At 52.8% G+C, this 63013-nt stretch overlaps 1 protein-coding gene across 1 annotated transcript; it reads right to left on the bottom strand.

Moving 5' to 3' along the window:
* Nucleotides 1–28360: 28360 nt before the first annotated feature.
* Nucleotides 28361–60380, bottom strand: SLC4A7 (solute carrier family 4 member 7). The gene is made up of 22 exons (XM_078881620.1): nt 60362–60380; nt 60098–60266; nt 58300–58460; nt 55781–56005; nt 54969–55057; nt 53635–53792; nt 52507–52597; nt 51710–51856; nt 49294–49394; nt 47461–47635; nt 45849–45982; nt 44024–44269; nt 42153–42258; nt 40223–40384; nt 38183–38296; nt 36553–36714; nt 35838–36089; nt 35222–35290; nt 33637–33810; nt 30924–31064; nt 29986–30080; nt 28361–28543 (listed from the first exon to the last, which is right to left on the bottom strand). Exons 1-22 carry the CDS (start codon nt 60378–60380, stop codon nt 28417–28419), a joined length of 3117 nt encoding a protein of 1038 aa, XP_078737746.1. The 3' UTR covers nt 28361–28416.
* Nucleotides 60381–63013: the final 2633 nt, after the last annotated feature.

The raw sequence follows: 63013 nt of genomic DNA, 5'->3' as shown, positions 1-63013 counted from the left end.
CGAAGAAGATTAAACCAAGACGCTTGTGTGTTCCCAAGCTTTAGCCAGGAAATGCTGACTGCCGAGTCATCGGGGCTGCATCAGCGGGGGTCTGGGTTGTGGTAGATGTGTGTGGGATTTTTTTGTATTCAGAGAATTTTGTGGGATGGAAATGTCAGTGCCTTTAGCAGGAACACGTGACCGTTACACAAGGCAGTACAAAGACAAAGATCTTCCGTATGGCCTCAACAGATTGTTGGGCAAGTGCTGTTTTCGAGCACCTATGAAGGCCGGCACAACACAGGAGGGGGTGGGTGGCCAGCTCCACGCCCGGCCGCCTTTGTCTCCCTCGCAACGATGTTTACACACTGCACCAGGTACTCATTTGAGATGAGTCGAGCTAGGGGAGGCCCAGGACTAGTTCAGATAATCGTCACTGGTGTTGGCCGTGAGTAGGAATGGAACCAGGTTCGTAGCGCAGTGCGCTAAACGCTACACCACCGCTCCCCACGCATACCACGATACCACAGAGCGACTGAGAGATGTCTCACATTCTGCCTGTTGTTAAACCAGGAACCAAGTGGGAGGACGAGGATGAGCCATGCACCCAAAATAAGCGCAATGAAATTCGCTTTCTCCAAATGTGAGTTTGTTTTCGGAGAGGGCGCGACCTGATCTGGAGAGCGGACAAAAAAAGAGGCGTTTAGCAGCGCGACTGCTTCGCTGCTATTGCTCGCATCGAGACAACTCATTGTCTTGGTTGATTTACAAACTAAAATTTATTTTTTATTTCTCATCCTTTTGTTGATTTACTGGGAGACGTTTGGGCCGGCCGGCCGTTCGGCTCACGACTCGAGGAATCGGCGCGGGGGCGAGACGAACCGGTCGGTGCTTCCTGGCGCGACCGTGCACCCAGAAGAGTGCAAAAGAAGACAAATTGGCGTCTTGCGAGACGCCCTTCGACTGTTCACATGAACTTTTGTTCAACTCTATCAGGCCGTAACAAAATCTCGCCGCTCGGTATAAATGGGAGCAGATCGCGCGGGGCGAGGGGGCGGGGGGGAGGCAGATTGGCGCCTGGGGCGAAATGGACGCGAAACGCATGCAGCTGCCCATTTGGTGACGATGGAGACAAAATGTCAAGCACGGTTTTGGTTGTAACAAAAAAAGAATCCTCCGGCAAAAATGAAACATTCGCCACGCCGAGAATCTGGAGCGCCACGAGATGTCAGAGCGGTTTGGATATCCGCAGTTGTAAACTCCGGGACTTGTGAGCAGCAGCAGTGGCCGAGCACAGCCGCCACGAGCGGCTGCGAGCAGCGAGTGTTTATGAAGCCCCGTGGCATGAGCGGTGCGTAAAAAGAAAAAAAGACTGAGAATAACCAGACGCAAGATCATGCTCGCCGGCGTTGTCTCGCGCCACCGGACAGAGTTGGAATGGCTATCTGCAATTTTACAATTTAACACTCAGATAAACCACAGTTCAACACCATTTCCGAGCCCAAATGAGAATGCGGCGGCGATAGGAATTATGGAATGCAATTTGATGAGATGACGTTGACCCGGACGCGGTCTTTGACAGCGGTGGAACGATTCGCCCGTCTCACGGACTCGCTGTGGCCGTCACCAGGCATTGTCACAATTCGGGACTCCCAACGTTTAAGAATCCGCAATGTGTTGTCGCGAATGTAGCGCCTCTAGCGAACGCAGCGATCACCTTCACCCAATTACGTACAACGCACTGCATATACGAATTGCAAAAAATCAATTGTTTTGCGCGAGCTTAAATTTTTATATTAATTTACGAATGAACGCATTCAACTACGCAAACCAAGACTACATGCTGAGCCGTCGTCAGGGTGTGGCGAATCTGGTCGACTGCCCCAGGCCCCACGCTTCGGGGTGCCCCACGACGTCACGCTATCAGACTTATCGCGGCTTCGCGTGAAGGCGTTGGGGGGGGGGCCCACACGGGTCATTTGCTCCAGGCCCCCGCCCCCCCATTGACGTCCCTGCCTAGAAGTCTGCACCTCATCAACGCTCATCTTCATTGGCGGTCACGAGCCAGTGGTGGAAATACCACATTCCTATGACAAAGTCCAGTCCGCACAACCACAGCTGACCGCCCACCTCGTTTCGGGCCCCACGCCAGGTAGTGACGGGCTGCCTGCCCGGCCATCCGTGCGACTGTTTGGGGAGATCAAAGACCTCTGCGAGCCTGACATTGGGTCCGACGTAACCTTTCACGGTGGTAACGACGCCGCTCGCTTGCCCAAGAAAGTCTCTCGTCGAGTCTCGGGATGTTGCTCAGGAGGGGTCGTCAAATGGGACGTTTTGCCCAGTCCCGTGAATGAGCGTTTGGCTTGCGGGCGGGAAAACCAGGAAAACACTCGGGAGAAAACACACAATGTACGTACGTGTGCTGAACTTCTTTCGCACCACCGTACGTAGCCAACCGTGCTAATCTGAGGTGCGGGTGGAAAGGACAACACAACCAAACACAACAAGAAGCAGTTCTGAAGACATTCGTTTTCAAACGCTCAAATATGTCCATACAAATGGGAAACTAAAAACTCTCGGGGCGATGTGCGGAAACGGCGGTCACTGCCCAGAACAGAACCACGGGACGCGTAACGCAGATGCGGTGCACAATTCACAAACACGGAGGAGGAGGAGGAGGCATCATCATCACAGCAGCGACGATCCACCACTCCGGACTCCGCAATCATCTGGCTCATCAACCGCCTCGGTGTGAAATCACAGCTGTGGCTCGACATCAAACATCACCAGCCATACGAAGAAGAGACCCATAGACTCACGTGGAGATCCATAGACTTATACAAAGTCCCATAGACTCACACGGAAACCCATAGACTCACACAGACCCAAACACTCGGACAGAGACCCATAGGCTCACACGGAAACCCAGAGACTCACACAGAGACCCATAGACTCACACAGAAACCCAGAGACTCACACAGAGACCCATAGACTCACACAGAAACCCAGAGACTCACACAGAGACCCATAGAATCACACAGAAACCCAGAGACTCGCACAGAGATGTATATGACGAAAACATAATCACAGCACAATAGAGGGTTTTTGGGGGGGTTAGATCGCGATCTAACCTCTGTTATGGATACTCCCAACAGCAATGATTCACCACTCCACCACTCCGGACTCTGCAATCATCTGGCTCATCAACCACCTCGATGTAAAATTATAGTTGTTGCTCGCCATCAACATCAGCAGCCACACGAAGTATGTAGAACTTATCTCGCGCCGTACGTAGTCAACTGTGCTCAGCAGAAGCAGACTCGTGGTTTCAAGAATCTAGCACTGCCATAAAAAAAACTAAATATTTTATTATATTTCACCCACTGACCGTGTTCTTGAGCATAAGGCAGATTTGAAACACAGTAGGACCAACACTTTGGCCGTGGCTGATCATTGTTTTAATGCGGTTGGCTCACACGAAATAGATTTTTCTAAGACGAAGGTGGTTTGTAAGCCCACTGGCTATCAACAAAGATTTGTTCATGAAGCCATCCATATATATAGACACAGACACAATTTTAACCGAGAGGATGGGTACAAACTCAGCAATCATTGGAAGGACGTCATCAACCAGTTTATGTCATAACTGGCTGTGATGTTCCCATCATGCCACCTTCCGATGTTAGTTTTTTTTTTATTTTCCCTGTGGATTCCGCGCTCCGATTTTACATTAACAGGTTAAACGTCTCACACCAACATCGCCACCTCCGCACGCTCATCGTGGAGGTCGCTCTCCGATCTCACACCAACACGCTCATCTCTCACATTCACATCACTAGCCCCGCCCACCCATTCGTTTATGACCCTTGGGCTACACCCATTTTAAACTTTTAATAACAACCAGCTTTCCCCCTCTTTTTTTCCTCCTAATGACGATCGCTGGTGTTGTGATCGAAACGTCATAGTTTTTTATTATTATTTATTAATTTTAACTTATCTACGTGACTTTACCAAAAGACCCAAAGAATATGTTTATGAAGACCATTGTGTTATGCTGCACCGGTGTATACCGCCAATACGTCCAAATGTCATTGTAGACTCATGGCTGCCAGATGTTAACTACCTCGCTTTGTACACAGGAGGTCGTGGGTATATTTGGCGTTTGCATGCTCTCCCCGCGGTCGCGTGGATTTTTCTCAGTTTTTTTCGCTCCACATTTGAAAACATGCGTTTAGAGTTTTTGCTGATACGATACGCCCACTTTGTTGAGCTATCATTAGTGATAGCCAGGTCGCTTCTGAAAATAAGCTACATAGCTCAGTGGACCTTACCTGATAAAAAAAAGAGTTTTTTGTATTGCTCAAGAAATATGAACAAAATTTATCAGCAAACATAACTTAGATTACTACAATCGCGTAAAACTGCAAATAACATGACTGAATAAAACACATTTTGTTAAATCAACAATAAACTTTTAGTTAAAAAAACACACACATACACGGCCGTCTACGTTTATACAATAAGCCGGCTTTAGGAAAAAAAACAAGGAACAATACAATAAAATAAAAGCTGGACATTCCTTATTTTTAGTTATCATTGTTTAGTTTTACAAAAAAATGAATCCATTGTCTAAACTTTTCCAGCCCCGGTTGGAATAAACATCTCATCAGAACAGTTCCTCAAATGAAAGGGGCCTTGCGTCGACAGGGAGGAGAGGTCAGAGGTCACGCGCGGTTCCTGCCGCGTCACATGAGGCCCGGCGCCACGCGTGGCGTGCCTGACCTGCACCGCAAGGCAGTAGTCGTGGCGGTGGTGGCAGTAGTAGTGGCGGTGGTGGCAGTTGTGGTGGTGGCGGTGGTGGCAGTAGTAGTGGCGGTGGTGGCAGTAGTAGTGGCGGTGGTGGCAGTAGTGGTGGTGGCGGTGGTGGCAGTAGTAGTGGCGCTGGTGGCAGTTGTGGTGGTGGCGGTGGTGGCAGTAGTAGTGGCGGTGGTGGCAGTAGTGGTGGCGGTGGTGGCAGTAGTAGTGGCGGTGGTGGCAGTTGTGGTGGTGGCGGTGGTGGCAGTAGTAGTGGCGGTGGTGGCAGTAGTAGTGGCGGTGGTGGCAGTAGTAGTGGCGGTGGTGGCAGTAGTAGTGGCGCTGGTGGCAGTTGTGGTGGTGGCGGTGGTGGCAGTAGTGGTGGCGGTGGTGGCAGTAGTAGTGGCGGTGGTGGCAGTAGTAGTGGCGCTGGTGGCAGTTGTGGTGGTGGCGGCAGTAGTAGTGGCGGTGGTGGCAGTAGTAGTGGCGGTGGTGGCAGTTGTGGTGGTGGCGGTGGTGGCAGTAGTAGTGGCGGTGGTGGCAGTAGTAGTGGCGGTGGTCGCAGTAGTGGTGGCGGTGGTGGCAGTTGTGGTGGCGGTGGTGGCAGTAGTAGTGGCAGTGGCAGTAGTAGTGGCGGTGGTGGCAGTTGTGGTGGCGGTGGTGGCAGTAGTAGTGGCGGTGGTGGCAGTAGTCGTGGCGGTGGTGGCAGTAGTAGTGGCGGTGGCAGTAGTAGTAGCGGTGGTGGCAGTAGTGGTGGCGGTGGTGGCAGTAGTAGTGGCGGTGGCAGTTGTGGTGGTGACGGTGGCAGTTGTGGTGGTGGCGGTGGCAGTTGTGGTGACGGTGGTGGCAGTTGTGGTGGTGGCTCTCAGTGACTGAGAGCTCTTGAACGTGTTGTTTATAATGGTGGTCCTGATGGTGGTCATGATGGTGGCGGCGGTGGCGGTGATGGTGGCAGTGGTGGTGGTGATGGTGGCAGTGGTGGTGGTGATGGTGGCAGTGGTGGTGGTGATGGTGGCAGTGGTGGTGGTGGCGGTGGCAGTTGTGGTGACGGTGGTGGCAGTTGTGGTGGTGGCTCTCAGTGACTGAGAGCTCTTGAACGTGTTGTTTATAATGGTGGTCCTGATGGTGGTCATGATGGTGGCGGCGGTGGCGGTGATGGTGGCAGTGGTGGTGGTGATGGTGGCAGTGGTGGTGGTGATGGTGGCAGTGGTGGTGGTGATGGTGGCAGTGGTGGTGGTGATGGTGGCAGTGGTGGCGGTGATGGTGGCAGTGGTGGTCGTGATGGTGGCGGCGGTGGCGGTGATGGTGACAGTGGTGGTGGTGATGGTGGCAGTGGGTAGCCTCTAACGAATAATGGGGGAACATCCATGATTGTTAGTATAAATATTTTTTCTAACTGAATAGAATTGTCTATTGGGGGGGGGGACACATCCCCCCCCAATATTCAAATATGCTCAAGTTGTCCCCCCCCCCATATACTGCTATGCAAAAATTGCTATGCTATGTAAATAAAAAGAACAATTTGCTAAACCTTGGCCACAATATCTGGACTTGTCTTCATATAAATCAATGCATAGACGTCTGTTTATATGATTGTGGTTATGGTTGTACTTTATTAATCCCTACTCTCTGCTATTACATACAATGAAACAAGAAATGGTAAAAAAAGTAAAAACAGAGCAATGTAATACTATACACTATTAGACATTGTTGTAAAATATAAATGAAAAGTCCATATTTTCATTATTAGTTTTCAAATTTAGATTTTTTTCTGGGTTGGGACCCCCAGATACGCAGGAAGATTTGGTCCCCCCCATGTTGACTCCATGGCTTCGGCCTTGCATCATCATATTCATCATGACGATGATGAAGCTTCATCGAGGCTTGAGACTAATTTCTATAGTTTAGCATTCTCGTTTTATCACGACAACTGATATTTATTTAGCTATTTTACTCTTGTAATATTTATTCCATTCTCTTCAATGCATTTGCTTTATTTTTCGAGTAGCTTTTACAACATTTGTCGTTGTCTTTTATTTTACTTTAATTCGTGGCCTTGAAAGGGGCTCGATAAATCAAGATCACTACGATTAAAAACAGTGTACAACTATGATCGTATTGTTATTATTGTAGTGATTTATAGATTTGTTTGCGAATACTTTCTCTTCATATTAAACTATTTATAGGCAGTACTCGCACCTGCAAAGACAAACAGGCAAAGATCCCCGTGTAGCCTGGATAGCCTGTTGTGGCAAGTGCTGTTGGCGAGCACCTATGAAGGCTGGAACGCTGCACAAGAGGGTGGGTAGCCAGCACCACGCCCGGCCGCCTTTGTCTCCACAACGCTGTTTATACACTGCACCAAGCACTCATTTAAGGCCGAGTCAACCTAGAAGAGGCCCAGAACAAGTTCAGATAATCACCACTGATGTTAGCCGTGGCCGGTAATCGAAACTCAGTGTGTTGACCGCTACACAACTGCTCTCCACACACACACTCACAAAGATCCCCCGTGTAGCCTTAACAGACTGTTGGAGCAAGTGCTGTTAGCGAGCACCTGTGAAGGCTGGCAAGGCATACGAGGGGGTGTGTGGCCGGCACCATACACGGCCGCCTTTGTCTCCCTGGTGGCGATGGCTTTGTCGACCTAGGGGAGACCCCGGACCGGTTCAGATAATCGTCACTTGTGTCGGCTGTGAGTGGGAATCTAACTCGGGCCGTCGAAGCAGCACTCTAACCGCTGCACTAGCACACACAAGCACAAGCACACATACCCTCACACGAATACAATTACACACAAAATGGAAGCATGCGCACACACACACTTCAAAATATATTTTTCAAACTTCCCAAAATACACCACGGACGCCCATGACAATGCTTGGGGCCCACAGAGACTCTGCTGCTGTATAAGGAATCCCAGTATTCTGTGGATCTCAGTGACTGAGAGCTCTTGAACATTGTTGTTTAAAGTATCAGCATAATAGCTGCTATGTGTGACTGATCGCACGCGTTTTGTGCGGCTGATCGCACGCGTCTTCCCCGTGCCCGATGGGACACGCGATGCCTTTCGGAGGGGCCCCATATTATACACAGCCCCTTTTGTCAATCCACTACTGGATGAAGGCCTCCCAATGCCACATCTGTTACGGGGGTTCGTTGACCATGCGTGTTTCACGTACGTACTGTATGTACGTATGTTGAACTTCTTTCACACCGTGCATAGCCAACCGTACTTCAATCGGAGGTGCGTGGGAAAGGTTAACAAACTAAACACAAAAAGCAGTTCCAATTAAATTCGTTTTCAAATCTAGATGGGAAGAGATGTGATCCCAGGCAGGGCCAGTTCAGATATTACTCGCCGCTGATGTAACCCGAGGTGGGCAACCGAACTGAGTTCACCGGATGTAGAGAGCCGCTCGTGCGCCAACCGCTGCGCCACCACTCCACCACGGCGGGCTCACAGCAGTCGGTAAGCGCTGCATGTTGCAGGGATGCTCGTGACGTTTGACCCCCATAGCAGAGGTCAAACTGACCTCAGCACCGTACCCGGGTGCAAACACTGAACTTGGCACGGGCGTGAGGCCGTCTGGCAACTGGCAGGCCGCAGCTCTCGGTCCACTGCCGCCCAGTTGCTGCGGCAGAGGGGCAGCGGAATGTTTGACGAGCGAGATATTAAAAGTACACAAGCCCTCTCTCACTTATTACCTAATTTTACAATGTTACTCCTATTTGCACAGCGGTTTCCTCCTCACACTCAGACACAAAGACAAAGATCGAGCCGCCCGTGTAGCCGGAACAGACTGCTGGGGCAAGTGCTGTTAGCGAGCAGCACCGATGAAGGCCGGCACGGCTCACGAGGGGGGGGGGGGGTGGTGTGGCCAGCAACTCGCCCGGCCACCTTTGTCTTCCCAGTGGCGATGTTTACACATCGCACCAAGGACTCATTTGAGGTTGAGTCGACCTAGGGGTGGCCCAGGACCAGTTCAGATAATCGTCACTGGTGTTGGCCGTGAGCGGAAATCGAACGTTCATGGTCACAACTAAACATGTACTCAGACCTTCACAATCCCACACTCACAAGACACACACACAACAACAACAACCGCCATTCGCCACTAAGTGGCGGCGACGTCACCACGACGCTTGTGCCAGGCTATGTGCACCTTGAGGCCACGTGAAGTGTCGAATGCCCGCTGGCAGGAGGTCACGGGGCAGACCCAGGTGCCACGGGTCGACTGACTGAGATGAGTGGCTGATGCAACACCTGTGCCCCCTACTGTGCCAACTTGCTGTGCTTTTGCCACCCGGCGCTCCGCTCGTTGTTGTGAGCGTCGCTCCTCCGCCCTCCGTTGTTGCTGGAGAGCTACTGCCTCCAACTGCCCAGTAGCGTCCTTCACGAGCCTCCTCCACAGAGGCCGATCTTGACACCGCTGGTACCAGTCATCGGCAAGTCCACTCATCTCCACATCCTCCTGTACCACATCACTCCATCTCTTCTCTAGCCCGTGCCGCGCCCGTCTCACATACACACACACAATCATATTCATACTCACACGAACACGCAGACACGCACAATCACGTACATTCATACTTATGTAGTGAGGTAAGTGGAGCCACTATGGTGTTTAGCACCAGCTACATTCACAAGAGTCGAACGGTGCGTCTTGAGGCTCTCTCTAGCACCAGAGTGGGCATGGCATGGAAGCGGGGCCCTAGGGGGCATGGTTCTGGTGGCGGTCAGAGAGAGAGGGCAGGTGAGGACGTGGCAGTCTGGGTGAACCCGAGAGGGCACGTGACCGCGACAGGGTAACGAGGGGGCCCAGAGGGTGGCTTGAGGGACACGTGGCGCTCGGTCGAGAACCTTCTGGTGAGGCCACGTGCTCGGGAGCATAATGCGGAGGTCCCGAGAGCAATCGCGGCTGTCTGTTGGAATGGAACCCGTCGGTGCGACGTCTCTTCGATCCTCGCTCCTCGGTCTTTACGCTCGGCTTCGTGGGCCAGGCAGTGTGTCACAGACTGACCCGGTTATGTAGTTACCCCGTTGTGGTCTAGTTAACCAAGTGTACATTTATGCAGTTACCCTGTTGGGGTGTTATAGTAAACGTGTTGCTTCCAAGTTCGAGTGTGTGCCTCTGTGAAGTCCACTACACTTACATACACTTACAGCCACACACAAACACAAACATGACAGTCAGAAGTACACAAAGATCCCCGTATCACCTTAAAAGTAAACACGCGCACAATCACACACTCCCATCCAAAGACAAAGATCACCCGTATGGCCTGCACTAACTGTTGAGGCATGTGCTGTTAGCGAACGCCTATTCAGGCTACAATTTGTTAACGGACATTCAGTATTAGTACTTGTGTTATATAAACATTAGAAATATGGACCGTAAATTCCGATATGGAACATTTTTGATGGCGTTTTTATGCCTTAATATGCATATAATTGTGTCGTCATCGTCCATGTAAAGTGCATCTCTCGCATTTGCCGGGGAACCACAGCCACAAGCTGGAAGGCAGCAGCCAGGCCAGTGAACCAGCGCTGCCAATAATTGCCCGAGCTCTGCAGTCCAAGATCTATCAAGACGTTTTCAGGAAATTAATGAGTTTTTTTTTTATTAGCAGCGTGACTTCAGGTCACTGGCTACCTATTTAATAGATATGTATGTATGGATGTTGAACTTTTTTCGCACCATACGTAGTCATCCGTGCTGATTGGAGGTGCAATGCATTTTGTATGTATGTTGAACTTCTTTCGCATCGAATGTAGCCAACCGTGCTAATCGGAGGTGCGGCGGGGGGAGGACAACACACTTAACACACAAAGCAGTTCTAAAGAAATTAGTTTTCAATGAAGAAAATTCGTTTTAAATTCCCCAAGATTTCAGGGAGCTGCGCACACGCCCCTCCCGTTGAATCGGCATCGAAGCTCTTTTGAACAGACGTGGTTGTTTAGGCACATGCCAAATAAGTCTCACCGAGTCCTAACATGCTTTTTGGGAGGGTCCTGCCGAGTTTTTTTGTTGTGCCAACGCCAACGGAGTAATTCGCAGTGTAACGTTTCCCCCATTGGGATGTGCCACACACCACCGGTGACATTGTACGGTTCGTTTGTTTGGCTATGGGGAGTGACTTGGAGAACTCGGAGCAAACCCGCGCAGAACAGGGGGAGAGAGAACCTACAAACTCCACGCAGAATGGTGCCCGAGTCGGGAATCAAACCCAGGTCCATGTTGCTGTGAGGTACAGGCGCTACCACTGTGCCACCCGTAGTGTCCTCTTGAGCCCAATCGCTGGCCCTGTAGAGGTGTGACGATGCATCTATTCGTCGATGAACATCCACGCGAGCGTCAAATCACAAAGTGAGATTTTTGGATTCAAATATATTGTACGTGGACGGCCGCTTCACAAACCCGCACTAACCAGCGTAGTGAAGTATGGTCAAACAAGCCCCCAATCACTGACATGGAGTGAGGATACCTTCATCCAGCAATAGATTGGCAAATGGGATATACATTATTTATTATTTCCACGTACTTTAACGGCATCGCGTGGACCTTATAGCCACTAGTGGCCGCTACATTCACCACGATGTTAAACATCGATTTTTTAAAATTGCAAATTGGGGGTGATACTACATCCCGTCCGACTGTGATCTGACAACCTCACACCCCGACACCACACCAGGTCCGACTGTCATCTGACAACCTCACAGCGCTCGAATCAGTGCCAACAAGGCCGGCGAGCGTTGCACCAGGAGGTGAACGCGCTCCGGGGATGTCCGATGCCTTCACGAATTCGAGCCTCCGATCCCCGGCCCGTGCGCACACGTTGCACCAGCAGAGTACGACGCCCCATCTCCAGGGCGATACGGTGACCATACCCAATGTGGGGCGGTCTTAATCCAGCAGTGGATTGACAAAGGGCTGTCCATTATTATTACGTTCCTTAACATTCGTGACGTGCGAATCAAATGACCGCGTGTAAAAGTTCCTGTATCACGCCGAGTCTCCCTCTGTATACGCAAAGCTGCCTGTGCGTTGCTCACTCGTTCGTTTGTTCGTTTCTCACTCCACTTGTTCTGGTGAGGCTCGCGGCGGCAGCACATTGAGTCAGGCGTTCCAGGCCGCCCTTTCCCTGGCGACGTACTCCAGCTCCTTCTGGGGAATTCCCAGGGGTTCCCAACAAGCCAGGCAAGCTACACAATCCCACCTGCGTGTCCCGGGCCAGGCTCTTTGCCCAGTGGGACGTTGCTGCTGCCCGGTAGAGTTCCAGGGGGAGTCTACCGGGGGGCATCGTGACCGGGTGCCCGAACCAACTCAACTGGCTCCCCTCGATCCGGAGGAGCAGCGGCTCGACCCTGAGGCTCTCCCGGGATTACCGAGCCCCTCACCCGATCACCCTGCGGAGAAACTCAATTTCGGCCTCTTGTAGCCGCGATCTCAACTTTTAGGTATTTACCCAAAGCTCCTGATCATAGGCGAGGGTGCCACAGTAAATCCAGCTGTTCGCTCGTGACGCGTGTAACACAATACTGTACGTACTAAACGTTTATATGTACTTGTATGACTCTATCTTATATATAAAACTCTAGGTATATATACACACACTAAAAAAAAAATCCCTGAAAATCCTTAACAGACTGTTGGGGCAAGTGCTGTTAGCGAGCAGCACCTATGAAGGCCGGCACGGCACACGAGGGGGTGGGTGGCCAGCACCACTCCCGGCCGCCTTTGTCTCCCCAGTGGCGATGTTTACACCACACCAGGTACTCATTTGAGGCTGAGTCGACCTAGGGGGAGGCCCAGGACCGGTTCAGATATTCATCACTGGTGTTGGCGGCCGTGAGCGGGAATCGAACTCGGCACGCTCACTTCGTCCTCAACACACGTGCGGGAGTGAAACCCCACCACATGTACTCGAGTTAAACATATGACAGACATGCAAGAATCGTCCCTAGTCTTGTGTGGGATGGCGTTTTTAAACGAGGAAAAACAATGCGCTATTAAGGGGCCAGTGCCCGAAACGTCGACTATTATATTTTTCATCGAGGTTTATGTTGTTGTTGTTGGGTTAGATCACGTAAACATAAATGTGCCGTTAAACCTTCTACTACCCGACACAGCCGCTTAGTAAGGTGAGTCACTCAAACAGAACTAGCAACTACGACTCGTAGTAGTACTTACGAGTAGTCGTTGTCGTGCAGCGCACCGGCGATCAAACCACGAGAAGACCACCTCTGTCGTGGATGAAATAGCTCGCGAAAGCCGACAACGTGTTACACGATTACCATTCGTTTTCTTTTAAAAGCCACGCAAGTGTTGTTATTGACACGGAGGGTGTTTGAGTTTGTCTGTGAATTGTGTCAACACAGCAGCAGCAGGAGCAGTAAATCACCTGGTTCGTATGAACGAGGAATGCCGTCATTAATCGATCGAATCGAATTTGCGACCCCCAATCTACTCGAGTAAACGGAACTTTTGCTCAGCATCGGTGCCTCCCGCTGGTATCGATGAGTCCTAATAACGACAAGAACCGGCGTGGAGTGTTTCACGGTGAGTGGCACGTGTTATGCGGTGAGTGTTTAGTGGCGAGTGTCACGTGGTGAGTATAGCGGTGGTGGTGACTGCAACGGTGACTGATGAGTCTTAATAACGACGAAACCGGTCCGCAGGAACGTCTCTTCGAGTGATGCGGTGAGATTTGAGTGGCACCCATTCGTGTTCACGCTGTGGGTTAAACGAGTCGATCCTCCCTTCTCCCACGTCCGAATGGATCCCCTGAAGCGGCCACGCCCGGCCGCCTTTGTCTTCCGCCCCGGTGGCGATGTTTGCTACACGCGGCAACGGGGTACTCATTTGAGGTTGAGTCGACCTAAGAGGGGGAGCAGGGCCGATTCAGACAATCGTCACTGCTGTTGACCGGTGGCCACGTGGAGCAGCATTAGAACTCGGGTGGCCTGGGTTCCGTAGCGCACTAACCGCTGCGCCACCGCTCCCTTCGTAAAGAGCCACAGGGACACCCCCAACACCCCCTGGTGTGGTGAGTGTCACGTGGTGAGTGTCACGTGGTGGTGAGTGTCACGTGGTGGTGAGTGGTGAGTGTCGTGGTGGTGAGTGTCACATGGTGAGTGTCACGTGGTCAGTGTCGTGGCGAGTGGCAGTGTGGTGAGTGTCGTGGTGAGTGTCACGTGGTGGTGAGTATCGTGGTGGTGAGTGTCACGTGGTGAGTGTCGTGGTGAGTGTCACGTGGTGGTGAGTGTCGTGGTGGTGAGTGTCACGTGGTGAATGTCGTGGTGAGTATCACGTGGTGGTGAGTATCACGTGGTGGTGAGTATCACGTGGTGGTGAGTATCACGTGGTGAGTGTCGCATGGCAAGTGTCGTGGTGAGTGTCGTGGTGGTGAGTGTGCTGGTGGTGAGTGTGCTGGTAGTGAGTGTGCTGGTGGTGGTGAGTGTCACGTGGTGGTGAGTGTCACGTGGTGGTGAGTTTCTCGTGGTGAGTGTCAGTGTGGTGAGTGTCGTGGTGCCTCCTCCTCACCCACGGCTCCGAGTAGCGCTGCCGCCAGGAGGCGATGGAGCCACACGCGGGAGGACATCGCCACTGCCGCTGCTGCTGCCGCGACCTCCGTGTGGTTGACGATTTGGGACGTTCCTCCAAGAGCACGAAGCAGCGCAGGGGAAGGGAGCCAGCAACCACCACCACCAGCACTACCACCACCACCAGCAACCACCACCAACCAGTACCACCACCAGCAACCACCACCACCAGCACTACCACAACCAGTAGCGAGACCACCACCACTACCACAACCAGTAGCGAGACCACCACCACCAGTACCACCACCAACCAGTACCACCAACCAGTACCACCACCAGCAACCACCAGAACTACCACCACCAGAACTACCACCACCACTACCACCAGTACCACCACTACCAGCACTACCACCACCACCAGTAGCGAGACCACCAGTACCACCACCACCAGCAACAGCAGCAGCGGTAGCAGCAGCGGCAGTGTGTGCGAGTGGCCCGCAAGGAGGCGAGGTGGTTTTGTCGGCTCGGCTACCCCCCCCCTCGCCCCCCCCCTCGCCCCCCCCTCGCCCTCCCCTCGCCCCCCCCTCGCCCCCCCCCCTCGCCCCCCCCTCCGCGGGTCCCCGGGAGCCGCGCGGGCTGCGCAGCGCCCCCCTCTGCCGCCTCTGCGGCCGTGGGGACGCTCCGCCGCTCGGCCGCTCGGCCGCGCCGCCTTCAGCGGATTCACTGCCGTGACCGGGACCCTGTGTGTTAGACTCCTCCGCGTGTTAGACTCCTCCGCGTGTTAGACTCCTCCGCGTGTTAGACTCCTCCGCGTGTTAGACTCCTCCGCGTGTTAGACTCCTCCGCGTGTTAGACTCCTCCGCGTGTTAGACTTCGCGCGTTAGACGCTGCGGGCCAGATCGCCCTCCAGAAACAACTGAGAGGACATGGGAGCGACACTCACAACAACGAAGCGGAGCGCCGGGCCGATAAAGTGCAGCGAGTTGGCGCAGTGGGGGGGGGGGGGGCTATACATTATAAAAAAACTACTTTTTATTTCACCAAGTAAAGCCCACTGCGCTATACTGTCTAGCTCTTTTGTTCAGAAGCGACGCTGGACACAAATGATCGCTCAACAAAGTGGGCGTATAATGTGTAAATGTGTAGCAGCCAAATAATAATATAATCTAAATGAATAGCACACAGCTGGGCGCGTCTGCCATCACACCCCGCGCAGCAGCCGGCCCACGGCACCACTCGGGGTCTGCTCCGTGATCCTCCAGCCAGCGGAGCCCGCGACACCTCAACGCGACCCCGGAGTGCACCGAGGGTGGCACGAGCGCCGTGGTGCCGTCGGCGCCTCCTTGAGGGGCGAACGACGGTGGTTTGTTGACGTTGTGCCAACATCAGCACTGCGGGGAGACAAAGGTGGATCTTGCATTGATTTTTTCTATTTAAGATAATTACATCCAATTGATGATGAGCTTTCACATACCTGTCAACCCATACGGCTTACTCGCATTCTCGTGCAGGAAAATTGAGTGTTCAGATCCAGACGGCGTACAACCGCCACACGGCCGAGTGCGTGAATCCACCTATCAAACAAGCAGCAGTATCAGCATGCAAGATCACAGACAGTAGCATAAGTAGCATCATTGACACCAATGATCAGTTTTTGTTTAGCGACATAATTTTGTATTTGTTTGTGTTTCTCCCTTGTGATGGGACTTTGCAGGATGAACGTTGAGAATTATAACGGCCCGGGGTGACCGATGAGGTCTGAATTGGTCTGTAATAAGGTAGGGCACTGATAAGGGGTTGACAGGTATGCGGTTATCATGCAAGTGGGAGGAAATCCCACGCACGTGCAAAGGGACACCACTCTATCCCCATACAGACAGCGGCAAATAGCGATTGGTCCACACTTGCTGTTACTGCAGCAAGTGTGGACCAAGGGAGTTCCACAACATTCTTGCGGTGATCCACCAACCCCTCGTTACTGCCTGCGCAGTGCTGGGTCACAGGCGGTAGTCACGTGTAGCAGTGGTAACCACCGCCACCACCCGGCTACGTAGCAACACGTGGCCTGTAGCAGCTGCAGCAGCTGCAGCAGCTGCAGCATGCGGTCTCAATTTAAAAGTGCGGCCGAATTGTTTTCACAGGTGTCGCTCGGCTCCAGCAAGCATGCAATATGTGACCGTACGGCACTGTACGAGCACGCTGCCCACTTGTGGACACCGCCTAGACGGTGGAATAATAATGCGAGCGGCGAGTTACCACCGACTCGAGTTTGCCAAGGGCACCTAGAGGTTAGAAAAAAAATCGTCAATAACGCTGGCCCCCAAAGAGGGAAATAACATAACGGGCGACGTTTCAGGCAATGGTCCTGCTTCATAGTGGGAAGATCCAAAGGGCCGAGAGAGAGACCGAATACTAGCTGGAGACTGCACTTTACACCGCACGTGGCCCTCATGGAAATGTCATGTTCGGCGTTTCAAGATGAACGTTCCTGGCACGTGAGCAACGGATCAAACAGGTAGTTATTTAGTAACAGACATAACCTTATATTGCCAAAATAAATCACTGAAATTATTTTCATCTTAATTACATTTTGCTTATATTGTTGGCTTTATGGAGACATACCATAGACATTGAATTGAATATTAAATATTTAGATATTTATCTTTCAGATATTGACGGTACGTGTTAAGTAAACGTCGGCAGTAATTCTAAATTTGGATCAATTGAACAGTGTACAAACGACTATCTATTCCTTTCTGTCGCTCTGATTTAACTTTTCCGCATAGTTGTGCTTTGTGTTATGTTATCCCGTTGTGTTTTATTATTCCTTTGTTTCATGTTATCCCTTTGTGCAGTGTTATCCATTTGTGTTGTTATCCCTTTGTGTTATCTCTTTGTGTCGTGTTATCCCTTTGTGTCGTGTTATCCCTTTGTGCAGTGTTATCCTTTTGTGTTATCCCTTTGTGTTATCTCTTTGTGTCATGTTATCCCGTTGTGTTATGTTATCCCTTTGTGCAGTGTTATCCCTTGGTGTCATGTTATCTCTTTGTGTCATGTTATCCCGTTGTGTTATGTTATCCCTTTGTGCAGTGTTATCCCTTTGTGTCATGTTATCTCTTTGTGTCATGTTATCCCGTTGTGTTATGTTATCTCTTTGTGTCGTGTTATCCCTTTGTGTTATGTTATCTCTTTGTGTCATGTTATCCCGTTGTGCTATGTTATCGCAATGATGATGGCCCAGGTGACTCTGGCACATGAGACTTCATCCCGTCCTTGCGAGTTCCCCACGAGGACGGTGGATTCAGACCCACGAGAACATGCAGCAATGACCCAAGGTGGCGGCTTGGACGGGGGACGCCGAAGGGGCACAGGGGCCCACGTGGCGGGAGTGGAGTTGGCGGTTGCGTTGTACCGCCGAAGGCCGCGCGGGACAGGCTTCAGGAGAAGGCCACCTGATTGGAGTCGGCGAGAGGAGGAGCCCCTTCCGCCCTGGAGACCCACGGCCACCTGCTTCAGGTGTGGTCGGCCGGGCCACGTCGCAAGAGAGTGCCGGAGTGCCAGCGGGACGTTGGCGGCACTGCCGACGCCCTCCACCCTGCCGGCAACTGCTCCCCAAGCCCCACAGGATCCGAGCCTCTGAGGTCGCCTCGTGCGAGGGATCAGAGGCTGCAGCCCGGTCAAGTTCTGCTGATGAATCCAGGGAGTGGCCGTGCCCTTGAGGCCATTTGTATTTCCCCCAGAGCCCCAAGAAGTGCAAGATCCTGCCCAAGGTGGGGGACCGACGTCAAGGACCCGGTTCATGTGAGCTACGTTCCGGTAATGTGGACTCTCCCTTGTGCTGTGTGATTTGAGGAAAATGTCGTGGTAAGGGTAATGGGTCGTATAGTGTTGTGTGTTGGGTGTTATTGGTCGGCGGTTGTTGCATGCGCTGCGCGCCAAGTAGTGCCCGGGTGGATCGGTCGTTCTGCTTGTTGGTTCGCGGGAACTGTCGTGACTATATATTTTTTGGTTGTATTTTTTGGGGGGTTTTGATGTTCCTCGGTCATGGGATTGCTCTGCCTGTCCACCCAGTTGCGTTGCTGTGTATCAGCCGGGACGGCTGTTTTTTAAACAAGGTGGGGGGGGGGGGGGTGATGTAGTGTAATAGCGTAAGCTGGTGGACAGCAGCAACTGTGGTGTACAGACATTACACACCAGCCGGTGAGGGCGTGCACGGTGTGTTGGCAGGGCGGAGGAACTAGGGCAAGGGTCGTGGAGGACACCGTTGGAGGCCCCTGGAACCTGCTAGTGGGTTCGAGAAGGGAGGCGCAGCCAGGGCGGAGCCAGGCCGCGCTGGTAAGATAAAAGGAGCCGAGAGCGGGAGCTCGAGGTTGCCGGTTCTGGGATTGGATCATCTCGTCGTCGCTGTCGTCTCGTCGCCGTCGTCGCTGCCGTTTTTACTCGATATTGCGCTGACAGAGAGTTGTTGGCTGTCTCAGTCAGCGTCGTCAGTGTGAGATAGCTCGTATTGTGTACAGGCGAGGCTAAGCAACTGTAGAGTGTCTAGACGAGACCGTGAATGTTCGAATAATGAAGGTGCCTCCTAAAAACCTTGTCTGAATCACTGACACTACACACCCATCATTACAGACAAACATTACACACACACGCATTATTACACACGCGTGCTCATTACACATGCACACACGCTGTCTCACACACGCATCATGCTCATCACTTGCATCCCTCACTGCACCACTGTAACCAGTCACGACAAGTAGGGGCGACACAGATGTTCGCTGTGCTGAGGTTTTTTATTAGAATCTTCGGCGTAAATGTAATTCAGGATACAATCAAATCTCGTTCAACTCGTGTAATTGGCACGTAATCAGATAACGTGAACAGAAGGATCGTGATTAACATAAAGGGAATTCGTCCATTGGTTATGCTCGATGTCATTAATACGCAATACGGCTGGCGTAAGTTTAGATTTTTGGTTCCGTTGATAACCACGTAAAGGAAAATGTGCGAGATGCTCAGAGTCAAATGGCGGTACGGACGAAAGGGGATGTTCGTGTGTTCTGTCTGTAACATCGTTAGATTATCCACGTTGTCGCGTTAATCAACAAACACCCTCCCTCCCGGTTCACGACGACGAATATCGAAACGATGTAAATCGAAGCGGTTTATCAGGGTAGTAGCAGTCGTAGGCAGCGGTGAAGGCTGGAATGACGACGATGCTGTCAGAGACGTTCAGAGTGTGTGGGTCGCGGGGGGCGATGCCAGTCTTGGTAGCAGTGTTAGTAGTAAAGTGACGACGTATTTGCGAAACGACGTAAAACGGGGACGAAGTAAATTGGGGTATTACTCGTACTGAAATATTGTCACGGGAGTGGTGGCGCAGTGGGTTAAAACCAAAACTTTTTTTACTAAACATTTTTTTTTACTAAACCAGGTAAGGCTCACTGAGCTATATATTTTTTTCAGAAGCGACCTGGTCACGAATGACAGCTCAACGAAGTGGCTTATCGTCATATAGAATTTTAGAGCAGCCAAATACTCCTAAATGCGTGATTCTGAATGTGGAGGGAAAAACCGGACGGAGGACCCGGAGAAAAATTCACGTGACCACGGGGAGAGAGAGACAGAACACGCAAACTCCAAATATACAGGAGGCGTCAAGGTCGGGATCGAACTCGCGACCTCCTGTATACCAGGCGAGGTAGTTAACATCTCGCCACCATCAGCGGCGAGCGCTGTTCCAACCGCTTCGAGGTGCGACTCTTAACACGCCAACAAATTAACCCGATTACAACACTAGATTCAACACTATTAATTAACGTATCTATAAATCAAAATACGTAATATTTAACGTATATGGTATCTCTATATCAAAACCAGCCATATAAATGGAATGTTAACATACAAATAATCAGTGTTATAATATAAAGCTTTGTGCCATATTGTAAATTGTTATTTTACAGCCCTTTGTCAGTCCACTGCTGAATGAAAACCTACATATGCCATGTCAGTTATGTGGGATTGTACGTATGTTGAACTTCTTTCGCACCGTGCCGAGCCAACCGTGCTGGTCAGAGGTGCGGTGTACGTATGATGAACTTTTTCCGCACCGTACGTAGCCAAAGCGTGGTAATCGGAGGTGCGGGAAATTGTTCGATCATACGTCACCACGCTACTCCATGGGAATTTATGAAGCGAGGAGCCCAGTATGAATTCAGATATCACCCATCCACTGATGTTGGCCGTGATGGTGGTGACCTGAACTCAGGCCCGGAATTGAACTCGGGCCGGGAATTGAACTCCGGCCTCCGTGTCCATTGCAGTTCGTATAACTGCAGCATCCAGAAGCCGTGTCAACACTCACATTGGTATCTGAGTATACAATGTAACTGCCCACCTGCTCACGACATACCACCTCAACTGACACCACATCTTCAAGTTTCTCACTCAAAGTCAAGTTCTTAACAAATACGTCAATGCTGCAGTGTTCCCTCGTTATTCACGAACTTGCTCTGCGCGATGGCTATCCACGAATCGCATCTGGAACTCTACACGACTAAGTGCATCGAGAGAGAGAGAGAGAAATAAAGTTATGAGATGAGAGAGATAGAAAACTTCTCGAAGATTTAGAAGCATCTGCTGACGTTGCGCGCTGTACAATATTCGTAGAGTCAATATCATTCTCCGCAAAAAAATGTTGACATTCACGAGCATCTCTGGATCGTATTTCTCGCGAATAACGAGGGAACCGTTGTAGCGCGCCGTTAAAGCCTGCCCGGGTTGCAGGGCAGTGCCACCCCCTGCAGGGGTTCCCAACGTCCAGTCGCCGTCACGCTCCCCTCGCGTGTGCCGCTCTCTCCGTCCAAACGGATCGTCCTTGGGCCAGACCAGATATCGGTACCACCAAAGGTGGCAAAACTTCAATGGTGCCATTTTATTTGTTACACCAACAGAAGTAAAGTAATCCATGATAACCTTTCCAAATGAGCAACTGTTGAATTTTACTCGCAGGAAACCTGTTTTTTCACCTATCGCAATCACGCCTATTTGCCCGGACGTTACAAATAAAACATTCCAACACCTCGGCTGTTAATTAAGACAAGAAATAATTAACAAAATAGATGTTTGTCCCCAAGGCATGAATTTCATACATATTCTTGCATTTATTCACGCTTGTTCTTCAATTTCAGTGACTTCGTTACGTCTGGAATAGATAGGCGATCTCTGTTTCACTTCTGTTTCTCACTGCTTGTTTGCTCATGATCATTTACTGGCAGGTGAGGCAAGTACTGGTGGTTCTTTATTATTTCTGTTAAGTCAAGATATCTAAAGTGCTAACTTTACCCTCAATGTATTGTTGATGTACCTGTTAAGATGATTAGTTAAGGCCGGGTGCTACAGGCAAAAATCATGTTTTTGTTCAGTTTGTCAATTTTTATATTTTGCTTCATTAAATTGTAAACTTTCATAACATGCACACAATTATTACCAATAACTTTGTAACTTTGTTAGTGGTAATAATTGATGATTAAAATCATAAAAACTAGCTATTAATATAATATATAGTTAGTTTTTCCGATTTTATACGAACTATGCCAAGTAAACAAAGCCTTAAAAGAGCGTTTTTAGCATCTGTCATCGCAATCTGTCTCCGCATTTAAGACATAACCGAGTTGAATTGCCTATCATGGACACGCTTATTCTCTGGAGCAGATGTCTAGCCTAGTCATATCTGGCTATTTACTTTGCTGTCAAGGCTATAAGAGGGGGAACACAAGATGACGGTCATCCCTGACAATGTAGACTATCTGCCTACTATCAATGCTCCAGCGACACAAGTGTCTACTGTCAACGAGGTGCTGTACCAGTCACTGAGCGTCGTGCAGTACATAGGCCTGACAAAGATTGTCTGCGTCTTTGACCAAGCCCTGTATGCAAAGGCTTGTCGAGATCACATGTAAACACTGTGACAAGCTCCATGATGTCATCGTCAGGCCTGGGGTATTCCACACCATCTGCACACTGCTGGCAATAGGAAAGCGTTTCCAAGATGCTGGACTCCGAGATCTCTGCATTGAGTCTGGCATGATCGCAGAAGGCTCCATTGCCGGTGTTACGGATGGCCGCAAGTGCAACAGGGCAGTGCGACTACACAAACCCCTGTGTGAGGCTCTCATGCGACTGACATGGAATGGTTTCCTGTCCTGGTTGGAAGCAACTCGCATGAACGACATGGTTCACCTGGATGAGACACTGAGGACCGCTGACGACCTTGGGAAAGAAGTCTCACAAGCCGCTTTGAAGGAGGTCCTCGAGCACAGCTCATGTACATTCATCATGGAACTGTTTGAAGTCTACCGCGAGTTCCTCAAAGGTGGAAACGGCAGCCTCTCGGCCTTCTGGATGTCCTGTTTGGACCTGGTTGAAATCTTGTTGGGGCTCATCCGAGCATCTAGAGAGGGAGACTGGATGCTACACTTGGCAAGCATTCGAGCAATGATCCCATGGTTCTTTGCTTATGATAGGATGCATTATGCATGCTACCTCCCCTACTACTACGCCCAGATGTCTCAGCTGCCCATCACACACCCAGATGTGTACACGGAATTCATGGAAGGAGGCTTCTCAGTTCAAATGGGCTCCACCAATCCCTTTGGCCGAATCCCTGTTGACCAAGCTATAGAAGAAACGGTGAACAAAGACACCCAGACAGCTGGAGGGACAAAGGGATTCAGCTTGAAGCCAAGAGCCGTGACCAAATATTACCTAACAGCTGAGAACAGAAGCATGTACCTCAGACAGCTGAGAGACCTGATAGGTCAAGGCAGGTCCAAACCGTCCCATCCAGATCTACAGGGTCCAAGCACCAAGAGAGATGAAGCAGATATCCAGTCTCTCATTGGCCTTATAGAGAATAACTGGATCAATCCTATGTCCCCTGATCAGACAGATCTGCTTAGCCTCTCCACTGGCACCATGGCTCCACCTGATGTGACCAGGGATCGCTTGAGAGCTCTTGAGATAGGAGAAGAGGCCTACCAGGTATTCAAGCAAACAAGGTTAGCTGAGGACCCACCATCTCTGAAATTCCACAAGATGACCAAGCAAAGTCTGAAGACATTCTCCAATATCAACACAAAAACAGCACATGGAAAGAAAGCACAGAATGTGGTTCTGAAGGAAGATAGAAACCTGTTCAGCCACATGATCCTGGTGGCTGAAAGTAGGAAGGTGAATATGAAGGATGTCCTTGCCCACCCACTGGGACCACTGCCATGGGCACTGGCAAATGTTGATGGGTTCCTACGAAAAACGAACATGGCTGCACTTGCCAGAGAGCTTGAAAAGAATGTGTCTCCTGCAGAAGACATCCCAACCCCATCTACTTCCATCGTTGATGGGATGAGCCTGCTCCAAACAATGAATGGCAACAACAAAACCTTTGCACAGATGGGCAGTCAGCCTTGACCCAGGTCCTCCACGAAGGGGCACAGAGTGAGATCGATGTTGTTTTTGATGTATAGCATCAAATATGCTGAACGACTGAACCCGGGGTACAGACACCACTCTCCAGCACAAGAACCTTGCAGGGGGACACCACGTCCAGTAGTGGAGAAAATTCCTGTGCAGTCCCTCCAACAAGAACAGTCTCATCAAGTTTCTGGTGGAAGAGTGGAAACTCCCACGATACAGAGAGATGCTGCATGGCAAGGTGTTGTACATGATCTGTGAGGAAACCTGCTACAAATTGACAGAAGCTGAGTGTGAGAAAGTAGCAGAGCTGCACTCTACGCATGAAGAAGCTAACACCCGTCTGCTCCTGCATGCATTGTATGCAGAAAATGTGGGCTCAAAGGCAGTTATCATCACAGCTGAGGACACTGATGTCATGGTGCTTTGTCTTGGCTTCCAGAAGGACATCACCTGTCCCATCTACCAGAAGTATGGGATTCAGAACCGCACGCAGTTTGTCGATATCGGCAAACTGGCAAGGTCACTTGGAGACAGCATCTGTGACAGCCTGATTGGCTTACACGCCTTCACAGGCTGCGACACTGTCAGTGCATTCGCCGGTCGAACGAAGCTGAATGCCCTGATGATGGTGAGAAAGGACACTTCCTGCCAATAGACTTTTAGTTGACTGGGGCAGTCATGGAATGCGAGTGATGAGCTGATCCAGAAAATTGAGCAGTTCACCTGTCGCATGTACGTTGCTAACAGCAGCACTGGTGAGGTGAACGAACTGCGCTACCAGCTCTTCTGCACCAAAAGGGGAGAAGTCGAGTCCGGCCAGCTGCCACCATGTAGAGACTGTCTCTTCACGCATGTTCAACGAGCCAACTATCAGGCAGCAATCTGGAGGTGCTGTCTGCAGGCTAACCCTGTGGTGCCAAGCCCTTATTGAGAATGGATGGACAGACGATGATGGCAAGCTGGCCATTTACTGGCTGCGCTCCCCATCCGCACCAGACGTGGTCTTGGAACTGCTCGCATGCAAGTGTGCGCGTTCATGCACAATGCCAAGCTGCACGTGCCTGTCAAATGGACTGACATGCACAGACACGTGCAGGCTACAGACCTGCTGTAACCAAAAACTACAGGATGATCCAGAACCTGACTTTGAACTCGGGGAGTCAGATGACGAGATAGACGAGCAGTTTGATGAGTGACACAGAGTGGTGATTCTGATGGTATTACTGTGGTAGTAGTAGTAGCATACATTGATGCACAGTGTGGTGATTTTGGACTTGGTTACCCTTGTTAACACCATCCAAGTACACACAGAGCTTGATAACAATGTAACCGTATTCACATATACTCATCACTAACGATATATATGGGATTACATGTATCATTGACTAAGTATATGCAAATGTCAATGTTTATAATATTCAAGTAGTTCCTTGCCTCACTACGGTATTCCTTATTATCCGGTGTTTTCATTGTGCATGTAAACCAATACAGACCAGTTTGTGACCTAACTGGCTTTGGTCTAGGTAGTGTTTCAGTAATAATGCCCATTTCATCGTTCTGGACGCCTGTCATAGGGTCTGGGTGTATAAAAGTCACGGTAACTACAACTAAGCTGCCACTCCACAAAGGTTATCATGTCAGAATGTGCCCCACACACACGTGGAGGATTACAAAACTCATGACTAGACGTTGCCACCTCAGCTGGTAGCAACAAGATGATTCTTCTGGTCTGGGCCCCATGGACTCGGAGCCATCGTAGGGCGCCGCGGATCGCTGCCGCTCATCCCCAGGTGGGGGTGGCGATCGCGATGGAGACCCCCCCCCGCCCCCCCCGCCCCCCCGAGTTGTGGCGCTGCCCAACCCACTTCCCCGCGCGTGCCGTGCCCGCCTTGATAGGCGTCATGGTTGTTTTCTGGTTACGTGCATTTCCCCACCCGCCCCCCCTCGTTATTTACGTATTCATATATTTGGTTTGTTTCATAAGTGGGGGTTTTGATTCTTGGTGTCGTCTGTGTAAGGGGCCGGCTCATTGATGTGCGGCGTTGTGGGATGTTATTGCATGAATGACGCTCTATAAAATGGCATTATTACTCGCCACATCACTTGCCCCAAGAATCTGTTAAGGCTGTCCTGCGGGGGGGGGGGGTCTTTGACACAATCGATGTAGAGAGAGAGAGCGCGCGCGTGATCGTGTCATTCGGCGCTCACGACAACCACACGGGATGCGTTGTCGCAACGATTGCGACGCGTGCCCGCACGTCACCGCGATCGCTGGCCTCGCGATCCTGCATCGTGGCCTTGTACCCCCCCCCCCGCACTGTGCAGGCAGCGAGGGGTTGGTGGATCGCCAGGTCGCCGTCTCCTGGCTCGCCAGCGTACCGACGGCAGAACGGAAAGTGGGTCAATTTCCATCCGTATTCCATCTGTACGAAGACTGAGTGTCACTACCCCTCGTCGTATGCGTGGGGTTTCTCTGGGCACTTGGGTTACTTCCGACGTGGATATAATCGCTCATTCGTGGAGTTGTGCAAACATCCAAATATAGGGCCACAGAGTGGAATTGTTGGTAGCGCCAGTCCTGGCTGCCCTTCCACTCGTCTTTGGTGGCCCACGTCTCTGAATGGAATAAATGTGCGTGTGCTTTTATACATCTTTGAGAAGACTGGTGAACACGGGAACGTGTACCGTCATGGTGCATGGCGAGAGCTGGAATTTAGGAATACCCGATAGCGTGTTGCGGGACGCAGCGCCAACGAAAGACTGCATGGGAGATGGCAGAGTTCGGACTCACGCCCTGGGAACGGGCCGTTGACTCTGAGCGACACAACAACCAAACTCCCACCCCAACCACACTCCCACCCCAACCACACTACCACCCCAACCTCACTCCCACCCCGGCCTTGCTCCCACCCCAGCCACACCAATCCCACAAGGCCGTAAATCGACCCCCTCCTACCCACATCCTCCAATAGCAACATCGCTACAGAGAAAGCGCTGCATCTTATTGCAAATACATTCGGTGGAAGATAACGGGGAAACACGCAGCAGCAGGTCCGTGTGCGCGTTTCGCGGGCATCACGTTGCGTGCGGAACTTCACGCCGTGGCCTTGCACGCTGCCCGGCAGTCCTGGTCACCTGAGTTTGATACCAGGCTGCGGTACACATTAGCGCTGCCGCTAGCAAGAGGGGTGGGGCTGAGGTGGGCCTTGTGCCACCAAACATCCCCCCCCCGTTCACTCTTCTTAGTGGCGTATCGCTGCTATAGTGCCCCCCCCCACACCTGTATGGATATTGAACCTCTTTTGCACCGTACGTAGCCAACCGTGCTAATCGGAGGCACGGTGTGTGTACGTTGAACTTCTCTCGCACCGTACGTAGCCAACCGCGCTAATCGGAGGTGCGGGACCTGCAGCTTTACTGGGCCCCCTAATCCGAGAGGAGCTGCAGTGGGGCCGAACTGATAGCTATTTGGTCATTGCTGCCCGAGCCGAGCCTAGGTACGACTCCACTCGGGAGGGCAGTGGAATCTCACGGCTCACGAGGTCGAGACGGCAACAGAATTCACCGCTTTGTTTACAACTTCGCGGTGCCTCGTGTGGGTGAATGCAATGCACTGGGCTCGGGCTTCCTCGTGACAGTCTGAGGACCGCCGTCTCGTACTCGCGTGCACTGCGGCTCTTTGAAATATCGAGGGTTTTTTTCCGGAATTCGGAATAAAATGTCAGACCCCCTGGTTGAATTCTCATTTATGAATACGCTCGTTAACCCGGGAAGTCTGAGTCTCAAGTTTTTTCCAGGAGGGTCCTGGCAAGTTCTCCACGTAGTGGGGGAGCGACGTTGCTGTATGTGATTCCAATTTAGTCACTGCAACAACAACAACAAATGCCACCATTGGGGATGTTCAGGCCGAAATACCAGTTTGGACTGCATGCCTAATTTCACTTTGGGTGCAAACCAGAGAACCCGGAGAAAACCAGTGCAGAGCTGCATGGCGTGATGGATCGCTGCGATGCATCGTGGAGAGGAGCAGCAGCAGGAGGAGCAGCAGCAGGAGGAGGAGGAGCAGGAAGAGCAGCAGGAGGAGCAGCAGGAGGAGCAGCAGGTGGAGCAGCAGCAGGAGGAGCAGCAGGAGGAGCAGCAGGTGGAGCAGCAGGAGGAAAGAGGAGCAGCAGCAGGAGGAGGAGGAGCAGGAAGAGCAGTAGGAGGAGCAGCAGGAGGAGCAGCAGGTGGAGCAGCAGGAGGAGCAGCAGGTGGAGCAGCAGGAGGAGCAGAAGGAGGATGAAGAGGAGGAGCAGCAGGAGGAGGAGGAGGAGCAGGAAGAGCAGTAGGAGGAGCAGCAGGAGGAGCAGCAGGAGGAGCAGCAGGAGGAGCAGAAGGAGGATGAAGAGGAGGAGCAGCAGGAGGAGCAGCAGGAGGAGCAGCAGGAGGAGCAGCAGGAGGAGCAGCAGGAGGAGGAAGAGGAGCAGCAGGAGAAGGAGGAGCAGCAGGAGGAGCAGCAGGAGGAGCAGGAGGAGGAGCAGGAGGAGGAGGAAGCCGCAGGAGTGGGGGGTGAACGGTGAGCGGCGCTCGGTCCCGACTGCCGAGAGAGCGCCGCGTGATGCTGCGGCGAGCGAGCGGCGTCGCTAGAGGCCGGTCTCCGCGTGCCGTGCGGCGGCGGTGACGGCGGCAGTCCCGGGGGCCGCACCGTGCCGAGCCAACGTCCCCTCTGCGCAGGAGTCGCTGCTCCTGCTCCTGCTGCTCCTGCTGCTGCTGATGATGGAGATGATGGTTGGTCATGATGGTGACGATGGTGGTGATGATGGTGGTGATGATGGTGATAATGATGGTGATAATGATGGTGATAATGATGGTGATGATCGTAGTGATGGTGGTGATGGTGATAATGGTGGTGATGATGGTGACGATGGTGACGATGATGACGATGATGATGGTGATGATGGTGATAATGGTGGTGATGTTGACGATGGTGATGGTGATGATGGTGATGATGGTGATAATGATGACGATGGTGATAATAGTGGTAATGATGATGAACGCAAAGAAAAGCCGCATCAAGTTTCAAGTTATTAGCGTGTAACCGGGTGAGAACTCGAGAGAGAGCAGGACGAGTTCGATCTGCACGAGCGTCCTGGGCCATCGAAGTATCAGAAACAAAACTGGAAATGAAATAAAGCAGCACAGCGACGAAGCAAGTAGCGATGTGGACAAAAGAACACAAAGCACCCAGAAGAGTGCACGTGAACCGCAGCCAGAGATTTCAACTATCTCGGCCGCCGTCCCTCGCAACGTCTGTCCCGACAGCCTTTTGGTTTCTGGGCACCAGGGTGGCAGCAGTGGCTGCCAATGCTCGCGACTCACAGCAAGAAGGGGTCTGAGTTTGATTTGCCAACTCGCGCGGCTTTCTGCGTGGGGTTTGTACTCTCTCTCTATCCCTCTGCCCTGCATGAGTTTCTTCTCCATGTTCTCCGGGTTCCTCCCGGAGCTAAGAAAACATTGCAGTCGGTATCGGATCAAAACATTTCCTGAAAATGACTCAATTGGCATCACACAGAGCAGCAACATCGGCCCCTGTACTTGCGAACACCTGGCAGGACCCTCCTGAACAAAGGAGTCTTGAGACTCGGTTGAGGCTTTCATGCGTCACTCTTGCAAAGGAAACTTATATCCTGGTCGCTTGAGAGTTCTCACGCTTGCGTACGGACTACGAGAGCTCCGTATCCACGACACGACGTCCAAAAGAAGCCAAACGTAAACAACGTTAGGAAAGGATCCAATCGACAAAAACCAAAATAGGTAAATGTGAATCTGAATAATAAGAATAGGTTTAACCCTTTAAGTTTTGCAGCCAAGAAGGCTGCTGTCTCTGGTGTAGGCCAATCAGTCTCAACGTTAATGCCATCTATTATCAGAGCATGTTTTTTGCATGTTCACCACACGGAGTTGTGGTTAATGCAGCAACGTGATTCCTTGCAAAAGGTTTCTATTTGCTGTTTGAACATCTTAACACCTGTTTTATTGCCAGAGAGAGTAAACACTTATTCTTATTTTTCATTCTTTGATACTGGCAAAAAAGGTCCCATGATAAATGTGAATCTGCGCACACTAACAGGATTTAGAATATCACGTCCAATATTGCGACTACTGCCCCGACGTGTACACACATGGGCAGATATCCGGCAAGCCTGTGGTACCTGTCATTTATGTGCTGCTGGTGGACTTGCTGGGATTTCTCTCCGCTCCAGACGTCCGGTGCTATGACCGTCACCCCCACGACCGGCTCAGGAACCTGCCAGAAGCAGCGTCAGGGCGACAAACGCAGTAACGCAGGAGCTCGTAGCATGACCTGTTAAACTTGCTAGAAACTCTTACGAAGAATTATTTTCATTGTTACCAGGTAAGGGCCCACTGAGCTATGTAGCTCTTTTTCAGAAGCGACCTGGCAATCACAAATGACAGCCCAATTAGGCGGTTTATCACGTGGAGATTTATAGCAGCCAAAAACTCTAAACGGGTGAAATCGGGAGGGATAAACCGGAGACCCAGAGAAAAATCCACGCGATCACGGGGAGAATTTTCAAACTCCAAATATACAGGTATCGGGCTCAAGCCAACGACATCCTGTATACCAGGGGAGGTAGTTAACATCTCCTAGCCACCGCAGATTACCGGCGAGGGAGAGAGCGGTCCCTACCATCTACCTTGCATAACCGCGTCTCCTTCCATTCGCTCATACGCACTCCGTTGATCTACACTCTACAGGAATGGCGCGAGACTTTGCCCAGCATAGGAATTGTTCCCACGACGTTGGGGGTCGGGGGGTATGAAGCCTTCTCGAGCGCAATCCCAATAAAGATTAGCCATTTTATTTAATACTTAACATCTCTCACGCTATTCGCTGCGCAACAGTCAACTTTATGTTGCCCGCGATTTCGATTTACTTTGCTCGGTTGGCGCTAGCCGCTGAGGTCACGACGGGTTTCTATCTTCATCCCCGTTTGCTGCTCCGTGTCCCCCCCCCCCCCCGTTCCCGTGTCTGCCGTAACGCGCGCCGATGCCCCCTTTATTGAGGTGCAATGAGTGGCACACAGAATAAAGACCGACCGACTGAGCGAGCGATCGATTACCGTACCTTTCCCTTCACCTCCTGGCTTTTTCCGTCGGCCGCTCTGCCGCTCGTGGTGCTCTCCGGCATGAGGTCGTCGATCCAGCCGAGTTCCCGCTTGGAGAAGCAGAGCTCCATGAGCTTGCGCACGAAAACCAGCGCGACCACCTGCGGCGGTGGGGGGGTGCGGTGGGGGGGTACACAGCGCACAGCGGTACGGGGATTGGTAGGGCGCCGTACCGCATGCGTTGCTAATTGGATGTGCGGTGTACGTATGTTGAACTTCCTTCGCACCGTACGTAGCGAACTGTGCTAATCCCTGGTTTACGCGCTTTAGTGTTACGCCCTTTTGGAATAACGTACCGCTTTGTATTTAGATGTTTTTTGACATCGGCGAGATAAATTTCGGAGTAACGCCATCTCCATCGCGACATACGCGCCACCCTAGCCTGGCACCGCGACCCAATGCCACGGTGAGCAGCCAGTGCAGCGTGCTACTGGTAGGAACCTCCCGGTTCCACCAGCCCACAGGGGAGTATTGTGTCCGTCCGTCCGTCGTACATCCAAAAATGGGAGGGGTGGGGCTGGGTGGAGAGGGGAGGATGGGGAGGGGCTGGATGGGGAGGGAGGGGCTGGGTGGGGAATGGGAAGGTGGGGAGGGCTGGGTGGGGAGGGGAGGGTGGGGAGGGGCTGGGTGGGGCGGGTGGGTTAGGGGCTGGGTGGGGAGGGTGGGGAGGGGCTGGGTGGGGAGGGTGGGGCTGGGTGGGGGGTGGGAGGGGTGGGGCTGGTTGGGGAGGGGCTGGTCACCTCGTGGTGCTCTTATAAAACTCAACGTTTAACCTACTCACGCCGGCTTGTGCCCGCCTTCACAGTAGGGTATATTTGTGGAATACACCACGCCGCCGTTGACCCTGGCCATTGACCGAGCAACCCAACGTTCCTACCAGCTCCCTCCGCAAGAAATGTGTTAAGTAGTGTGCTATACTGTGCAGCATCTCGCCGCGTGTACACCGGCGCGCCTCCCTTTTGTCTACACAACGCAACTCTGCCGTGCAGTAAGTCCCCGGGTTGCGGAAGACCCGACTTACGGAAATCCGACTTTACAGAATTGCTCCGATAAATCATGTCAACAAATATTTAAATGTGTGGAAATGTATGCGTTAGTTACGTAAGCGCAAAGTATTGCAGCGCAGTGAGGTTAAGGATGAATACCGCCGAGCAAGCATTTAGGCAAATGTAAATTTTTGTAGCGTTACGTAATTCTTATTCTTGCGTAGCGTTTCGTAATTGTTTGTTTTCTATCTTTTTTCCCATGTTTCTATTGCTAGTTTCTTCATTTTAAGTTTATTTCATGAGGTATTGGCTGTATGTACTTTATTTAACACAATTAAAATTCGATTGCTTATAATCTCAGCCAACAGCGATCTGAGAAGTCTTGGCCTCGCCTAATGCACGGTGAACGAACATTCGGAAGTGACTGCTTTCTGTTAACAATCAATATAAAAATGTTTCGTGGTATTCATAAACAACTGGATACAGTATATGCTTCATTAGTTTAATGATTTGTAGTGTTCGGGTAGATATTCGATTAAATTAGAGAATCATAGGAAGTGCAGAGCGTATACACAGGGAGTGATGGAAAACGCGACGCAGTACAGAAAGAAGACGGTAGGGGAGGCACAACGATTCCCGGCGATGGGATTCTCTCGTTGATTTTGGGGGGAAATTGTTCAGTTTCCGACATACGGAAAATGCGGGTTACAGATCGTTCTCGGGAATTGTAACCCTTCCGTAACCCGGGGACTGCCTGTAGTTACAATTGTAGGGGACTAAATGGAGAAGAATCGTTACACGGAGCTACTTAAGATTTATAAAATGTTAAGAAAGCAAGCGCTGAGAGAAGTTAGAAAGAGAACAGGTGGTGAAGGGATAATCAGGAACACGGGTGGTTGGATGTCTAACATCCGGAGAGGAAGGGCCACAGGTGGTGAAGGGATAATGGATGAGAGAGAGGGGACTGTCGCAAGGGAAGAGGTAGTGAAGAAATAATTAATGAGAGGGTGCTGTAGCAAAGGAACACAGGTAGTGAGGGGATAATTAATTAGAGGATGCTGTAGCGAGAGAACCACAAGTGGTTAAGAATTAAGGGCACAGAGGGAGATACAAAAGGGGAGTGTCGCTGGTAATAGGCCTATTGATATATGCTAGGATAATTTCGGTGATTATGTCTGCGAGTGCCAGTGAAATCCCCAAACCCCCTTCTTTACCATTAGTTCTTATGGGAAAATAACATTTGACATGCGCGATTTTTAAATACGCGCGTTTTTCAGGAACGCATCAATCGCGTATGTCAAGGTGTGCCTGTATGTGTTGAACTTCTTTCACACCATACATAGCCAACCGTGCTAATCGGAGGTGCGGTGTATGTGTGTATGTAGAACTTCTTTCGGACCGTCAAGCATGACATCGTCCAGCATGACATTGGGATCTCTTGTATTTCCATCGATTGCTGTTCCATACCTCCTCATATGGGCACGCACATGTCCAGCGCAACCCTGTTTGGGCATGACATACCTACTTCACATCATCATCACCATCACCACCATCATCATAATTTCTGCCTTGATATTTCACGCCCTCGTTCTATCACTTTGCAGCGGCGGGCCCAGTTCCCGCTATGGGGGAGCGGAGTTGGTGGTGCACCCGCCCCATCACCCCCCCAACACCCCCCCAACCTCACCATGATGGGGAAGATGACGGCGGCGGGGGAGGCCTTGACGGCCCAGAGCAGCGCGAGGCACGCGAGCTGGATGAAGGTGAAGAGGTGCACCTTGCGCAGGGGCACGTGCCGCAGGTAGGCCACGTCCGGCTGGTGCTTGGCCGGCATGCCGTACAGCTTGAGCCGCTCGAAGAACTGCACCGCCGCACGCCACGGTCACTCGAGTTCGATTCCCCGCCCATGGTGCACGAATCTTTTGTGTGCGTGTGTGTGTGCGTGCGTGTGTACCTGCGATGTGTGTGCGTGTGTGTGTGCGTGCGTGTGCGTGTGTGCGTGCGTGCGTGCGCGTGCGTGCGTGCATGCGTGCGTGTGTGCGTGCGATGTGTGTGTGCGTGTGTGCGTGTGTGCATGCGTGGTGTGTGCGTGCGTGTGTGTGTGCGTGCGTGTGTGTGTGCGTGTGTGTGTGCGATGTGTGTGTGTGCGTACGATGTGTGTGTGCGTGCGTGCGTGTGCGATGTGTGTGTGCGTGTGTGTGCGTGTGTGTGCCTGTATGTGTGCGTGCGTGTGTGCGTGCGTGTCTGTGTGCCTGCGTGTGTGTGTGTGCGTGCGTGCGTGTGTGTGTGTGTGCGTGCGTGTGTGTGTGTGTGCGTGCGTGTGTGTGTGTGCGTGTGTGTGTGCATGCGTGCACAAAAGTGCTCCGAACCCAGCCATCCGAGTTCAATTCCCCTTTCACGGCCAACACCGGTGACGATTATCTGAAGCGGTCCTGGGCATCCCCTAGGTCGACTCAGCCTCAAATGAGTACCTGGTGTGGTGTGTAAATATCGCCACTGGGGAGACAAAGGCGGCCGTGCGTGGGGTTGGCCACGTCTGTTATTTTTTGTGCGGTGGTGGAAACTTTCCCAACAAATATTTGTCCCAACCCCAACATCAATTCCGCATCTATTGCACTGCGTTGATTGTGTGTCGTTTATGAAATTGAAAACCTGTGCGTGCACGTGGTAGTTTTCATTTGATTTCACAGAGGCACGCGAAGCTCACAGGCAAGTGGGAAGGGCAGCCAGAACTGGACACCGACACTCCCCCAAGCTCTGTGGTCCTATATTGGGGTGCTTGGCCAACTCCCTTAACGAGTGCTCATACACGAGGGAGGTAACCAGAGAACCCGGAGAAACCCCAGGCGAGTGAGAGAGAGGGGGGGGGGTAACACTCGATCCCCGTATAGATGGAACACAGATGGCGACTCGTCAACTTTCTGTACTGCCATCGTGCTCTGGCAAGCCAGTGAGGACACACACAATCCCTCCTCAGTGAGGAGACAAAAGGCTCCCCCCCCCGCTCCCTTGCGTGCCTTGCCGACATTAATAGGTGCTCGTCGACAGCACCTGGACCCGTCTTGTGCCCAGCCACGTGCGGAGGGCCAGAGGGGGTTCACGCGTGTCGTGGCGTCTCGTGTCGTGCCGTGCAGTGCCAGGCCATGCTGTGGCTCTATCATGCCCTGCCGTGCTATGCCGTGCCGTGCTATGGCGTGCCGTGCCGTTCTGCGCCGTGACGTGACGATGCGGCCGTGGCGCACCGCTGTGCACCACGGGGCGAGCGGCGGTACCTGAATGCCCTGCAGGGAGGAGAGTCCCATGTACATGAAGACGCCGTAGAGCACCGGCATGGGGATGAACTGCGGCAGGGACGTTACACAGGCGCGGCGCGAGCGTCAGCGGTCAGCGAGCGTCACTCTGAGCCCAGAGGGAACCCAGTGAGACCAATCGTCCCAGGAGTTCCTCATTTGCGATTCGTCTCTCCCGGCAGAATTATAACACCGACTCCCATAATGTGTATGCCTTGAACGGTGTGCCCGTCCCCTCAGCTACAGCTCCTCCACACAGACGACGCTTCTTCACTCTCCCTCCCTACTTAACATCTGCAGCTTCGTCTCAGCCCCACCTCCCGGCCCCCATTCACACTCATCTAACCTCCCCCTCCCGCCCTTCTCCCCCATCACCGTTGGGGAGTCAACGAGCCCCCCCCCCCAAACGTACCGCCCACCCGGCCCCCCACTTGTAAAGCCGGGTCGCCATCTCTCGCGTGGTGGGGCGAGGCGGACCGACGGACGCCGCTCCACCCCGTAGAGGCCCCGCTGCGCCAAAACGCTTCGCTGCGGAGAAAGCGAAAAACCTCTCCGGCGAGGGCCTTCCCTGCCGGCGCCTCCGTACGGCGGCGCTCACCTTGAGCACGCTGGTCATGAAGACGGAGCAGCCCATGAGCAGGAAGATGAGCACCCCGGTGAGGCGCTGCTCGCGCACGCCCAGGAAGCGCGGCTGAGCGCCGGGCGCGGCGCTCTCCGACTCGAGGCGCAGGCTGTTGACGTGCGAGATGGAGAGCACCGTGGCCGCCACGAACCACGGCAGGCCCATGACGGAGCACACGGCCAGCATGACGGCCACGCACAGCAGGTCCAGGTGGTAGCCGCAGCCCTTCTGCGCACGCACCGGCAACCCGCCACCACCGCATCCACCACCGCAGCCACCACCAAATCTACCACTCTAGCCACCACTGCAGTCACCAGCACACCCACTGCAGCACCCACCACCGTATCTACCACCGCATCCACCACCGCAGCCGCAGCCACCGCAGCAGCCACCGCAGCCACCACCGCAGCAGCCACCGGAGCCACCACAACCACCACCACAGCCACCAGCGGTGGCATGGTCACCCGGCGGAGATTCACACACGGTGGTGATAGTGACTACTACTTTGATTGCGAATTTTTCTCTGTAGAGCGCCCTTCATACCATGATGGGTGAGGCCAACGCACACACAGACACAGACACGCACACAGACACACACACAGGGACGCGCACACACAGGGACGCACGCACACACGCGCTCGTTCACTCGGGGACTGCGGACATTAAACCCACCCGCCATCGACGGCGGTACCTTGAGCTTGTGCTCCTTCCTGTTGATGATGACTGCCGTGATCTGCTGGTCCATGAAGATGAGGATGGTGCAGAGCAGGGCCGGGGCGATTGCCACCAGCGACGACCACCAGGGGTTGGGCCCGATGGGGTCAATGAGCCAGCCTCGGTCGTCTCGAGTCGGCTGCCGGAGTCACAGAACACACACAGGGACGCACGCACACACAGGGACACACACACAGGGACACACACACACACAGGTTGCCCCCACCTCTAGGGAACGCTGTGCGTTGTCAACAGCCGGGGGACATCGTGTGCTCCCCCCCTTCCCGTTGTGTCAACTGCGCTCCCTTCATCCTTCTTGGAACAAAGTCGCCGCCGCGAGGAATACTCTTCGCGGGATGATCGCTGGTGGGGACGCGATTCGCACCCCCAGTCACACCCCCAGCCACACCCCCAGCCACAGCCAAATAAAGTTAAAACACGGATTCCTCAAACACTGCGGAAACCTCAAATCCAAACTACCTCTGATAGCGGTGTGGTGGTATGGCTGTGTGGTGGTGTGGTGTGGTGGTGTGGTGGTGTGGTGTGGTGGTGTGGTGTGGTGGTGTGGTGTGGTGGTTTGGTGGTGTGGCTGTGTGGTGGTGTGGCTCTGTGGTGGTGTGGTTGTGTGGTGTGGTTGTATAGCGGTGTGGCTGTGTGGTGTGGTGGTTTAGTGGTGTGGCTGTGTAGATGTGTAGTGGTGTGGTGGTGTTGTATAGTGGTGGGGCTGTGTAGATGTGTAGTGGTGTGGTGGTGTTGTATAGTGGTGTGGCGGTGTGGCGGTGTGGTGGTGTGATGGTATGGTGTGGTTGTGTGGTGGTGTGATGGTGTGGTGGTGTGATGGTGTGGTGTGGTGGTTTGGTGGTGTGGCGGTGTGGCGGTGTGGTGGTGTGGTGGTATGGTGTGGTTGTGTGGTGGTGTGGCGGTGTGATGGTGTGGTGGTTTGGTGGTGTGGCAGTGTGGCGGTGTGGCGGTGTGGTGGTGTGGTGGTACGGTGTGGTGGTGTGGTGGTATGGTGTGGTTTTGTGGTGGTGTGATGGTGTGGTGGTGTGGTTGTGTGGTGGTGTGATGGTGTGGTGTGGTGGTTTGGTGGGGTGGCAGTGTGGCAGTGTGGCGGTGCGGTGGGGGTGCGGTGTGGCTGGTAGTGGTGTGGTGGTGTGGCGGTGTGGCGGTGTTGCGGTGTGGCTGAGTAGTGGTGTGGCTGTGTAGTGGTGGTGTGGCGGTGTGGCGGTGTTGCGGTGTGGCTGAGTAGTGGTGTGGCTGTGTAGTGGTGGTGTGGCGGTGTGGCGGTGTTGCGGTGTGGCTGGGTAGTGGTTTGGCGGTGTGGCAGTGTGGTAGTGTGGTAGTGTGGCGATGTTGTGGTGTTGCGGTGTGGCTGATAATGGTGTGGCTGTGTGTAGTGGTGTGGCGGTGTTGCAGTGTGGCGGTGTTGCGGCGTGGCTGGTAGTGGTGTGGTGGTGTGGCAGTGTAGTGGTGATGTGGCGGTGTTGCGGTGTGGCTGGTAGTGGTGTGGCTGTGTAGTGGTGGTGTGGCGGTGTTGCGGTGTTGCGGTGTGGCTGATAGTGGTGTGGCAGTGTGGTGGTGTTGCGGTGATGCGGTGTGGCTGCCACCTTGAAGGCGCTGGGCACGTGGAGCTTGGCGGTGGGGATGCCCAGCATGGCGTCCACCAGCACCATGCTCACGATGGTGAGGAACACCGCAAAGTCGCTCACCACGGCACGTACCTACCCCGCCGAGACGCACGGGCACCACGCTCACCCCCGCTCACCCCCACTCACCCGCACTCACCCGCACTCACTCGACACGCTCATCACCCGCATGTCACCCCCACTCAATGCGCTCATCGTCCCCTTCCGCACACACGACACTCACCACGCGCCCCTCACCGACACTCGCCACTCTTCCCACAAAGGCCATCGTCTCCCTGGGGGTCAATAAAACAAGTGCCACTGAGTGGAGAAGTCGACAGTGGTTGTCCTATGGTTAGACTCGTCCCTGTCATAGAAACGTGGAATTTACACCACTGGCTCAGGGCTGTCAATGGAAGATGAACACCGATTCATACTCTTAGTTCTTTCGGTAAAGTCACGTAGGTAAATAATGAAATCCAAATTTTTTACCTACGTGACTTTACCGAAAGAACTAAGAGTATGAATCCTTGCAGTCACGAAAGCTTCAAATCTAGAATGAACACCGATGCTTCACTGCTGCTGATTTGAGCAGCAAATCACTCTGGCTTTGCAGCGTGGCCCGGGTAGGTGTCTGTGTAGGTGTCTGTGTAGGTGCCGGTGTAGGTATCTGTGTAGGTATCTGTGTAGGTGTCTGTGTAGGTGTCTGTGTAGGTGTCTGTGGGTGTCTGTGTAGGTGTCTGTGTAGGTGTCTGTGTGGGTGTCTGTGTGGGTGTCTGTGTAGGTGTCTGTGTAGGTGTCTGTGTAGGTGTCTGTGTGGGTGTCTGTGTAGGTGTCTGTGTGTGTGTCTGTGTGGGTGTCTGTGTGGGTGTCTGTGTGGGTGTCTGTGTAGGTGTCTGTGTAGGTGTCTGTGTAGGTGTCTGTGTGTGTGTCTGTGTAGGTGTCTGTGTGGGTGTCTGTGTGGGTGTCTGTGTAGGTGTCTGTGTAGGTGCCTTTGCAGATGTCTGTGTAGGTGTCTGTGTAGGTGTCTGTGTGGGTGTCTGTGTAGGTGTCTGTGTAGGTGTCTGTGTGGGTGTCTGTGAGGGTGTCTGTGTATGTGTCTGTGTAGGTGTCTGTGTAGGTGTCTGTGTGGGTGTCTGTGTAGGTGTCTGTGTGGGTGTCTGTGTAAGTGTCTGTGTGGGTGTCTGTGTAGGTGTCTGTGTAGGTGCCTGTGTAGGTGTCTGTGTAGGTGTCTGTGCAGGTGTCTGTGTGGGTGTCTGTGTAGGTGTCTGTGTGGGTGTCTGTGTAGGTGTCTGTGTAGGTGTCTGTGTGGGTGTCTGTGTAGGTGTCTTCGCCGGTTGGAAACATTTAGGCTGGCCTGCCTACGATCCATCCTGGGTTTAACCAGGCTGGATTGTGTGAGGAGCTCACAAGTCCTTGAAAGATCTGGGCAAAGTCCCATCAGTGAGCTCCTCCGGCAGGCAAGGCTGCGTTGGCTGGGTCATGTAGCCCGCATGCCCAGCCACCGCATGCCTAAACAGCTTTTGTTCGGCCGGATCGAGGGGGCTAAACGGGCGCGGCACGGGCTAGAGAAGAGATGGAGTGATGTGGTACAGGAGGACGTGGAGCTGAGTGGACTTGCCGATGACTGGTACCAGCGGTGTCAAGATCGGCCTCAGTGGAGGAGGCTCGTGAAGGACGCTATTGGGCAGTTGGAGGCAGTCGCCCTCCAACAACAACGGAGGGCGGAGGAGCGACGCTCACAACAACGAGCGGAGTGCCGGGTGGCTAAAGCACAGCAAGTTGGTACAGTAGGGGGCACAGGTGGTGCATCAGCCAGTCATCTCGGTCATCTCGGTCAGTCGACCCGTGGCACCTGGGTCTGCCCCGTGACCTCCTGCCAGCGGGCGTTCGACACTTCACGTGGCCTCAAGGTGCACATGGCCTGGCACAAGCGTCGTGGTGACGTCACCGCCACTTAGTGGCGAATGGCGGTTGTTGTTGTTGTGTGTGTCTGTGCAGGTGCCCGTGCAGGTGTCTGGCCTTGGTGGGGAGGTATCTCATGGTCTTGAAGCGCCTGAGGAAGGTGGACAAGAGCAGGGTGGAGAAGAAGAGGAGCACGGAGCAGAGCAGCACGTCCGGCACGTAGGGGCCGCCGGGGCCACACGCCGCTCCCACGAACCCCCCGCCCAGGCGCAAGCATTCCTGCACGCACACACACACACACAGAGATACACACAGATACACGCACACAGATGATACACACGCACAGAGATACACGCACTCACGCACACAGAGATACACACACACATACAGATGCACTCACGCACACATACATTCACACACACACAGACACACTCACGCACACAGATATATACACACGCAGATACACACAAAGATACACACACACCAAGGCCGTAGCCATGGAGTCAACAATGGGGGGACCAAATCTTCCTGGGTGTCTGGGGGTCCCAACCCAGAAAAATATATACATTTGAAAATTAATTTCCTGCCTAAAATATAAAAAAATCACAAACACATGGGACGGACTTTTGTTTACAATAATGTCGAATAGTGTATTGTATTACATTGCTCTGTTTTTACTTTTTTTACCATTTCTTGTTTCCTTGTATGTAATGACAGAGATTATGGATTAATAAAGTACAGCCATAACCACAATCATATAAACAGAAATTTACGCATTGATTTATATGAAGACAAGTCCAGATATTGTGGCCAAGGTTTAGCAAATTGTTGTTTTTATTTACAAAGCATAGCAATGTTTTTTATAGCAATATATTGGGGGGGGACATTTTGAGCATATTTGAATATTGGGGGGATGTGTGTCCCCCAATATATATTATAATTACGGCCTTGACACACACAGACACACACAGATACACGCACACAGATACAAATACAAAATCACCCGTATAGCTTGAACAGACTGTTGGGGCAAGTGCTGTTAGCGAGTAGCACCTATGAAGGCCGGCATGGCACACGAGGAGGTGGGTGGCCAGCACCACGCCCGACCACCTTTGTCTCCTCAGGACTAATGTGTTAACACACCACAACATGTATTCATTTAATGCCGAGTCAACCTAGGGGAGGCCCAGGATCGATTCCATTATTAGCTGTGAGCACATAAAAAAATCGAATTTGGGTCACAATAGGTTCATAAAACCCCATTTGAAAACCGATTACTTCAGACTGCCTTCTTTATTGTATTAGTATCATGATTGTGATAGCCTCAAGACTCTTTACCACGAGGGTCCTGCCAAGTTTTTCGCAGGAGGAGCCGATGATGCTGCGTGTGATCCCAATAGAGCCATTTGCAGGTATAAGAATATAAGAATAGGTTTTACCCTTTCTGGCAATGAAACAGGCGTTAAGATGACAAAACACCAAACTGAAACCTTTTGCAGGTAGTTATTCAGCACTGGGATGTGTTTGACCAATGCCATATATACATTGTACGTTTAATCTTTCTTGTTGTTTTAAACTTGCAGGGGTGGGGAACGTCCGGCCCACGGGCCGTATAAGGCCCACAAAATCATTTAGTGTGGGCCCTGCCAAGGCAACCGCAGGCGGGACTCGAAACTCAATAAATCTCGGAGCAAACCTTGAAAAGCAGTTGCGAGTAGCAACATCATCAATACCAGCTCACATCACACGCCTCGCCAAAGAGAAGCAGTTCCAGCCATCACATTAGGGGTGAGTTATTAAATGTTTGACCAAATATAACAGGCTAATTTTTAAGTTGATCATTTTGTATGGCCCGGGAATGATGTTATAAATATACAAATGATCCTTGGCAGAAAAAAGGTTCCCCACCTCCCTGGTCTAAAGCTATGAGAGGAAGCCCAATCCCCACCCCCGAAGGAAACCCATGCGGAGCGCTGGCGCTGCGCACGTTGAGTGCGGTGAAAATTGTTTGCGTGGCCGTGACGTCCACGGCACGGTGCCGGCTCACGCTGACGGTGAGGTTCCCCCAGGGAATGGCGCTCCCCGTCAGGTTGTGGCGCTCCCACAGGCGCAGCGTCTCGTTGCTGGGTTCCGCGGGAGCCACGCACGCGCACCTGCAGCACGTGCCGCACGCAGCAAACATTCAGCACACGCAGCAGCGCACCTGCAGCGCACGCACTGCACAGCACACCTGCAGCACACAACGCACCTACAGCACACGCAGCACACCTGCAGCGCACGCACTGCACAGCACACCTGCAGCACACAGCGCACCTACAGCACACGCAGCACACCTGCAGCGCACGCACACCACGTAGTGCATGCATTGCACAGCACACCTGCAGCACACATGCATCACACAACTCACCTACAGCACACGCAGCACACCTGCAGCACACACACCACGCAGCGCATGCATTGCAAAGAGCACCTGCGGCACACACACCGTAGAACGCGCGCGCGTGCCGCGTGCACACACGGCGGGGAGCGAGGCAGGGCCGCCCCACGCTGGTCACGCGTCCTCCAACGGTGTCGTTCCGCCGCTCAGCTGGGGAGCATTGGACGGGGGCAGTGGGAAAATTCTCCCCCTGCTGTTCGTGCGTAGGGGAATCGCCCAGACATGGTGCCAAACTCGAGCTGTTATTATCCGAGCCGTTGCATTACCCAAGGGTTTCCCAAAGCCGCCGAAGTTCAGTTAATGAATCCCAGTTGACACGTGTCGTGGACGGGCACTGCAAGATCCGACCGTGTCCTTCCGGTGCTCGCTGAGCTAATGACGGCACACCGGACTAGTGAGCCATCAATGAGTCGGCACGACCATCATGCAAACTGCAGTCATCCTCGCAGTAGCAGCGGCTTTTGGCTAACCATCGGCCACCGCATCGCGCGCTTTCAGATGTACTCCTGCTTCTGTCTGGAACGCTCTTCCATTCGGTATTAAGGAAGCCACGAGAACGATGCACTTTTAAATCATGTAGATTTAAAATTCATTTCTTTACAACTGGCTTTTAATGTTTAGTTTGTTGTCTTCGCCCCGTATCTCCGATTAGCATGGCTGGCTACGTACGGCGCGAAAGAAGTTCAACATGCAGATATTGATTGTACATACAGCTGGCGGTGGAGGTGCACGGGATAGGCCAAGGGGCTTAGGGGAGAAAAGCACGGGGACAATGGAGTGGAGCACGGTTAGGGACGGGTGAGGAGGAAGGGACGAGAACGCTAAGAAGGTGGAGGTGGAGGAGGGCTCGGGAGAACCTTCGGGGAGGTTCGAGAAGGAACACGGAGAGAGGGAGAGACAGAGAGGCTGACAAGGGGCAGCCTCGTGCAAACTTCCCTCTCTCTCACAACGAAGACAAAGATCCCCCGTGTAGCCTTAACAGACTGTTGGGGACAAGTTCTGTTCGTGAGTAGCACCGATGAAGGCCGGCACGGCACACGAGGGGGTAGGGGGCCAACACCACGCCCTTTGTCTCCCCAGTGGCGATGTTTACATTGCACCCAGGTACTTATTTCTGGCCGAGTCAACCTAGGGGAGGCCCAAGACCGGTTCAGATAATCGTCTCTGGTGTTGGCTGTGAGCAGGAATCAAACTCGGGTGGCCGAGTTCGTAGCGCAGCGCGCTAACCGCTACTACACTACCGCCTCACACCAATTGCTACACCCGGAATTCGCCACTAAGTGATGGTGACGTCGGCACACTTTGAGGCCACGTGAAGTGTCGAAGGCTCGTTGACGGTAGTCACCGAGACAGACCCTGCAGGTGCCATGGGGTTGACCGACTGAGATGGCTGGCAGATGCACACCAGCTGTGCCCCCCCCCCGCTACTCACGCACACGCACAGAGACGACGACGAAGAGCGTGCGTCGGCCACCACTCACGAGTAGTGCGTGAGCCGCTGCAGGTCCACGCGGGGGTTCACGGGGTACTCCTCGCCCAGGCGCACGAGCTTCTCCAGCGCCTCGTAGATGAAGATGACGCAGATGAGCGCAGCGAAGGCCTCCTCGGTGAAGCGCGTGATGTAGCGCACGAGCGAGCTCGCGTCCGTGGCCACGAGAAGCAGGCAGAGGAACGCCGTCCACAGGCCGATGCACGCGCGCAGCGACAGGTACGACCAGCCGTGTGCACTACACGCACGGGGGGGGGGGGGGGGCGACAGGTACGAACAGCTGTGTGCCCTACACGCACGGGGGGGGGGGGCGACAGGTACGAACAGCTGTGTGCCCTACACGCACGGGGGGGGGGGGGGCGACAGGTACGAACAGCTGTGTGCCCTACACGCACGGGGGGGGGGGGGCGACAGATACGAACAGCTGTGTGCCCTACACGCACGGGGGGGGGGCGACAGATACGAACAGCTGTGTGCCCTACACGCACGGGGGGGGGGGGGGCGACAGATACGAACAGCTGTGTGCCCTACACGCACGGGGGGGGGGGGCGACAGATACGAACAGCTGTGTGTCCTACACACACCGGGGGGGGGGGGGGCGACAGATACGAACAGCTGTGTGCCCTACACGCACGGGGGGGGGGGGACAGGTACGAACAGCTGTGTGCCTTACATCAAGGGTGCCGCGGTCACTAGGAGATGTTAACTTCCTCGCCCGGTATACGGGAGGTCGTCGGTTCGATCCCAACCCTGACGCCTGTTGTACATTTGGAGTTCGCGTGTGCTGTCTCTCTCTCCGCGGTTGTGTGGAGTCTTCTCCGGTTTTTCCCCTCTTTGTTTAGAATCAACGTCACGCGTTTAGAGTGTTTGTCCGCTATACATTTTTCCGCGTCATAAGCCACTTCATTGAGCTGTCATTTGTGATAGCCAGGTCGCTTCTGAAAATAGCTACATAGCTCAGTGGGCCTTAGATGGTAAAATAAAACATTGTTAATATTCTTTGGGTCTTTCGGTAAAGTCACGTAGATAGATTAAAAAAAGAAACAAGCTTGTGTTGCGATCGAAACATCGTAGTTTTTGGTTATTTTCTTTGAACCTATCTACGTGACTTTACCAAAAGACCCAAAGAATATGAATTCCTGCAGTCACGAAAGTTTTAAGTCAAGATAAAACATTGTTTCGTTTTAGTAGTTTAGCAGTTTAAGGTGCAAAGCTCCGGACCTTCCTGGTTTTTCCTCCGTCCATGACCCCTCTCTCTCTGCACCATGCGACCACCCCCCACCGCCGCGAGAATCCACATTACGGTGCGGTATGGTACGTTGCATCACCACCATCACCACCATCATCATCAGCAACATCAGGAGAGAGGTATGAGCAAAGTATCATCTTCACCTCTGCTTCCTCCTCCATCACCACCTACTCGATCTCTACTCTGACCTTTAACATCACCATCGCACCTATACTGACCACCATCTCAACTCTGACATGGACGTGATAAATTATCACCGTCTCCACCATCACCTCCATCTTCACCCTGACCTTCGTCTCCTCCACAGCCTCTTCAAGCTGGTGATGGTGGTGGTGGTGGAGATGGTGGTGGTGGTGATGATGATGATGGTGGTTATGATGATGGTGGTGGTGATGATGATGGTGGAGGTGGTTATGGTAATGATGGTGATTATAATGGTGTTGATGATGGTGGTGGTCATGATGGTGGTGATGATGATGGTGGTGGTCATGATGGTGGTGATGATGGTGGTGGTGTTGATGATGGTGGTAGTGGTGGTGACGGTGGCACTCATTATTGAGCGACTCACTTGCAGAATCCGAAGAGGATTTTTTCGAAGACGAGTACTGGGCCTGTGCTGCCCAGGATAGTGAGAGGCTGCCCCGCGAATATGGAGAAGGCCAGGCCGGTCATGGAGGCTCCCAGGAGAGATTCCATGGCACTCTAAAAAGACAAAGACCAAGATCCCCCACGGGGAATGGTTAACAGACTGCCAATGCTCTCACGCCTCTCGCTTTTTTTAGAACCGCAGCTTGTTGTTGTGTTCAGTTTGTGGTCCTTCCCCCGCACCTTCGATGAGCACGGTTGGCTATGTACGGCGCGAAAGAAGTTCAACGCACACATACAGTTCAACATATGAACCGTATGCAGGGACCTCGGGGTCCCATAAGCCCCCGGCTCTCGCGTAAACATTATATTATAATGTAAACAAAAACTTCGCTTTTTTCACCAATGGGTTTGAAGGGTGGTGGAAAGTGTTGTCTTGTTAAACTATACCTTTAAAACTGAATACTACTCACCTGCAGTACCTCTATTTAAATACACTATTTAAAAATAATTTACACCCCTCTGTCAATCATCGTATTTCTCAGTGTGGATATGTGAACACGCTTTGTAAGCAGTACATAAAATAGAACGCGTTTTCAATGCGCTGTTCATATTGCAACAAGCGTTTATACCAATGTCACTCTACAGAGTAGTGGGTCGCCGCTCCTCTTATTCGCATTGATACAAGCGGTATGTGGGGACTATGGCTTATCCGCAAAAAAAAACCTATGCACAGATGCATACGGACAAGATAAGTATTATCAAACAGGAGGAATTAACGGTGCAACGCATCTCATCTGTTAAATATCTGTAGGTAATAGGATTGTCATCGATTGATCCTGGCTGCAGACATTGGTAGGTCACAAATAAAAATGAAGATAAGAGAGCAGTTTCACTGTATTATGATCACCGTTATGACAAATAAATGATTAAGTCGTCCAGGCAGTTTGAGCAGCTTTGGATAACACTTATGATCCTGCCCATACCCGGGCATGGAGTGCATTCGCTTGTTCAGCTCTTCTGCGCATTCGTCCACGCTGCTGCGCTTGGACATGACATGACAATGACAACAGAACGATCCGTGCCACGTGGGTCGCGGCGTTTTCGTGCGCAGTGGGACGGAGTCGCCATAAATAAATAAATTATGAATCTCACTTCCATTTATCCCGCCATAAGGTTCGTATATACAACATACACACAACATCCATAACACAGGTTTTTTGGGTTAGATCGCAATCGGAGTACGACGTTTAGTCAGGAATGACAACTAAATCCTCCTGTTTCGTTCTATAAATAGAGGGATAGATGTGATGGCGTCACTTGTGAGTCCTTCGCATGTGAAGGCCAAAGGGGGCCGTGGCGGATTAATGAATGCATATATACACACAACGTACATACAACATTCGTACAACATACATGAACGGGAAAAAGTGACGAGGCCTCACTGCGTGTCCGGACAGACGTGGCGCCGTGACTGCCTGGCCCCGGGGGGGTGGGGGGGGGGGGGTCGTGGGGTGGGGGTCACGGGGTGTGGGGGGGGGGGGTCATGACCTCGTGGTGCCACCGTGCACCACTGCGGTGTGCGTGCGACTCACGATGGAGCCGTCGGTGGCCTCTCCCAGCAGGCCGCCAAAGGTGATGACGGGCGACATGCAGGCGCAGTAGAGGAAGAGGAACGAGGCGACGCACTGCAGGCTCGTGCCGTCGCGCACGTCGCTCCAGTACCACGGTGCCTTCCGCCGCACGTCCCCGACGAGCCCCCCAAAGAGCCTGGCAGGAACGAGAGCCGCTCACGCCGCTCAATGGGGCCCAACAGTAGCCAGGAGATGTTAACTACCTCGTCTGGTTTACTAAAAACTATTGAGAACAATTTTTAATTTGACCAAGTGATGGCCCATTGGCCTCTGTAGCTATTTTTCAGAAGCGACCTGGCCATCACTAATGACAACTCTCATCGTCATCATCATGTCGAAATTTGTAGAAGTAGCCAATTACTCTAAACGCGTGATGTTGATTCTAAATGTGGAGGGAAACTGCAGGACCTGGAGAAAAATACGACCACGGGGAGAACATGCAAACTCCAAATATACAGGTGTCAGGGTTGGGATCAAACCCACGACCTCCTGTATACCAGGCGAGGGAGTTAACATCTCGCGACCCTGACGCCTGCTGTAAATTTGGAGTTTGCGTGTCTCTCTCTCCGTGGTCATGTGGATTTACCTCCGTGTCCTCCGGGTTTCCCCCTCTATATTTAGAACCAGCGTCACGGGTTTCGAGTGTTTGGCGACTGCTATAAATCTCCATGTGATGATGATAAGCCACATGGTCGTGCTATCATTATGGCCAGGTCGCTTCTGAAAAATAGCTACACAGCAGGTCAGCGGGGCCTTACACCTGGTCAAATAAAACATTGTGTTTATAGCTTCGTGGTAGTTTAGCTGCGGCCTCGTTGCCGCACTTGCGTTTTACTTCGCGGAACCGTTGGGTTTTTTTTTACACGCTTTTATTTAACTCACTCCGTCTGTTGTATCCTCAACTCTGTCTGTTGTCGTATCCTCAAATCTTGTGACTCAATTTTAACCCAATGTCGTATCGACTGCAAACTTGGAATACACATGTCATACTGATGACAATACTATAGTGTATCATTAAAAATAATATATATATATTTTTAAGCAATCTTTTTTATATCTTATGTTTCGGCTTGGGTCTAATCGTCCACGCTCAACTCACGTTGGCTGTAAATCACCACGGTCCCTTACATTATGGCAAGCTTCGGGGCCACTTCCTGAAGTCGTGGAGTTCTGCCATTACTCTTACGGTACATTTCATTAAAGCGTGTTTAAAAAAAGTATTTTTAAATATTACTTATTTTGTCCCGTCTACTTTCGCTCACGGGGTTTGTCTGCGACCGTGCTGTCAAGGCCGTGAGGTTAACTCCCACAAGGCAGTGCGCTGCCCTCTCTCTCTCTGCGCGTGTTGAAGAACGGCCCGCGGAAGTGGACGTGTCAGAACTGCTTCTTGAGATCCCGTCAAGTGGCAATTTCCCGCACGCCCCGCTATAGACAGCAACCAATGTTGTTTTAGACGGAGGTTTCGCGACCAATATTATTAATAACAACGTTTGTTGGGTTAGATCATGATCTAACCCAACACACTTTATTTTGAATTATGTTGTTGTTGTCTGATTGTATTACTCTGCCATTATTATGATTATTATTGTAATTCGCTTTTATCATAGTTCTTCATTTTATTGCAATTTCGAGTGTAATCCTTGATATTGTTATCATCGGCTTTCTATGCCGCTTAATCCATACTTGTGAGCGTAGCTTTATGTTTACGTGCAGTGCTTTGAGATAACTTCAACATGAAGGGCGCTTCATAAAATAGAGGTTATGGTTGTTAAGTATTATAATAATTGTTATTACCTGCCCGTGCGCTGGAGCTCAGGTCCCAGGCTGTGCTCGGGAGCTTTGGGCTCCACCCCGACTCCGGTTCCATTGGTCACCGGCGAAGTTTTCCGTTTCTCCTGTCCCATTCACCCGGGAGCAGTGAGAGACGTGGAACATAGACCTCCGTTCACGCGCAGCGCGCTCACCCTGCCTGCCGGCATCGGGGCTTTACGTTCCACTGAACAAATCGAGCAATCAGACGAGTCATCAAAACCAACCCGGCACCAACATGCCAAAGTAGGGCCAAAGTTCCACACTTACTGGGAACCAACCAATGACACGGATGAAATCTAACCGACCGGTAACAATCATCAAAGAACCCCCGTAAGTCGAAACATCAAGCATTCCATCCAATCGGAAATTAACACATCTGTTTACCCGTAAATGAGTTCAATCAACCACTCAGCCAATGCATCAATCAATAAATGCGTCCATCAATCACTCCATCAGATACATTAATCAATCCATTCATCAATCCATCAACCAATAAATCTGTCATTCAATAGCAGCCGCCCCCCCATTCCCACATCCTGCCTCCTGAAGGAAGGAAATCCCCAACAAGGCGCCTCCCGTCTCTGTCCCAGACATCGTCTGCCACGGGGGCTGCCCTTGGCCTCATTGGTGCTGACCCTGGGGCTCGCTGTTGGTGGTGTTGTGGTCATTATTGTTGACGCTGTTGTCATTGTTGTTGTCATTGTTATCGTTGTGGGCTTTATTGTTGTTGTCGTTGTCATTGTCTTTGTTGTTGTTGTTGGTGCTGGGCCCACGTTGCTTGGTCCCGGGCCATGCTGCTTTACCCCCCTCTCTACTCTCGCGCGTCTCCAGGGCCCTAACATCAACCCCCAGGGCCCTGATCTGCACCCCAGGGCCCTGACCTCCACCCCCAGGTCCCTGACCTCCACCCCCAGGTCCCTGACCTCCACCTCCAGGTCCCTGACCTCCACCCCCAGGTCCCTGACCTCCACTCTCAGGGCCCTGACCTCCACCCCCAGGTCCCTGACCTCCACCTCCAGGTCCCTGACCTCCACACCCAGGTCCCTGACCTCCACCCCCAGGTCCCTGACCTCCACCCCCAGGGCCCTGACCTCCACCCCCAGGTCCCTGACCTCCACCCCCAGGTCCCTGACCTCCACCCCCAAGATTCTGACCTCCACCCGCAGGGCCCTGACCTCCACCCCCAGGTCCCTGACCTCCACCCCCAGGTCCCTGACCTCCACCCCCAGGTCCCTGACCTCCACCCCCAGGTCCCTGACCTCCACCCCCAGGACCCTGACCTCCACCCCCAGGGCCCTGACCTCCATCCCCAGGGCCGGCGCTAGGGGGCCACTGAGGTGGGCCCTGCACCACCCAGTGTCCCTGTGTTCCCCCTCCCTCCCAGCAGGATCTCACTGACATGGTGCCCCCCACAATTAATCTCTGCAGGCCCCCAGTATCCCACCACCCATCTTACTCGAATGTAATGAGAGCATTGCTCTTTTTTCATTTATATTATTCGAAGTCGTTGTTGTGCCATTTGTTGTTTATGACTGTTGTGGTTGTTATGGTTGTTGTCGTTGCTGTTGTAGCGGCGGTTGCTGTGGATGTCGTGGTCGCGGGCTGTTGTGTGTTTGTTGTTTATTGCTCTTTTGATTGTGTTTCTTGTTGCTTCTTGTTGTGTTGTTGTTGTCGGCACAGTAGGGGGTACAGCTGGTGTAACTGCCATCATCTCAGTCAATTAACCCATGGTAACCTGGCTGTCTCCTGTGTGACCTCCTGCCAGCAGCGAGCCTTCGACACTTCACGTGGCCTCAAAGTGCGCCGTGGAAATGTCACTGCCGCTTATTGGTGAATCGCGGCTGTATTGGTTGTTATTGTTTTTGCTGTTGTGGCGGTGGTTTATGTGGATGTCGTGGTCGCGGGATGTTGTTGTTTGTTGTTTATTGCTCTGGAAGTTTTGTTTGTTGTCACGCTCCCTTGCCCACACTGCAAGGGACCGGCCTCTTCAGCCATTTGAAGATCCACAAACAGGACCCGCCAAAAGGACAATGTACCAACTTGCATACCTGTCAACCCCTTATCAGTGCCCACCTTATTACAGACCAATTAAGACCTTCGTGGTCACCGCGTGCCCTTATAAATCTCAACGTTCATCGTACAAAGTGCCATCACAAATGAGAAACACAAACAAACAGACATTTATTTTTGCCCGTATTGAAACGGCCGTATGCCTTATGGACCTAAAAACTACATTTCCCTGCAGAAGAATACGGGGTGAACCATATGGCTTGACAACTATGTGCTCGACCCCGAGTGATCGCCGGTGATGACGATGTTGTTGTCGCGTTGTGGTGAATGGTGGCTGCACTGTTATCGGTGTTGCTTCTTGTTGTTGATGACAATGCTGTGCGCTCACCTGCGATGGCAGGTGTTTGGGGGGCTCGATGCGGATGGACGGGTCCCACTCGCCGGGGGGCAGCACCAGCACCTGCTCCATGAACTCGTCGATCCCGAGCAGCAGCTCGTGCCGCCCCTGCGCCCTGTAGGCCACAGCGTGGAACACCTGGAGGGGGGGGGGGGGGGGGGCAGGTGAAGCTGAGGCGTGATAGGGACCAGTTGAGGTGTGATTCAGACAACGCTCGGACATGTGGGACCTGTGTGAGCCCAGGTGATGAGACACCTGTGCGAGCCCAGGTGATGAGACACCTGTGCGAGCCCAGGTGATGAGACACCTGTGCGAGCCCAGGTGATGAGACATCTGTGTGAGCCCAGGTGATGAGGACCTGTCTGAGACCAGGTGATGAGGACCTGCCTGAGACCAGGTGGCGGAGATGTCACCACGATGCTTGCGCCAGGCTAGGTGCACTTTGAGGCCAACGTGTGCAAGTGTGGAAGGTTTGCTGCTGGCAGGCGGTTACGGGACAGATCCAGGTGTTGTCGGTCGCCATCGTCATTGTCGTTATCATCATCGCCACATCCATCGCCGTCGTCATATCACGACGCAGAACCGCGTGTTCCTCGCCTCCCCGATAATGTCCAGCGAGTTCATCGAGTGAAACTTGATGAGTGATGGGTCGTGTTGCGGCAGCGTCATCGTCAACGAAGTGTACGACGTGGCGGACCGCTCCTCCTCCTTCTCCTCCTCCCACCCCTCCTCCTGTGTGCGTGCGTGGTGCGTGCAAGGTGTGCAAGGTGCGGGAGTGGTGGCCCCACCTCGTCCGACAGGAGCGTGGCGATGGAGCGACCAATCTCACGGTAAGGACGGCCGCCTCGCACCGGTGGGCCCAGCAACAGGAACAAAAATCTACGCATGCGCATGCACGTGCAACGATTCGTGCGGTTAGCTGCGTATGGTGTGAGAGAAGTTCGGTGTACAATCTGTTCTCCTATAACGCGGTAGATTCGTTCATGAAGAGCACCGCGTTATAATAAATAATATATAGTATAGGAGTAGAGGACAGTCCGCGAGAATGCGTGAGATGCGTACACAGACTGAACAAAGACTACTGTGCGTGAGTAGCATCTAGAAGGATCCAGCAGCATCCCGCCTTGTGTGACGATGCTATGCCGAGGCAGCCAGACAACTGCTTATTCATACTCGCGTGATGTAGTTCCGCTTGCTCGATCGCGTTATATCCAATTGGCATCCGCATTATAAACAAATATGTTCCCTAATACATTCACCGCTTTATATCCAATTCGTGTTGTGAAAACAACACACGGCACTATAGGAGAACAGACTCTACATACGTTCGTACAACGCACATGGACATGAGCATGCACGTGCTTGTAAGGACAAAGATCCTCCCCCCCTTGTATAGCCTTAACAGACTATTGGGGCAAGTGCTGCTAGCGAGCACCTGTAAAGGCCGGCACGGCAATAAGCCCGGCCTCCTTTGTCTCCCTAGTGGTGACTTTTACACAACGCACTAGATACTCATTTGAGGCCAAGTCGACCTCGGGGAGGCCCAAGACCACTTCAAATAATCGTCACTGGTGTTGGTGGCCGTGAGCGGAGATCGAATTTGGGCGCCAGGTTCGTAGCGTGGACTCGGGGAACATGGGGACTCGGAGACACAGGGAACATGGGGGACACGGGGACACAAGGGATGCGGGGGATGTGGGGACACAGGAGATGCGGGGAACACAGGGACATGGGGTAGTTGGGGAAACGGGGGACACGGGGGATGTCGGGACACGGGGGATGTCGGGACAAGGGGGATGTCGGGACACGGGGTATGTGGGGACACGGGGGATGTGGGGACACAGGAGATGCGGGGGACACAGGGTGCATGGGGGACGCGGAGACCATTGGGCCACAAGCGCCGGTGGGACTCGTACCGCGTGGGCAGCGGCACCTCGGTGAGGCCGGGGATGAGGACGGCCCGGGAGAGGCGCACGAAGGCCACGAGGGGGCTTTCCAGGGCGTCCACCTCGCCCACCATCACGTTGGCCGCCTCCGCCCCCGGTGGGATCTTCCGCAGGAAGCTGAGATCCACCTGGCAGTCGGCAGAGGGAGGTGAAGAAAATAAAGGAGGTTTAATATCGCAAGCGCTCCACCCGCATCATCGGCCGCAGCCTGCTCAGGGTTGAGGTCACCACTGCCTGGGGCATCTGGTCAGCTGCAGGCCCCAGGAAGAGCCTGGTGCCTACAACTATTCACAGAGCTATGAAGCTCTTGTTGACAAGCGACCTGGCTATCACAAATGAAAGCAGCTCAACAAAGTGGCTTTTCATCGTGCGAAAATATATAGTAGCAGCCACATTCTCAAATAAACGCATGATGTTGATTCTAAATGTGGAGGGAAAAATCGGAGGACCCGGAGAAAAATCCACGCCACCGCAGGAAGAGAGACACATACAACTCCCAATAGACAGCATGCAACAGGGTTGAGATCGAAACCACGACCTCCTGTATACCAGGCGAGGTAATTGATATCTCGTCACCGCGGCCGCCCAATCGGATGTGCAGCAATGTGTTATGTTGAACTTCTTTCGCACCGTACATAGACAACTGTGCTAATCAGAGGTGCGGTGTATGTACATATGTTGAATTTCTTTTTCACCGTATGTAGCCAACCGTGCTAATCGGAGGAAATCAAACACAAGTCAAAAAGCACTTCTTAAGAAATGAGTTTTCAATTGAGATTTTAAAGTACATAGCTCCAGTGACTTCCTAATATTTAAAGGCAGAGCGTTGCAGACGGCCGCAGAGGCACATCTCAAAGCGTGTGATGTGGTGACCATCTCTCTTTGATCACCAGAAAAATGCCGCTGCTGCGAGGATGGACTGCAGTTCGCTTGATGATGGTTTATTACTCCATGACGAGATCAGCTAAATAATTGTGGTTCATTTGTGGCAAGTGCTTGGTGTGTGTAATGAGTGCAACCTCATGACGCATTCGTTCGGCAACCAGAAGCCAATGCAGCTCGGTGAGCGCTCTTACAGTGTCTCGGTAGCCTTCCTGAACTGATCGCATTTCAAGCGGCATGGCCATCAAACTGCCGTTTGTCTGCGGAGACATTCGTAACAAGAGTACGCCCCTCGGCGGCCCTACGTCCGCATCATCGCAGGGTCTCTCGAGAGACGGTGGAGAAGGGGGTGGAGGGGGGGCTCTCGGCCCTATGTGGTTGAGCACACGTGCGCGCGAGCCGCTCGACCCGCACGCGCGCACCTTGCTGAAGTCCACGTTCGAGTTCTCTCTGCTCACGCCGCTCCGCGTCTCCCCATCCACGAGGGGTGACGTCAGCAGCGCCGCGTGTCCTGCTCACGAGAACGTGCAGCAGGAGATGAAACGCAGCCGGCGGGCACGATGCCACCGGTGACCCAGTCTCAGACCCCGCCCGTGACCCGGTCTTGGAACCCGCACGTGACCCGGTCTCTACCCCGCCCTTGACCCGGTCTCGGACCACGTATGTGACCCGGTCTCTGACCCTGCCTGAGACCTGGTCTCTGACCCGGCCAGTGACCTGGTCTCGGACCCCGTCCTTGACGCAGTCTCAGACCCCGTCCTTGACCCGGTCTCTGACCCTGCCAGTGACCTGGTCTCTGACCCCGCCCGTGACCCGGTCTCAAAAATTGTCACGCTTGTACCGCGAGTGTAAGAATCGATTGTAATAATTAATAACCATTAAATTTACATTGTGGCTTTCGTCCAGAATCTCAAAGCACTGTACCAGACACAATAGCAGCAGCAATACTCTACATAAAAACAACTCGTAATTATGATGATGACTGTGATTTTGATGGTAATGATGATAACAATGACGATAATGATGATGATAATGACAATGAAAATCATAAGAAAAATTAAGCTTATGATGATGAAGATATTGATAATCATGACAATGATGATACGGACGATAATAATTATGATGACTGATTAAGATAATGATTATTATGGTGATGAAGATAACATTGAAGCTGATGATGATGACGACGGCGGCGAGTTGCCCCGCTGGCCTCCCTCACGACGACGAGTCCCACCGCTGCGGTCGAGGAACTGGCTCTCCGAGTACTTCTTGCCGATGTCCGCGATGGAGCGCACGATGGGGATCCTGCTGCTCAGCCTCTTCTCGCTCTGGTGCCGCGGCGGCCTGAGGAGGATGCCGAGGAGCCGCTCCCGAAGCGCCTTGTCGCCCGCCACGCACCCCACCCCAACCACCCCCTCCACCGCCGCCGTTGCCGCCGCCGGGTCGCCCAGTATCGCCCCTGTGGGGTCGCGGACACGCAAATGGCGAGGCCTCATCGCGACGCCGTTCGCGAGTGATTGCGACGGTAGGGGACGGTTGTTGACGTTCGTGGCGTGGCGATTCTCTAAACTATAAATAAGTAAATAAACTATCTTTTGATTTTGCCAGGGTGAGGTCCAACTGAGCTATGTAGCTACTTTTCACAAGCGACTTGGCTGTCATAAATGATAGCTCAGCAAAGTAATCTATGAACTGCACTATTTTTATTTTACCAGGTAAGGCCCACTGAGCTATGTAGCTGTTTTTTAAGAAGTGACCTGGCTATCACAGATGATAGCTCAACTAAGTGGCTATTGCGTGGAGATATATAGCAGTTAAATATTCTAAATGATTGTTGATTCTAAAATGTGAACCTGCACAAATATCCACGCGACCATGGGGAGAGAGATACAAAAATCAAAATATACAGGCGTCAGGGTTTGGATCGAACCTACGACCTCCTGCATACCAGGCGAGGTAGTTAACATGCTGCCATCATGGTGCTACCTCGGAGCCAGCTTGAAGCCCACTCGGAGCCAGCTCAGAGCCAGCTTGGAGCCCTTTAGGAGCTCTCTAGGCACCCACTAGGAACCCACTAGGAACCCACTAGGGGCCCACTAGGAACCCACTAGGAGCCCACTAGGAGCCCACTAGGAACCCACTAGGAACCCACTAGGAGCCCACTAGTAACCCACTAGGAGCCCACTAGGAGCCCACTAGGAACCCACTAGGAACCCACTAGGAGCCCACTAGGAACCTACTAGGAGCCCACTAGGAACTCACTAGGAACCCACTAGGAGCCCACTAGGAGCCCACTAGGAGCCCACTAGGAACCCACTAGGAGCCCACTAGGAACCCACTAGGAGCCCACTAGGAACCCACTAGGAGCCCACTAGGAACCCACTAGGAGCCCACTAGGAGCCCACTAGGAGCCCACTAGGAACCCACTAGGAGCCCACTAGGAGCCCACTAGGAGCCTACTAGGAGCCCACTAGGAGCCCACTAGGAACCCACTAGGAACCCACTAGGAACCCACTAGGAGCCCACTAGGAGCCCACTAGGAGCCCACTAGGAACCCACTAGGAGCACACTAGGAACCCACTAGGAACCCACTAGGAGCCCACTAGGAGCCCACTAGGAGCCCACTAGGAACCCACTAGGAACCCACTAGGAGCCCACTAGGAGCCCACTAGGAGCCCACTAGGAGCCCACTAGGAGCCCACTAGGAACCCACTAGGAGCCCACTAGGAACCCACTAGGAGCCCACTAGGAACCCACTAGGAGCCCACTAGGAACCCACTAGGAGCCCACTAGGAGCCCACTAGAAGCCCACTAGGAACCCACTAGGAGCCCACTAGGAGCCCACTAGAAGCCCACTAGGAGCCCACTAGGAGCCCACTAGAAGCCCACTAGGAACCCACTAGGAGCCCACTAGGAGCCCACTAGAAGCCCACTAGGAACCCACTAGGAGCCCACTAGGAGCCCACTAGGATCCCACTAGGAGCCCACTAGGAACCCACTAGGAGCCCACTAGGAACCCACTAGGAGCCCACTAGGAACCCACTAGGAGCCCACTAGGAACCCACTATGAGCCCACTAGGAACCCACTAGAAGCCCACTAGGAACCCACTAGGAGCCCACTAGGAACCCACTAGGAGCCCACTAGGAGCCCACTAGAAGCCCACTAGGAACCCACTAGGAGCCCACTAGAAGCCCACTAGGAACCCACTAGGAGCCCACTAGGAGCCCACTAGGAGCCCACTAGAAGCCCACTAGGAACCCACTAGGAGCCCACTAGGAGCCCACTAGGAACCCACTAGGAGCCCACTAGGAGCCCACTAGGAGCCCACTAGGAACCCACTAGGAACCCACTAGGAACCCACTAGGAGCCCACTAGAAGCCCACTAGGAGCCCACTAGGAGCCCACTAGGAGCCCACTAGGAACCCACTAGGAACCCACTAGGAACCCACTAGGAGCCCACTAGGAGCCCACTAGGAGCCCACTAGGAGCCCACTAGGTGCCTGTGAGGAGCCCACTAGGAGCCCACTAGGAACCCACTAGGAACCCAGTAGGAACCCACTAGGAGCCCACTAGGAGCCCACTAGGAACCCACTAGGAACCCACTAGGAGCCTGTGAGGAGCCCACTGGGAGCCCACTAAGAACCCACTAGGAACCCACTAGGAACCCACTAGGAGCCCACTAGGAGCCCACTAGGAGCCTGCTAGGAGCTTGCTCAGAGCCCGGCCGGACCCCGTTGGTGGCGAGCGCTCACCGGCCAGCTCTTCCATGGTGGACGCCGTCGCGTCAAGCATGACGGTGCCGCGCTCCAGACACCGGCGCAGCTCGAAGAGGCTATGCAGTGACAGCGTCGCCACGAAGGGCTTGCTCCAGCGCTCGCCACCATCCTCCACGTCCTCTTCGAACTTCAGCCACCTACATCGCCGTCGCCGTCATCACCCGTTAACAATCCGCTGTATGTTGAACTTCTTTCGCATGGTACGTAGCCAACCGTGCAAATGATGCGGGGGAAGGACAATAAACTAAACACAACAAAAAGCAGTTATAAAGAATGAGTTTTCAACCTAGATGATTTAAAAGTGCACAGCTCCAGTGGCTTCCTAATACTGGTAGGAACCTCCTGGTTACACCAGCCCACAGGGGATTATTGTGTCCGTCCGTCCGTCGTGCAGGGAGTGGCTGGGTGGGGAGGGAGGGGCTCGGTGGGGAGGGGAGGGTGGGGAGGGGCTGGGTGGGGAGGGTGGGGTTGGGTGGGGAGGGGAGGGGCTGGGTGGGGAGGGTGGGGAGGGGAGGGTGGGGAGGGGCTGGGTGGGGAGGGTGGGGCTGGGTGGGGGTTGGGAGGGAGGGGTGGGGCTGGGTGGGGAGGGGTTGGTCACCCCGTGGTGCCCTTATAAAACTCAACGTTCAACCTACTCACGCTGGCAGGTGCCCGCCCTCAAAGTTGGTCATATTTGCGGAATACACCACTCCGCCGTTGACCCTGGACATTGACCAAGCAACCCAACGTCCCTACCACCGCCCTGCGCAGGAATGTGTTATTGTAAGGAAGAGCATCCCAGACGGCCGCAGAAGCACGTCGGAACGGGCACAGTGCAGTGACCGTCTTTGTTCGACAGCCAGCCAAAAGCCGCTGTATCTCCACGTGAAATACAACGGTTTTTGTATATTACAACCCATTTTCCCAACTGCCTTGTGGGAGTCCATCATTTTAGTCCCATCAGCCTCACGTCACCCAGTCCCATCACAGCCTCCTGTCACCCAGTCTCATCACAGCCTCCTGTTACCCAGTCCCATCACAGTCCCCTGTCACCCAGTCCCATCACAGCCTCCTGTCACTCAGTCCCATCACAGTCCCCTGTCACCCAGTCCCATCACAGCCTCCTGTCACCCAGTCCCATCACAGTCACCTGTCACCCAGTCCCATCACAGTCACCTGTCACCCAGTCCCATCACAGTCTCCTGTCACCCAGTCCCATTACAGTCTCCTGTCACCCAGTCCCATCACAGTCTCCTGTCACCCAGTCCCATCACAGTCCCCTGTCACCCAGTCCCATCACAGTCTCCTGTCACCCAGTCCCATCACAGCCTCACGTCACCCAGTCCCATCACAGTCCCCTGTCACCCAGTCCCATCACAGTCCCCTGTCACCCAGTCCCATCACAGCCTCACGTCACCCAGTCCCATCACAGTCCCCTGTCACCCAGCCCCATCACAGCCTCACATCACCCAGTCCCATCACAGTCCCCTGTCATCCAGTCCCATCACAGCCTCCTGTCACCCAGTCCCATCACAGCCTCCTGTCACCCAGTCCCATCACCGTCACCTGTCACCCAGTCCCATCACCGTCACCTGTCACCCAGTCCCATCACCGTCACCTGTCACCCAGTCCCATCACAACCTCCTGTGACCCAGTCCCATCACAGCCTCCTGTGACCCAGTCCCATCACAGCCTCCTGTCACCCAGTCCCATCATAGTCCCTTGCATCACACATCCACGATCCACGCCATGCTTCACCAGTTCCAAGCGAAGCTGAAACCGAGGTGTCCCGTACCTGGCGGTCTCCTGCCACTCGCCCTCGTGTCCGTCCTTAAAGCTCAGCTCCATCATCTCGATGAAGAGGTCATGATGATGCTGCTCCTCCTCCTCCTTCTGCTGCTCCTCCTCCTCATCCTCCTCATCCTCCACGCCCAGGATGAAGTGGACCCTCTGCGACGGCACATCTTCACGAAGGAAGAACGCAACCCCACACACGACAATGCGAGGCGTGACGACGGCAGACAGAGCTGCAGTGGCTAGGAGATGTTAACTACCTCGCCTGGTATGCAGGAGGTCATTCGTGGGTTTGGTCCCGACCCTGCCGAGTGCTGGAGTTTTGCGAGCCTCTCTCCCCGTGGTCGCGTAGATTTTTCCCTGGCTCCTCCACTTTTTTCCCTCCACATTTAGAATCAACATGCATACTCTAGTTTTGCTGCCTTGTGTTTCATTTGTAGTGATTTGCTTTCCTTTCGTTTTTGTGGATTGTTTACGGTTGTAACTTTCTGGCCCGATGCCCCTACAAAGAGCTTCATAGTTCATCGGATTCCTCCCGGAAAAAAAGTTCAAATTCTAAATCGCTCACTCACTTACTCACCATGCGCGTCCCGCTTCTCCCGCTGTGACGATGAGGAGGTGGACGACGACGACGACGACGAGGGCGCGGAGGAGGAGGAGGGCGCGGAGGAGGAGGGCCAGGGCTTTCTCACCCACGGCCGTGCTGCTCCGTGGCCCGCGGTAGTCGGATGTCCTCCCTGCGCGCCACACAACGCGACGTGGATGCCTTGGCAAAATAAAAATGCAATCGGAGTGTCCCGGGACCAATTTATGATTACATATATTTTTTTATTTGTACCAGATAAGAAAGGCTCACTGAGATATTAGCTCTCTTTTTCAGAAGCGACCCGGCCACAAATTAATGTTGAACTTCTAACGCACCATACGTAGCACAATCAGAGATGCCCGGGGAAGGACAACAAACTGACCAGACAAAATGGCAGTTCAAAAGGAATTCGTTTTCAATCTAGATTTTTAAGTTGGTAGCTCCCAGTGGCTTCCGCATAAATGGTAGCTCAACAAAGTGGCTTATCACGTGGACATAATCTGAACGCACGTCGATTCTAAATGTGGAGGGGAAAAACCGGAGGACCCGAAAAAATCCACGCGACCACGGGAAGAACATGCAAACTCCAAATATACAGCAGCAGGCGTCAGGATCGGACCCACGACCTCCTGCATATCAGGCGAGGGAGGTAACATAACACACATTGTTTGCCGCATTTCACACAGGTTTCAGGACACTTATATAACAACAATAATCATTTATTTATAGCCACAAATTATTCAGTCGTCATGCGTGGGCGCTATCACGTGTCAGCGAATGTTCCGATTTCTTTACGGCCCGTTCAAGCGTTTGGTAAAAGCAGAGCTGCCTGAGAAGACTGTAATTTAATTTCGATGACAACTGCTTTCTCTCAAGTGAATGGCCCTTCTGGTTACGTGGCCTGGCCCAGGCAACAAACCGTTGGAGTAATCGATGCTTTGTCTTTGAAAAAGCAGGTGATCAATTTTAGGCAGCTGGGCATATCACGAGGCTACAAGGCACACGTGATCACTGAGGCTCTCAGTTCAAATCCAGGTTTCAGACACCCAAGATTAGCCGGGTAGTGGTGGCGGTGGTGGCCACGCTACTGCATCACGTGACTGCTGCCTGTAGCCCAGGGATGTTTGGATGCAGCAGCGAGGGGGTTGGTGGATCACCACACACACACATGTTGCGAGACTCCCTTCACCTTGGGCGTCGAGGAGGAGCCGTATCCTGGCCGTGCCGGGAGACGGCGGTACAGCAGCAATGTGGACTCGGCATGTTCCGTCTGTATGAGATAGAGGATTTCCCCTTCGCACGTGCACGTGGGGTTTCTCCAGGGGCTCAGGTTTACAGTGGGCGCCACGGTGGTGGGATGTTAACTCCCTCGCCTGGTATGCAGGAGGTCGCGGGTTTGATCCCGATCCAGATGCCTGTATATTTGGAGTTTGCGTGTCCCTCTCTCTCCCCGTGGTCACGTGGATTTTTCTCCGGGTCCCCCGGTTTTTTCCCTCCACATTTGGAATCAACATCACGAGTTTAAAGTATTGGCTGCTGTACATTTCCACGTGACAAGCCACTTCGTGTCCAGGTCGCTTCTGAAAAAGAGCTACACAGCTCAGTGGGCCTTTCCTGGTAACATTTTAAATAGGTTAGGAATAAGTTCGGTTACTCCCACGTGTAAACGGTCATTGCATTGGTCCATAACAATTTAACATATAGAGGACCTCAGAGCTGCCTCTCTGCTTTGCGTGCGGTTCCACCTCACACCTCCGAGTCGCCGTCTCTCTCTCTCTGTTTTCAACTTGCGAATATTGCAAGTTGAAGTTATCGTAGACGGTTTCTATCGAGCAGCTTCTCAATCAGGAGTGGGGGGAGCTGGTGGTCTCAGGCCAGTTGCCGATTGCCTGCACAAACGTCGGATTAGATTTGCCTCTGACTTGGTTTGGCTGTTCCCAGCTGCAGGGTTGTGCAGACTAATAAGGGCCATTTATGTAATTACGGGGGGAAAAAACTCTTTCGTAACAACGATATTTAATCTCATTGAGAATTCTGTTAAGAGGGGACTATTATTATTATGATGCTAACACGCCTCGACGAGCCTCGAGACCCTTTACCGTGAGGGTCCCTAACAAGTTTATTTTTTATAGTTGGAGGCGATGTTGCTGCTTCATTATGTAATCCCAGTCGAGTAATTTGCACAAATATCAGTTTCAGCACTGGAACATTTCGACCAATGCTAGCTCCGTCATGTGTTTGTTTCAGCAATGTTGGGGGGGACAAAGCAACAGAAAACCCGGAGGAAACGCATGCATGATGAGATGGGGAGGGAAATACAGACTCCAGACA

The sequence above is a fragment of the Lampetra fluviatilis genome, chromosome 62 (assembly GCF_964198595.1).
Source record: "Lampetra fluviatilis chromosome 62, kcLamFluv1.1, whole genome shotgun sequence".
Taxonomy (NCBI): domain Eukaryota; kingdom Metazoa; phylum Chordata; class Hyperoartia; order Petromyzontiformes; family Petromyzontidae; genus Lampetra; species Lampetra fluviatilis.
The sequence above is the reverse complement of the archived record's forward strand: the minus strand, read 5'-3'. Positions and strand labels throughout refer to the sequence as shown.

Excerpts from the sequence above, each read along its gene's own strand:
- SLC4A7 (XM_078881620.1), bottom strand. Across the intron at positions 55,058-55,780 it reads CCAGTTCCTCGACCGCAGCG|GACACGCGGCGCTGCTGACG; the intron begins GTGGGACTCGTC and ends TCTCGTGAGCAG. Across the intron at positions 36,090-36,552 it reads GGAAGGAGCACAAGCTCAAG|AAGGGCTGCGGCTACCACCT; the intron begins GTACCGCCGTCG and ends GTGCGTGCGCAG.